This window comes from Triticum urartu, chromosome 6A, assembly GCF_056163025.1.
Source record: "Triticum urartu cultivar PI428250 chromosome 6A, HENAU_Tu73, whole genome shotgun sequence".
Classification (NCBI taxonomy): domain Eukaryota; kingdom Viridiplantae; phylum Streptophyta; class Magnoliopsida; order Poales; family Poaceae; genus Triticum; species Triticum urartu.
This window is the reverse complement of record NC_141878.1, coordinates 108300752-108372379: the sequence shown is the minus strand read 5'-3', so window position 1 is coordinate 108372379 and position 71628 is coordinate 108300752. Positions and strand designations below refer to the sequence as shown.

Sequence of the window (71628 nt, the reverse complement as noted above, 5' to 3'; positions counted from 1 at the left end):
GGGCGGAATCCCACGAACTGCTATGTGCCAACAGGGAGTGCATAAGCTCGTTAAATTGAGTAACATAAGCTAAAACTGAATCTGTTTGGCGTAAGTGAAAGAGCTAGCGCAACAGAGAGGAGAACTCATTGCGCTCGAATTGGTCACAGACCAATTTGCAGAAAGCTTCCCAAGTCAGGTTACGCAAGGTAAGCCCACCATTTTCGAGCCAAATCATCGCCGGCCCCGAAAAATGCATAGCAGCAGTGTCTACCCAAAGCTCCGGATCAAGGTGAAACACACGGAAATAGGACTCGCAATTCCTTTTCCAACTGCGGGGCCTCTCTCCCCAGAATGGTGGAAAATCAAGCTTGGGACGGGGAATGGAAGTGGAACGAAAATGCTGTGGGCTGCCTGAGCGGGAGGCATTCCGCTGCCGCGAGAACTCCCCAGACAATGGCAGCGGCTCGAGAGAACGGACTAACGATCGTGAACGGGAATCCTCGAGAGTGTATGTACCCATGGCCGGAGGCGGAACGAGGGTAGTAACTACCCCAGATCCAGACCCCCGAGTCGAATTGTCGCCGCAGCGGCCATCGGGCCTGTGCGTCTCCCTGCTCGCCTCCAAAGTCGTCCCACCACCAGATCGTGGGATCAGGGGTGGCAGATCCGTCGGCTTGAGGGCGAGGGCGGGGTTGCGGATGACGGTGTCCAAGTCGCGGCGAACGCCACCGATCTCGGTGCGCAGATCGTCGAGCGAGCGCTCGAGCGTCGGTCGCCACTCCGCGAGGCCCGTCACGGACGGCTTGATCTCCTCAAAGAGGGCCGTCGATGTCGCCACCGCCTCTTAGATGGAGGCGTTCTGCTCCTGGATGCGCTTGAGCGTCGCCGCAAGCTCATCGATGTGTTGCTCCATTTTGAGGGTGTGGCGTTGATTGCGCGTGGAGAAAGTGGGCTTCTGGAGATAATCAGGCAGCTCTGATACCATATGTTACGTCCCTCAACTCGATTTACTCTAGTTCATAGTGGCATAGGAGGAATTTGGGAGTTCAGAGGAGATAGGGTTCGAGGAGGAAGAAGGGGATCGGGAGGAGAGTACAATGTTCCAGATAATCCTCCCCTCTCCACCTAACGCACACCAACACTTAACCACCCAGTTCCCAGGTGGCTGGGTCGAACTTGTGGCTGGGCCGCTTCTTCCTCCTGGGCTGGCCTTCTCCAGGGTTGTGGGCCGTAGAGGTACTTGGGTCCGTGACATTTAGAGGCCCAAACTTCTACTACTAATCTAGTAATCCTAGATATGCAAGCTGGAACAATTTCAATTCCATTGGATTTGTAGGTCAATGCATCTCTGAGCTTCCAGCGAAAAAGACAACAGAAATATAAGAAAAATGTAAACAGACTTTCAAGACTAATCACAGCACACGTTTCACTATGAGTGAACAAATTTCCATACATTAATTTACACTTGCTTATGGGATTATTATTTTGTGAATAAGTTTTAACGAGGTCTTCATCTAATGCGAGGATATGTCATATGAGTCCAAGAGATTTACTAAAGCAGGGCAACTCGATTCTCTCTCTCAATTATTATCTATCTCCAAATGGAAGAACATGAGATATGTCATATCTGAACAATGATTTTCTCAACAACAACCAATTGGTTTACTCAACTATTTGCGCAATCATGATAACCCATGCATGCTTCATATTTTGTTCTAGGACATTTACGTACAGCCAATTGTAGCAGAAATAAGTTGGATAGTCTTTTTTCCCCTTGAACCACCGATCTGCATCCAAAGTACTTCTATCAATCAAAGTTGAGAAAAAAGATAGTGCATATCCATAGATAAATATAATTTTCTAATCACCACGGAGTCAATTTCCTAGGTAAGAAAACAATGTCTCTACACTGTCCACACAAATAGGAACAGTGGAGGGCGACATGGGTGCTTGCTTACCTGTTTTGTTGTTCCTGCACTAATCCTTATGTATGTGTATGGACTATGGAAGCGGTGAACACATGAACTTATTCCAATGCATCAAAAGTGTTCGGTTCTAACATTAAAAAAGTGCTACATTATGGAGGCTCACAAGCTTCAGTTAAAGGGAAAGCAAGAGTACAGACTCGGTAACTATAGAATTATTATGGAGTTGAGGAACTCCTTCCAACTAAAACATGATAGGATAGATGATAAGAATACGGTGCCGATGATTTTTCATTTAGGACGGAAAGTGAATCAGAGCCGGCAAAGCCAAACCCAACCCATCAACTGCCCTCTTTCTCTCCTCAGCAGTATATGGATATCTTGATGGACAAACCTTGTCCTTGATCTCGGGATCCAAGTCACCACAGCGTCCACACATCTTCCTGTCGTGCAGAGATATCTCTGCCATATTTACCGCAGCTTCCACAACACACCTGATGTATCGCATAAAGTTGCCGTCAGGTTGGAAGCCATGTATGATAAGCTTAGCCAGATTCTTGTGCTTGAAAGCAGGGGCATACGGCTTCCACTTCACGTCATCCTTTTCGCAGAAACCATTTTCCTTCCGAAACTCTTTGTCTGTCGCCATTATGCACCAATGATCCCATACTGTGATGCACAATGCTTTTAGGGAGGGTGCAGCTTCAAGAATAAATATTGTCCAAGCTAAATCACATCCTTCAGGAAGATTGTCCAGATTCACATGTTGTAGTTTGCTGAGCGTAGTCGTGAGCAGCTTCGGGCATTCTGGTAGAACCCAAATCTGGGATGGAAAAAGAATACAAACTCAGTGCAAGTTCCATATAAACTACATTCTCAACTGGCGGAGAAGACCCCCTCAAGTTACTATTGTTACATATATAAGTATACCATCATATGTAAAGTGAGAAGGGACAGATATGATTCAAAAACTAATGAGTACCTTTTCACTTCTAAAACCCAGATGCAGATCGGTTATGGAAGGAACATTAGCAAGGAACATAGTTAACTCAAGAGTCTTATCCGAACTGACGCCAGTTTTAGTGAGGCTCAGCTTTGAAAGCTGTGGTACAAAACCAAAATGAAGGGGATCTTCATGAGAGTACCAACCAGTATAGCTCACCCGTTGGAGTTTGGGTAGACATATCAGCTCGATTCTCTCAAATTTCCCATAGTCAACCTCGAGCTCAACAAGTAGAGCATGTTCTACTTGGAGTACAGAATGGATCCCTGAGTCGCAATAGGTTAAATGCAGAGACTCCAAGAGCTTGCAAGTGCTGAGGATGTTGGGAATGTCCAGTTCACCAAGCCTCATGTTGCGCAGCCACAGGCACCTAAGACCAGCAAATGCATCCGGACAAGCACCGATAAAATCATTGAACTGCTTCCCAAAGCGGACGAGATCATCAGGAGAGGATATCTTATAAGTCTTCTCCGTTGAAACTCGGCTGTGTCAACCTTCCGGGCTGCCATGGCATGGGCAACAGATTTCGCAATGGTGAGAGAGTCATCTTGCGTCAAGATAAATCTGATTCTGAGTTTGTTGATGGCGATGTCCGGGCTCCTTGTGCTCAAGATGCTATCTGTTACATGAGCCACGGCACTGTTGGTCCGGAGCAACTCGCTGGTGATGACAACACGATCATGGAGACCTGGAATGGAGCTAACACTTAGGAAGATCCGCGTGAGCATGGCAGGGAGCTTCAGCATTTGCTTGGACAGGATGCAGGTCCTTATAGCGTCGAGAGTGTCCACCCTGTCAAGAATGTTAAGCAGAAGGTCATTGGGCAGATTGCTAAGCATGTCTCCGTTGCCAGCGGCATCTTCGTTGCGAGTTGCTTTCCGCATTGCATTTTGCTGGAATAACAACAAAAAAGAGCCTCTTGAGGATTAACCTTGCGCGAAAGATAAACATCAGAGATCAGAGACGAAAAAAGAATACCCAAGCATCTATTCCAGCCAAAGTTTTTGCCGTGAGGTTTAGCCACTTGTGTTGTGTGAAAATGATGTATGATGAATTCCGCATGTGACACGTGCTATTAGTTTGGTACCTGGTGGTGTAGACCTACTTTGTGGATTTAAGGTTTCGTTTCAAATTTTTTGAACTGGTGTGACATTCGGTTTGGTTGGTTTAGCATTTTTTTCATTCAATGTGGGGCAGGGTGGTGTGCTTATTTTTCTTGCATGGGTCATCTCAATCCGTTTGTGTCTCTGTTTTTGTACGTGCAGTCGCTTTCGGTTGTTTGGACGTGAGTGTTAAAATTTTGCCTTTCGTTGTTTGCACCGTTGTAGCATGGAGGGGTTATACGTACGTGTTTGCCTTGCATGCATGCACACTAATTGTGTGCCGCCGGCGTGGTGGACCAGTTCCATCATGCAATGGGATCGGTGTTGTCCGTGGCCAATGAGCGGGTGGACCAATTAGAGCTGACCAGGGGTGTTGCATTTGCATCCAGAAGCAACACGACAATATGCATGGGCGGCATCATGCAGGCGGGCGACCAGTCGAAACTGATTAGTAGAACTGCACTTGCTTCCAGGAGTAAAACGACAAGAGAAAAAGGATGGAGCCATGCAGCGGGTTGGTGTTATGAGTGGACAGCGGTGATCGGGTGAAACGGTTCGCTTGCGCCGCCCGGATTTCTCGCACGCCGTTCAACCTGTCGTTTTCACCGTAAAACTTGCCGCTGCCGCTTTGGTCGTCCTTTCCAGAGTGTGTGCGTCGCTGCCCGTCGATGCTAATTTTCGCGTGTCTTCTGGAGTTCTGCTGCGTGATATGGGGCTATAAATATGCTGGTTTTCCTGAATGTTGCACGTGTCTGTGTAGGCTTCGATCGCCGCCTGCGATGTGCATGCTTCTTTGTCGATGTACGTGCCGTTGTGTGTGCTTCGATTGGTTGGTGTCGTTGCATTAGGCCAAGGGAACAGGCGGTGCTGCCTTGATCGGCCCATCCAGACGTTCTCGGTGTTTCTGGTCGGTGTCGTTGTTACCGTTTGTTCGAGAGAGGTCGCGTGGTTCGTTCTAGAAATTCTACCGCTTGCCGCTATCGCTTTTGTCCTGTAGACGTACGTAACGTAGTGTGGTGCGGGGTTATAAATGGGGTCTCCTTCGGTGTCCCGTCCCATATACATTGATTCTATGGTTGCTCCTTCTCCAGTCGTAATGGTCCTCGGCGCCCCCGCTGCTGTTCATGAGCACCGCCCTTGCCACCCCACCAAAGCTTCCTCTGGTCTGTGCCGGCCGGGCTGCTCGAGCGGGAGTGCAAAGGAGCGGCAGCCACCACGGAGGAGGCGGCTCTGCCGTTCTGGCTGCTCCATCGAGTAAGGCCGTTGCCAGGAGCTGCTTCGCGCCATCGTCGGTGGCATGGTGGCAACCGGGAGTGTGATGGAAGGCGGCGAAGCACGCCGATACCACCGGCATGGTGGTTCGGGCCGTTCTGCTGCGTCGGCTCGGCCCGTATGTATGGAGCATGCTCCGGCGTCTGATGATCGGCCGTTGTATCCTAGTGGCCTTCTGCATGCTAGCAAGGTCGTCCGATGAGCGGCGCTCAAATTCTGTCAAGGTGGACTTCATTCGTGAGGCCCTCCCCCCTTCTTTCTCTTGAGGATGTTTTCTCTTCTGTTGATCCGAGGTAGGACAGGAGGTACAACACCAACACAGCACGACGGCTACGGCTACGGGAGGCCTCTAGCCAGTGGTGATGCCGGTGTTCAGCGAGGTCCTGGCGGCGCGCGACGTGGCTGGCTGCTTACAGCTGAGCTCGCGCTCTTTGCCGTGAGCAGCGACCCGCGGATCCCCAGATCCATGGTAGCAAACCTACATCTGCTACTCCAGCATCCACCATGTCTCATCTACTCTTTTTTTCACGAAACCAATATCTAGCTAGCTAGCTAAAGATTCCAGGGTTGATCTTTCTTGCGGCAAGGAAGGGGCGCGTGCATTGGCGGGCGAATGGTGGTGGGCTGCATGACTTATGGGTGTGCGACGAAGGCGTCAGCGACGGCGAGCGGGACGTGTTGGTGGTCAGTTCACAGAAAGGGCACGACATGGTGTTCCCCAAGGGCCAGTTGCGCTTGACGAGTCCATGGACAACACGGTCCAGCGCAAGGCCGAGGCCGGCGACTGCGCTGACACAGGCAAGGTGCTCTGCTGCTGGCACTACGAGAGAGGCCTCGACCTCAAGTGCTGCTCTCCTCTCCTTTGCTCTCTGAAATCAATTGATCACTATTTCGTTTTGCGTATATTTCGTTTTCAGGCAGAGGAGCACCAGCAAATCAATCTGAAGTATTTATCATAATGACACCATCTCACCAAAAAGCTTCTTTTGAGAGTACCATGTCAGGTCTATGTGGTGTGGTCGTTCATATGTGACACCACAGGTACGCATGGGATACTGGGCTCACATAACTAATTAATAATTCATAACATTGAGTTGCAAATTAACTGCATGTCATGTTTCAGTTGATCATGCTGCAACCATACAATCCATGGGCTACAGCTTAGGGCACTGCATATGATTTCACATGATGTTCTGTATAGGGGGTTGCATGTGGATTAATTAGTTCCTCCGCGCCCATCATGGTCAATGTGCTAATTATTCCCTCATTCGATGTGATGGATAACATATTGAGACAACTAGGCGCCGCTCTCCTCTCCTCAGCTCTCTGAATTTACCCGATCAGTGTTTCATCCTGCCATGTTACGTACTACTACATCTTTATGATGAAATCTACTGACCAACATTTATGTACTACTCCATCTCTAAGTACGCAACTGAAAAAATAGCTGCGAGAGAATGCTTGGGACTGCTATAATTCTAGCACCTACGCATTCAAGCGTGAAAAAAATAAAGAAAGAAAACCGCCATGCTAAGCAGCTGGAGAAAAGATCTCTCCATAGCTACGTATGGAAATGAAATGAAAGAAACCAAAAGTGCGTGTACGCTTAAACCACATGATCTCTTGACCAGTATGCATGGAAAGGGAAAAAAAAATCGTTGATGTTATAACCATGTGGCCATCCCCCATGCAAAACTCACTCATTCACGTAGCCACCTCGCTTCCCAATCCCATGCACATTCACGTAGTCATATCACTCTGAAATTCACGCCCATTCAAAGCATGCACCCACCAGCGACAAAACGAAAGCAAATAGATCTCATGCTGTCACATGGAACATAGTTTGACAAAACAAACCGTAGAAGAAAACGCTACGGCCACACATCATATACCAGCACATGGGCATCCAGTTCATGGAAAAACTGTTTTTTTTAAGTTTGTTTAGGAGATTTCAAAAGGAAAATATACACCTTTACCTTTTTTTAGTGGACCTTTACCATTTATAATTTGTGAAAAGACATGAAGATCTGGTATGAACGGCGACAAATAGAAGTTCACACAAAATAGAAAAACTGACACACGAATGCACCAGCGAAGTGCGGCCACAACCCAAATAACTAAAATTAGAAAAAAAATATATATATACATAAAATTTATATACTACATAGATGATTCACCGAGATCCATCAAACTCAAACTTAGCATGCGATATAAAAAAGTACTTCCCTTGTGTAATATGTATCTGTATCGATTACTTAATGCAATAAAACTTTCCCTTTTTAAAGCACCTTAGCATCCACAATGCCTTTATGTTCATAAAAAATCATTCAAAATTATTGTTACTTAATAGACATGCAAAAAATTAAATGAATAAGTAGTAACCAACCAATTAGCAACATGGAGCATACATGATTTTAACATAGTATTGCGTGCACACCTCTATTAGACCACTTAAGACAGATTATTATGAACTAAATTAAATTTCACCCTAAGTGAAGACTAATAAATAAAAAGAGATTTTTTTTCAAATATATACTATAGTATACACTATTAACCATAACAAGGCGCGGCGTGCCGCCGCGCGGGTATATGCTGAATTTAGATGTTATCATTGTATCGATGAGATCTTGTGAAGCACCAATTTTAAATTGGCCGCATATACAAACAATTTTCTGACTACTAAACAAATATTGGTTCATCTTGCAGTGATATCTATCGGTCATGCTCTATAAAAAGTACATAATCACCAATTAAAACAACAATATATCTATATTACATAATACTTTTAACATATGACTAGGTCAACAAGCACAAAGAAGAAAACCCATGGAATCAGCAAGACGAGACCATGAAAATAAGAAATAAAAATAAAAGTAAATGAAGCAGAACAATATGATATCTCCTTGGTAGTGCAAGTAGAACACTACCAAACATACATGTCTCTACTGACGAAATGCTAAAAAATGGAAGACAACAATACAATATCTCCTGCATAGTTCAGTTAGAACACTACCACGCATATTTCCCTCCGGCGGCAGTACCACCAGTGCCTCGGATAATCATCGCTCGGGCAGCAGCGTCATGGCGATCATCTAGGATCATTGCACATAGAAGCATAGAGAAGCCAAGCAATGTTGCTAGCAGCCCAACTATGAGAACTAGGATCAACTCTGAGCTCATGTCCTCCATTGGAGCCCTCTTCTTGATCTTTTGTGGGCGGAGGATGAAAAAAGGTGAAAATCAATGAGAAGGAATGAGGCACGTTGTGGAGATGGAGAAAGAGGACAGGGTATGTGGTTATTTTTATAGCTTGAACTTGGTGTACGATGGGCGAGGTTCACCAACACCGTTCACCGGTGTTCAGAAAGCGAATCTGCGAGCAGTGCGGACAAGGTACTGGTCTCTGATGTGACTGCTCGTTGCATCGGTAGCGAGCACGCCCTACCCTACCATGGTGCTGCCATGCTCTATGCCCTAGATGGCACAAGTGGGAGTCGTGTAGGAAAGCACGCAGAGCTGGTATTCAGGAGACGAATCTGCGAGCAGTGCCGACAAGGTACAGATCTCTGAGATGACTGCTCGCTGTATCGGTAGCGAGCACGCCTCACACTACCATCGTACTGCCCTGGATGCTCTATACCCTAGATGGTACAAGTGGGAGACGTGCGGGAAAGCACGCGAGGATGGTATTCAATAGGCGAATCTGCGAGCAGTGCCGAGAAGGTACTAGTCCATGAGATGATTTGTGCTTGACCCAATTCTTGTCTGGATTTTGACATGTGCAATCGTTATATGTATGTATCTTTCTGATTTATGAGTTGATCATCGGAGGGGCCGGCGCGTATCTTTCTGATTTATGTGTTGACGACCCGATAAAGCCTTTTACTTTCGCGTCCCGTTCACAGCGGCTATCCCAACCGCTCGCGAGCGCGTGTGGATCCACACCAGCCGGACCCGCAGCCCATGTGGCAATTCTCTCCAACCCCACCTCGCATCTTTTCCTAAACCAATACGCCAGGAATACAGAGACCGTTCCTACCATATGTATTCAGATACGAGCGGCGGCCCATACCTGTGCTGTGGAAACGACCCCACCCTGTGGGAGGAGCAAACCATTCAAAATTTGAACCGCTCCCAGTTCCTGACTAGAGCTCCGAGATTTCGGAGAGAATTCCGCAAAAGATCTCCCGTCCGGCGATGGATACGCCGCCGCCACGGATGGTCCTCGCGCCAGGATCGTTCACCCAACTACTTCTAAGGTATGCTCAAACCCATTGGCAATCCATTCAAATCTTTGTTCCTCAACGATTCATCTCACATGCCCTCCGGCGGACAGCTTCTCCTTCATCCCTTCCCAAGATCCAAATCTCTGTTGGACCCAGCAAGAAGAACAAGAGTATGTGGGAGAGACAGATTGGACGGAGGGCGGAAACCATTGCGGGGGCGGCATCGACACCGAGGATCAATTTCAATCCTCTCCCACCATACCAGATCCAACTTCCCCCATCTATGAGGCCGACGGCGAGGTGAATTGTGAGAACGACGATGCCAAGCTCCGCTCGCCAATGCCAGAGCTCGATGGATACACTTGGTCAGGAGATGAATGCTTGGAGTCGCCGCTGTCAGAGCAAACCAACAAGCCAAACCTGGTTCAGTCAGACCAATCTCGTCCTGACCAATGTCCATGGAAGAGAAGGTAACCACATCTGCCACTTAGGTCTCCATGTTCTTTTCCTTTGCATCCTGTTGAATGCTTTGTGGTTACCGATTACAAGGAGTTGCATACTGCACTAACTTATCAGCGATTACAGTCAACATGGTGGTTTTTTCAGTGAAAGAAACTGTGTCTATATGCAACTCCAATCACTGCAATATTTACATTGCAGTAGAGGAAGCTGGGACTGAATCTGTTTTTTGGACTTTGGATTCTAATCTGGGTTACATACTGAACTTTTTGGTCTGAACCATTTGTAGCTTGTGTGCATATCTCGTTAATCATATAACATTGAGCAGCCATAAAGTTCAGAACTCCATGAACTGGTAACTGTTGTATGTGCAGTATGGTTAGTTTTACATGCGAGGAATTATGGGTTGTGACAGCTTTTTATGGTCATCTAGGACTCCAAATAGCTCTGCAAAAATCATATTGAAACTTAGTCTTTCATGAAAATGCAGATAAGATTCGCCACATAACTCAGTCTTTCCCTGAGAAGTTTACTTTCATTTCTGTCAGGATACGTCGTGGGAAAATACCAGATCAGCGGCAGCCTAAACAGGGAAGGGTCTGTGCGCTCGAAAAAGCAATGCGTGAATTTGTTCAAAGGAAGTCTGGAAAAGTTGTCGCCCTTGAGATTGGAAGAGAGTTCGACTCACTTGCGGAGGCATTTGAATTTTATAATCTTTATTCTTGGGAGATTGGGTTTGGCATCAGATATGGTCAATCTAGGACAAATGCAAAGAAGAGCAGAACCGTTCAGGACATCGTTTGCGGCTGTGCGGTGAGTATAGACAGCATCAAGTGATTCTTTGGATGACATGCTTCTTAGCCACTAAAAATACTAATGTTGCGCTACCGTTATAATTTCAGGGAAGGCCAAAGAAAGAAAACACAAAGTCAGTAGCCTGCAACTGCCAAGCCTTGATCAGGCTACACCGCACAGCCGACAATGGATGGTATATACATGATTTTAGATCTGAACACAACCACCATTTGTCCTCATCGTGTGGCGAGAAACTACATTGGCCATCACACAGGAACATTGACACACACACAAAAGATATTGTCAAGCACTTGAGGAGCAACAACATTGGGATAACCAAGGTTTTTTGTGTCATTGCAAGCTTCTTTGGATCAATGGAGAGTGTACCATTCAACAAGAGAGCTCTCAAGTACATGTGCAAGAGGATGAACCAAGAAACTGCAGATGATGACATAAGGAAAACAGTTCAGCTCTTCTCTGAACTTAAGAAGAATGACCCAATGTTTGCTGACAGTGTTCTTGTCGACGGCGACAGCAAGATTCAGGCTCTTATGTGGACAAATGGAAGGAATAGATACCAATACAAAATGTTTGGCGATGCAATCACATTCGACACAACATATCGTACAAACCAACACGATATGCCATTCGGACTATTTGTTGGGGTCAACCATCATTTCCAGAGCATAATATTAGGAGGCATTATGATGAGGAACGAGAAGCAAGAATCATTCGAGTGGGTATTCAAGGAATTTGTGTCATTAATGGGAGGTAAAGCACCGGTAACTATCCTAACAGGTAAATAATTGGAGACTCCTAATGCATTTCAAAACATGTAATTTATCTTGTACCTTCATTATCACGTACTGACCATAAAATTCCTATCAGACCAATGCCGTGCCATGGAGTTGGCTATTGCTGAAGTATTGCCTGGAACGAAGCACCGGTGGTGCAAATGGCATGTGCTGCGTCGTGCAAAGGAATCCCTTGGCTCTGTATACACACAGAACAAAGATTTCAGGGATGAACTACACAAGATATTGGAATATATGCTCACTGTAGAAGAGTTCGAAGCAGCTTGGGCAAAGTTGATTCAAAAGTATGGTCTTCAGGAACACCCAATGTTGACACAGATATACGAGCTCCGACAGAAATGGGCAAAGCCATATTTTGCAGGTGTATTCTGCGCGAGGATGACAAGCACCCAACGGTCAGAGAGCGCTAACCACATGTTGAAGAATTTTGTACCTGTTGGTGCCTCAATGCACATGTTTGTTAGGAACTACCAGAAACTTCAGTTTGACCGTGATTCAGAAGAAAATTTTGCTGAGAAGAAAAGCCACTTGGTGTGTTTAGTGGCCTTAACTATACTAAATACTAAGTACTTAGCTTACTTTTTCTAACTGTTGGGACAAACAATTCTGACTATAATTTTCGTTGTTCTTAATATAGGTGAGCACAGTGCTCAAGACCGGTTTGCCTATGGAGAGGCATGTTGCGAAGGTTTACACACCTGCGCTGTTCAAACAGTTCCAAGAAGCATGCTTCAAATCTGCATCCTACTACGTCGAGAACACTCTGGTCATAAACGATACATATTGTGTCACACACCTTTTTGCAGAGCGGAGAGAGAGCTAGTCAAAAACATCCTACAATGTCAAAGTGCATCAACCTGAGAATATCTTCAAATGCGAGTGTGGAATGTATGAGCATATGGGTTTGCTCTGCTGCCATGCGATCCGGCTAAAATGTTTTCCTTAAAAGGTTATGTTAGAATTTGAAGACCATTACTGAATCTATTTAAAACGTGCTAACTAATGTTTCAGATAATGGCACACTTGAAATTCACGAAGATACCAGAAGAGCACATCATGAGGAGGTGGACTAAAAATGCATGTGAAGATTTACCTGAGCACTTGAAAATATATAAGGGACACAGCCCTATCCTGGAATCAACTACCTTGAGGCATACAACACTTTACACAACAACTCTTGATATTGTAAGGATGGGTGACAGCAACCCTGAGGCCTTCGACCTTGCAATGGTAAGGCTGTCAGATGCAAGGGATGATCTCAAAGAAAAAGCAACTGAGAAAGATGGCAAAGGACTAGAGGATATACTAGGTAAAGAAAACATTGATATCAACGGGGTTGATGCAGGCGACATTAATCTCAAATCATCAATGAGGATAGAATCTCGCAAGAGAGATCGTGGGCGACCTACCAACGCAAGATCTAGGCCAGGCTATGAAGCAATCCAAGAACCAAGTTTTGTAAAACTTGCAGGGGAAAGGGACACAACTCTGGGAAGTGCCCAACAAATGAAGGATCAAACAAGAACCATAGGAAAGAACCGAAGTGCGGGAAGTGTGGCGTACTTGGACACATCAGGACACAATGCAACAGAACATTTGAATCGTGGTTTAGATGAGTAGTTTAACAAATCAAAGCACTTCGGACATAAACTCAATGTCCTGATGTGTATTGGAAATGTAATGATGATCCTTGAATTCCATATCTTTTTAAACAGACTGCTTGTCAGTGTGACAGCGTGTTATGTGACAGATGTTTCATTATTATGTTTGGAAATCTGATTAAGATCATGGAACAAACACAGCTGAAACTAAATGATTGTGCAAAATACAAGTTCTTCCGTTCTGTTATGATCGGAAACAACATGAATTGCTACTACTGCTGCTACAATCTATTAAACAATGTTCACACTAGGTGTAGATGAGATATAACACAATGACTCATGGTCATGCACACACTTTCTACAAGATATGTCTTCTGAATCCATCAAAAAACTATTTTAAGGTATAGGCGCTTATGACCTCCCTCTTTATGCCTTGTAATAATGACTCCTCTGGAATTACAACCTCGCCACACACACTAAGAAATCCGATGACCTCACCAAGCCGCCCGCCAACTAGCCGGGAGCACCAACCGGCCTAGCAGACCCTCGGGGGTGCACCGCATGCTCACGCTATAGAATCCATCGACATCTTCTTTCGCATTCCCATCTTTAGGAGCAATCGATACACTGATCTTCGATGGATTAAATTATTTCGTGGATTGGATTTCACTTGCCCGTCTATGTTTCCCTTGCGTGTGCTTGGTATAGGTGTTCTATAAATGTTTCACTGTATTATTATGTATTCTCTTTTAGTTTTTTTATATGTATAGAGGTGGAATAGAATAACCTGCTTGATGGGTAATGATCATACGCCTGTAATGCACTTTTTTCACTTAAATGAATTTTGTAATTCATAGATATTGCAATACTTTATATTAAAAATAAGACAACCAATTTACTTGCTAATTTCAATCCGACTATACAAGTCGTAAATTCTTATTGTTCAAGTCAAAATTTCAAGTCTCTTAGTTCACGCTTTCTCGCAAATGGGTTAAAATAGATTATTATTTTCTATCATATTAGAGCTTTCCTCTTTTTTACATGTCAATGAATATTCTAATGGGAATGGAATTTCATAGTATTTTTTATGGAAAAAATCATAGTATTGAAAGAGAATAGGTCGCAATTCAGATTGCAAATTACATAAAGCCCATCAAGTTCCAAAACCTTTAAAGCACCAATATCAAATAGAGCCATACGAACATCCTTGGCAAAATAAGGGGCTAGTAGAGAATTGTTCCTTTCGTCAGAAACCCTCCTACAAACAAGGGATACGACATCCTGATTTTGATTCTAAAACTCCTTAGTGTATCTCTCTATCCCAGTATCCTCGCGACTAACACCTTAGTCACTATACCTGCCACACGATGTTGGATACCGTAATATTGAGTGGGCCCAGAGTGTATCTCTCCATTGCCGAAGGGTCAAATCTCAGCCTTGACATATTGTGTACCGCATAATATTTCCATTCCACCTCCAGCGAGGTAGCTATCTAATCCGAGTGGGAGCCGGAGCTAAAAGGCCATCCACTCGCGTCGATCAAGTTTCTTCTCTTTCTCTACTGGCTACACGGCTGCAAGCCGTGTCATCCCCGTTTCGGACGTAGTCTTAGCGAGTAGCGAGGCCTTGCCGGGGCCGCCACTTCCAATTTACACCTAATCCCTCCCATTCATATTATGTCTTGCTCAAACAGATATATTAGATGTATTTTAGTGCTAGACATATTCATTTGAGCAACTAATAATACTAGTAAAACGCCCGTGCGTTGCCACGGGATTTTGGAAAAATTTAAGATGCTACTCACGGAGCTAAAATAACCAAGAATAAAGTCGTCTCAACTAACTCACATCTTTTTCTTGACAATCAACTAACACACATCATACTATCATACTATCGAAACCTTCCCCATCATCGGCTATCAGTTGGCCATTCACAAGATGGCGGCGGGCGCGGGCGCTAGACTTGGTCATCTACGACGTTGCGGCAGCCGAAGATCGAGTTGGACGTGGGGGTGTAAGGAGGGAAACAAGCAAGCAAGGAGCAGCGGCATTGCGACGGGCAGTCGTGCCACGGCCTTTACCTTTTCCCGGGCAACAGTCAGAGGCCACCATGCTCCTCGGCTCTCCCTCCTCTCTTCCATGCCTGGCAACAAGATGGACAAGATAGAGAGGAGGCAACCAAGATGTTTTTCTATATGGCGACCAAGATGCTTTTGTTTACTCGTGCCACGGATTCCTTACAGCCACACCCTCGAGCGAAAAATTATCTCTTCTTTCCAAATTTATCTTCTTTTGCTTCTTGGTTTTTTATTATTCTCGTCAAATAAGAATTGCCTTGCTATATAACCTCGTCAAACTAATAGCATACACTTTTATGGATCCACTAATATGAGTTCATCATTATTTCGTTACTAAAAAGGATGGAACTCTAAAATGTTAAACAGCATGCTACACCAAATAATGTGAACTGATTGTATAATCAAACAATTTAATTCAAAATTATAAGATCTTAGGCATTTAATTACAAAACCAATGTGTTTGTGTTGAATGTTACGTTTGATCACTTTTGCAACCAAGTTCTTCTTGATATATGTACACCAATTTTAAAGCAAATGTAGAGTAGCAGAAACAACCATTTCTCCCTTTTTCCTTCTTCTAGAAATCCAGTAATAGACTAATGATATAGACTGCTCTGTTTTCTTTAGATGTAGGGTCCTCCTTGATTATGATGTAGGGTCTCGTTGGGCCATCGAAGCCCCTCCGTCGTCACTCCCTCCCCCATAACTACATCCTCCTCCTTGAGTCACCGCGCCAACCCAATACCGCGTCAGTCTGAGCGCCCGGCAGTTCCCGAGCGTTACTCACCCGGCCTCATGATGCGCGACTCCGTCACCAGCATGCCCTTGCACCACCTCATGCATGCCTCCTTCACCGACCAACAGCGGCCACGGACGAGGTCAACAGGCACTAAGCCCTTGACCACCGCTGCGTGTGCTGCTCTCCCTGCAACAGTGTATCAATTTTCAAAATGGTGTATCAATTAGCTCCGCTGTTCTACTTATGGCTGAAAAAAATTGTCTTTGATTTTTTATTTTGACCCAATTGAAATTAAGTGGTTGCAATGAAAAAGGAAATTGAATTAGATTACTTCACTATCATACTATTAGTTCTTCTCCAAAAAAATCGTTGACAACAACAACTAACGGTAATGGATACATTTCCACTTCAAACATGTCTTTACTTGCCCGAGGTTGATGTAGAGGTCCTTGACGTCGCTCTTGAGCTCCTGGTTTCCATTCTCGAGGTCAAAGAACACCTACAGAGATATTAACCACCACAACCATTTCAAATCTTGACAAACCAAAACGAAAGAGCAATTCTATATATAGGGAAAAAACACATGAATGGCACAAAACCGGCGACGATTCCTTGTTATAGAAACTAATATGCGCACTCATTTTCTATTTGGATCATATTTTGTTGAACAAATCGTTGCTTCAGTTCAGTACCAGTGCCACATCGATGTGTTTCACCTGATCAGTAGTACTACAGGGTCTATCTTTGTGCAAAAAACTATAACGATGCTACGAACTTGTCGCTCTGCACCGGCTCAAAGGGCAACACGTTCCTGTCGAGGTCTGGTCCCCGGCCAGCCATTGCATGGGGAGCTGTCGCAGCTCCCAGCCGACGCCGTCCAGGTGGAGCATTGGGGACTCCCAGCCGTAGCCGGCCGCTTGATTTAGATGAGTTGATCCAGGTCCAAAGCCGCTCCGACCTCCTCTTTGATGGGCTCCATGCCCTTATTGATGTGCCCATGCCAGTCTAAGGAGGCTGGGAGCTCAGCTATTGCCTGAATTACATGCCTGCTCAAAAATTTAAAAACAGCTTGGCTAAAATCTCATATCACTTTCAGAATAAAACTTGATGAAACAGAGTTATGATAACAAAACCATGCGATGAACCAGGATTTTTGATAAATAAAATCAAAAGTACATGTTTTACTCCAACAAGTTATACTACTACTATGTTGGCGCACTTAATTTGGAGCACACATAGAGCTTAATGGACTCGTTATCCGTGAATTCTTCCGCACTTAGAGGTCGACCTGAAGTGAAAATATCATGTTCCATAATATTCAAAGGAACTTTTACAAATGCATGTGGTGCATTTAAGTCATGCGAAATCAATCTCCTGATAGAGGCACTTTATCCATCTACCTTCTGCGCTTTATATGTCAAATGTATAGAATTTTCTCGAGTACTTCGCTAATGCATGTGGTGCACTTAATTATATGACACGCAGTGCTTATTCACGTTTCGCATTTTATATACGGCTTAGCAAATGAAAATTTTCACTTAGGGTAGGAGAAGTTATTCATGGCCGCTACGCACTTCATATGTCATACATAGAGAACTTTTTTGTGCGTACACAGGATCTTGAGTACTACGCTAATGCATGTGGTGCACTTAATTAAATGACACGAAGTGCTTATTCACCTTTTTGTCATTTCGGATTGAAACATTGTCAATGAACATTGTGCACTTGAGATGCCAACCCGAAAGAACTTTACTGCCCTTCATACCATTTTTTGTAGTACTATTCACGAAGAGGGAGGCGCACCTAATGTATAATTCACTAAGAACTTCTCAACGTCGGTTGGGACGACAATAGAATTTTTAGGTTTCAAAAAGGACTTAGAAAAGAACCTCAACATTTATGTTTGAAACATCATTCACGGACGTTCCGCGCCCGAGTTGCCGAACATACAAAACTTTAACAACGTCCATATGAATCTTAGTACTTTACTAGGAGGAATGACGCACTTAAGTTAGACGACACGTAGTGCTTAATGTAAACTTATTAGTGCATGACTTCGCACTTAGAGGTCGACCAGGGAGGACTTACCAAAGAACCTCATCATTTATGTTGCACTCGAGTTGCAAAACAGAAATAACTTTAACAACATCCATACGAATCTCAGTACTTTACTATAAAGAATGGCGCACTTAATTTGGAGCACACGTAGGGCTTAATAAGTTGTTTGTGCATTCTTCGCACTTAGAGGTCGACCAGAACTGAAAATACCGTATTCCATAATATTCCAAGGAACTTTTACAATTGCGTGTTGTGCATTTGACGTCATGCAAAATCCATCGCCTGATAGAGAAACTTTATCCATCTAGCTTTCACACTTTATATGTCAAACCTATAGAACTATCCCGAGCGTACATAACTTCTTGCGTACTTTGCTAATGCATGTGGTGCACCATAATATTCCAAGGAACTTTTATAAATGCGTGTGGCGCATTTGAGGTCATGTGAACTCCATCGCCTGAGAGAGACACTTTATACATCTACCTTCCGCACTTTATATGTCAAAAATATAGAAATTTTCGCGAGCGTATGAAACTTCTTGAGTACTTCGAGGTCATGTGAACTCCATCGCCTGAAAGAGACACTTTATACATCTACATTCCGCACTTTATATGCCAAACATATAAAAAAATTCACGAACGTACGCGACTTCTTGAGTACTTCGCTAATGCATGTGGTGCACTTAATTATATGACACACATCGCTTATTCACTTTTCGCAATTTATAAAGGGCTTAGAAAATGAATTTTCCACTTAGGGTAGGAGAAGTTATTGATGCACGCTCTGCACTTCATTTGTTATACACAGAGAACTTTTTCGAGCGTACACAAGTTCTTGACTACTCCGCCAAGGTATGTGGTGCACTTAATTATATGACACGAAGTGCTTATTCACCTCTTTGTTAGTTCGGATTGAAACGTTGTCAATAAACGTTGTGCACTTTTGCTGCCAACCGAAAAGAACTTTACCACCATTCTTACCATGTTTTAGTACTTTCCATGAAGAGGGAGGCACACTTAATGTATAGACCGCTAATAACTTATCAATTTTGGTTAGGACGACACTTGAACTTTTAGGTTTCAAAAAAAGACTTAGCAAAGAACCTCATAATTTATGTTTGAAACATAATTCACGCATGTTCGCACCCGAAATGAAAATACCGTAATTCATAATATTACAAGGAACCTTCACTAATGCGTATGGCGCATTTGAGGTCATGTGAAATCCATGGCTTGAGAGATACACTTTATCCATCTGCCTTCCGCACTTTATATGTCAAACATAAAGAACTTTCTCGAGCGTACACAACTTATTGAGTACTTCGCTGATGCATGTGGTGCACTTATTTGTATGACATGCACTGCTTACTCACGTTCCCTACTTTATAAAGGGCTTAGTGAATGAATTTTCCACTTATGGTAGGAGAAGTTATTCATGCACGTTGCCCACTTCATATGTCATACATAGAGAAGTTTTTCGAGCGTACACATTTTCTTGAGTATTACGCTAAGGCATGTGGTGCACTTAATTATATGACATAAGGTGTTGAATCAATTTTTTGTCGTTTAGGATTGAAACATTGTCAATGAACGTTCTGCACTTGAGATGCCAATCAGAAAGAACTTTACTGCCCTTCCTACGATGGTTTTCATAACTTTCAAAGAGGAGAGGCGCTCTTAATTTTTAAGTCACTAAGAACTTCTCAACTACGGTTAGGACGACACTACAATCTTTAGGTTTCAAAAAAGACTTAGCAAAGAACATCATCATTTATGTTTGAAACATCATTCACACACGTTCCACACCTGAGTTGCCAAACAGAAAGGAATTTAACAATGTCCATATGAATCTTAGTACTTTAATAGAAGGAATGTCGCACTTAAATTAGACGACATGTAAGGCTTAATATAAAACCTATTCGTACATAATTTCGCACTTATACGTCGACCAGGAAGGACTATCCAAAGAACCTCACCATTTATGATTGAAACGTCATTCATATAAATCTCAGTACTTTACCAGAAAGAATGGCGCACTTAAGAGCACACGTTGAGCTTAGTTAATTGAAAAGTTATATGTGCATTCTTCCGCATTTAGAGGTCGACCAGAAATGAAAACACCGTACTGCATAATATTCCAAGGAACTTTTACAACTACGTGTGGCGCATTTGAGGTCATGTGAACTCCATCGCCTGAGAGAGACACTTTATACATCTATCTTCCGCACTTTATATGTCAAAAATTTAGAAATTTTCGCGACTGTACGAAACTTCTTGAGTACTTCGAGGTCATGTGAACTCCATCGCCTGAAAGAGACACTTTATACATCTACCTTCCGCACTTTATATGTCAAACATATAGAAATTTTCATGAACGTACGCGACTTCTTGAGTACTTCGCTAATACATGTGGTGCACTTAATTATATGGCACACATCGCTTATTCACACTCCGCACTTTATAAAGGGCTTAGCAAATGAATTTTCCACTTAGGGTAGGAGAAGTTATTCATGCACGCTCTGCACTTCATATGTTATGCACAGAGAACTTTTTCGAGCGTACACAAGTTCTTGACTACTCCACCAAGGCTTGTGGTGCACTTAATTATATGACACGAAGTGCTTATTCACCTCTTTGTTAGTTCGGATTGAAACATTGTCAATAAACGTTGTGCACTTTTGATGCCAACCGGAAAGAACTTTACCGCCATTCATACCATGTTTTAGTTTTTTCCACGAAGAGGGAGGCACACTTAATGTATAGACCGCTAATAACTTCTCAATTTTGGTTAGGACAACACTTGAACTTTTTGGTTTCAAAAAAAGACTTAGTAAAGAACATCATCATTTATATTTGAAACATAATTCACGCACGTTCGCACCCGAGTTGCCGAAGAGAAAGAACTTTAGCAACGTCCATACAAATCTTATGACTTTACTGGAAGGAATGGCGCACATAAGTTAGACGACAAGTAGGGCTTAATGTAAAACTTATTCGTGCATATGTCGCACTTAGAGGTCGACCAGAAAGGAGGTATCAAAGGACCTCATCATCTATGTTTGAAACTTCATTCACGCATGTTTCGCAATTGATTTGCTGAATAGAAAGAACTTTAACAACATCTATATGAATCTCGGTACTTTACTAGAAGGAATGGCGCACTTAATGTGGAACACACATAATGCTTAGTGGAAAAGTTATCCGTGCATTCTTCCGCACTTAGAGTTCCACCATAAATGAAAATGCCGTATTGCATAATATTACAAGGAACTTACACTCATGCGTGTGAAATCAATCGCCTGAGAGATACAATCGCCTGAGAGATACACTTTATCCATCTGCCTCCCGCACTTTATATGTCAAACATATAGAACTATCTCGAGCGTACACAACTTATTGAGTACTTTGCTGATGCATGTGGTGCACTTAATTATATGACACACACTGCTTATTCACGTTCAACACTTTATAAAGGGCTTAGCGAACGAATTTTCCACTTAGGGTAGGAGAAGTTATTCATGCATGCTGCGCACTTCATATGTCATAGATGGAGAACTTTTTCGAGCATACACATTTTCTTAAGTACTCCGCTAAGGCATGCGGTGCACTTAATTACATGACATGAAGTGCTGAATCATTTTTTTGTCATTTTGGATTGAAACGTTGTCAATGAACGTTCTGCACTTGAGATGCCAACCGGGAAGAACTTTACTGCTCGTCCTACCTTTCTTAGTACTTTTCATGAAGAGGGAGGCGCACTTAATGTATAAGTCACTAAAAATTTCTCAACTACGGTTAGGACGACACTAGAATCTTTAGGTTTCAAAAAGGTCTTAGCAAAGAACCTCATCATTTATGTTTGAAACATCATTCACGCACGTTCCACACCCGAGTTGCCAAACAGAAAGGGATTTAACAATGTCCATATGAATCTTAGTATTTTAATAGAAGGAATGTCGCACTTAAGTTAGACGATATGTGGGGCTTAATGAAAATCTTATTCATGCATAATTTCGCACTTATATGTCGACCAGGAAGGACTAACCAAAGAGCGTCGCCATTTATGTCTGAAACGTCATTTATATGAATCTCAATACTTTACCAGAAAGAATGGCGCACTTAACTTGGAGCACACGTAGGGCTTAATTAATAGAAATCTTTGAATTCTTCCGCACTTAGAGGTCGACCAGAAATGAAAACACCGTTTTCCATAATATTTCACGGAACTTTTACAAATGCGTGTGGCGCATTTGAGGTCATGTGAACTCCATCGCCTGATAGAGACACTTTATCCATCTACCTTCCGCACTTTATATGTCAAACATATAGAAATTTTCGTGAGCATACAAAGCTTCTTGAGTACTCCGAGGTCATGTGAACTCCGTCGCCTGAGTGAGATACTTTATACATCTACCTTCCGCACTTTATATGTCAAACATATAGACCTTTTCACGAACGTACGCGACTTCTTGAGTACTTCGCTAATGCATGTGGTGCACTTAATTATATGACGCACAGTGCTTATTCATATTCCGCACTTTATAAAGGGTTTAGCAAATGAAATTTCCACTTAGGGTAAGAGAGGTTATTTATGCATGCTTTGCACTTCATATATTATACATAGACAAATTTATCAAGCGTACACAAGTTCATTAGTACTCCGCCAAGGCATGTGGTGCACTTAATAATATGACACGAAGTGCTTATTTACCTCTTTGTCAGTTCGGATTGAAATGTTCTCAATGAACGTTGTGCACTTGTGATGACAACCGGAAAGAATTTTACCGCCATTCATACCATTATGTAGTACTTTCTATGAAGAGGGAGGCGCACTTAATGTGTAAGCCACTAAGAACTTCTCAACTTCGGTTAGGACGACACTTGAATATTTATGTTTCAGAAAGGACTTAACAAAAAACATCATCATTTATGTTTGAAACAAGATAACCTTGTAGAGGCTCGCTAGGGACACAGTATTTGTTTATGTATTCACACATATATTCAAATTTCTGGTCAATACAATCCTGGAATTAATAGTAATCCCTTATGATGATTAAGGAATTACAATAATATCAACTTTATTATTCCCTCTAGGGCATTTTTCCATCAAGAACAAGAGATGAAAACACAAGAGAAACACTCAATAACAAGTTCAATCAAACATCCACTAGACTAACAAACACACAAGATCCACAAGATACGTGAACAATCAAATGGAAAGATACAAGGTAGAGTTCTTCCCAAATCCCATAGGAGATGAGGTCTTGATGATTCAATTGGGCAATGCTTCTCCACAAGTGGAGGTCTTGTACTCCAATGGAGCCTTCTCTTTCTCAAGATGAATCCCACAAAGGGAGATACATGATCTAAGCTCAAATGTTTAGATCTATTATTGGCTATTGCTGAATGGGGAGGAGTATTTATACATCCACGGGACTAACGGTTAAGGAGTGGAGAATTGGGATTACATGGGAAAATCCAAACAGCTCCATAGAGGCAGCCCTTGTGAACCGGGTAACCTAAGCATGTGTGGTCGCGGTATCAAGCGCACTGACGAATTCGGCCATGTGCATGGGCTTGTACCGTGGCTTCTTGCGGACTACCATCGGTGCTGCTTGAACCTCGCCTTCTTCTTGACAGTTCATTCTTCTCTTCCAAGCATACCTCTTGGATTGTGGAGTTGTTCTCTTCATCTTGGACTCATACTCGATCAATCTGTAGCTCCGCTCACACATATGTAAGCGCATAAGTAGTATACCATCGTCGAAGGGTACAAGTGAACACGTGTAAAGTATATGATTCACCGTAATTCTGCAAGTTCAGCGATCCATTGTTGGTCTTGTGGAAGAATCACTGAGATATAATATACGCTTTGATGAGGTGATCAAAGCATATTGTTCTATACATAAAGCATATTGTTCTATTACATACTTATGGTGAAGTCTGTACCTATGTTAAAATTGGGTGGTATCACTACAGCAATTCCTGAAGTATATGTGGATGACATACTTGTTTATCAGGACTGAATTATAATTTTCTGCAAAGCATAAAGAGTTGTTCTAACGGACCTTTTTGAATGAAAGACCTCGGTAGATCTACTTATGTATTGGGATATATCAAGATGCCTGATAATTCTTTCACAGAGCACATATATTGACATGATTTTGAACGAGCTCAAAATGAACGCTGCTTGAGACCTCGGTAGTTCTTGCCTGAGTTCTAAGGTGTGAAATTGAGTAAGACTCAAAGACCAACCACAACATAAAAATAGAGAGATAGTGAAAGTGATTCCCTCTGCCACATCCATAGGTTCTACTCCCTCCGTCCGGAAACCCTGGTAGGAGGAATGGATGTATCTAGATGTATTTTAGTTCTAGATACATTCATTTTTATGCATTTCTCCGACAAGTATTACCGGACAGAGGGAGTATAAAACATGACATGCTGTGTACCAGACCAGAAGTGTGCCTTGCCACGTGTCTGGCAAGGGGATACAAGAGTGCTCCAGGGGTGGATAACTGGAGATCGCTCAACAAATTATGCTAAAAGAAAAAACGAGATGTTTCTCTGCTATGGAGGTGATAAATAGTTCGTCTTAAAGGGTTAAGTCGATGACAGCTTTGTCACCAATAAATATCGCTTTGGGTCTCAGTATGGAAACGTAATAAATGTAGGGGCAATTAGCTAAAGTAGCCTTATCCAGAGCATTGTAAACATAGATTCTTGCAAAGTACAAATGGGACTAGATGTCTCAGACCCGTTGACTAAAACCATCTTTCACAAGCAAAACATGATCACACCTTAGAAATATTTAGGTGGGCGATGTGAATTAGATTTTTTACTCTAGTAAACTCTTTTGGGTATTGGTCATATGTTGATGGGAACTACGGGCATTAATATTTCCTTATTATATTCCTTATTATTATATTAATTAGATTTGAAAGTGGGAGACAGCTGGAAATATTCCCTAGAGGCGGTAATAAAATTGTTATTATTATATTTCCTTAATCATGATGAAAGGTTTTTTATTCATGCTAGAATCGTATTGACCGAAATCTTGAACACATGTTTGGATACATAACCAAATCCCGTGTACATAGTGAGCTTCTAACTGACTAGCTAGTTGATAAAAGATGGTTGATGTTTTACTAACAATAGACATGAGTTGTCATTTGATAACGAGGTCAGGTCATTCATATGATAAGGAGGATGATCTGATGATGAAGACTCACCCGTTAGCATAGCGTTAGATCGTTTAGTTTATTGCTACTTCATTCTTAATGTCATATACATGTTTCTTTGACCATGAGATCATGCAACTCCTGGATACCGGAGGAATACCTTGTGTGCTAACAAACGTCACAGCCTAACTCGGTGACTATTAAGATGCTCTACATGTATCTCCGAATGTGTCTGTTGGGTTTGCATTTGTCGAGTCTGGATTTTGTCACTCCGTGTGAAGAAGAGGTATCGCTGTGCCATCTCCGTAATACACCAGAAGAAGGAGCTTGCAAGCAAAGTGACTAACGGGTTAATTACGAGATGATGTATTATAGAACGAGTAAAGAGACTTGCCGGTGACGAGTTTGAACTAGGTATGAAGATACCGATGATCGAATCTCGAGCAATTAAGATAGCAATTACGTATGTTGTCATCCATGTTCGGCTACTTGTTATTGAACTGATAGGCGTATCGGTAATGTCTACGTAGCGTTCAAACCCGTATGGGGCCGCACAATTAACATTTGTTCAAGATATAGTCTTATATGAGTTATCTATGTTGGTGAACAAATTTTGTTCGGAGTTCTGGATGACATCACGGTCATGATGAGGAACTACGGAATATTCAGGAGGTAAAGATTAATATAGCTGATAATAGTGTTTGATATCAAAGGTGTTTAAGATGTCTCCCTAAGTGTTTGGGAACGAGAACACTTTCTTTGGGTCAAGTGGTCAATCCCCTCGGTCCGTGGCGTCTGGGTCCAGACAACGGGAACCATGGCGTCTGGTCCCGCAGTAAGAGAATGAATCCTGCCTTTTGTGTAAAAGCCACTTTGATGAGGCTTTTACTCCAAGCCCCGGCACCACCAGGGCTGAACTTATAAATATAGGGGCAGGAATAGCACATAAGACACATTAATATTAACCAAGGAATCCCGTGCCATCTAGTATATCACTTGTCTAGTTTCTGTATTGCTGCGGGACGAATCTACTAATTTCCCAGTGAAGAAGGAGAGGACGTCATTGAGATGAATGTTTGCAGCACACAGAGGTGTCGTGTGTTCGGAATTTTATAGGGAAGGATCGTGATAATGTATGACTACATGAACCGCGTTGATAAACGCTTTTACTTAGAGGTCTTCAAGGGTGTGAAAATGCTCACCAACTCTCCATGGATAGATCTTGCCTGTGAGTAGGATTTTTTTTTGTTTTACATGCAACGTTTCCCAACACTTGATAGATCATCCGTAGCAAATTGTGCACTTTGTTAAAAGGCATGTGGTGCAATTAATTAATTCGACACGAAGGGCTTGTCGACTTTATTTCAACCTTTTCTGCTAGAAAAGTTGTTAATGCAGGTTTCTCACTTGAGAAGTCGACCTGAAAGAACTTTACAGGGCTCAATAACAATGTCAGTACTTTGCTAAACTGTGAGGCGCGATTAATTTATACAAAACGAGCCCTTCATGGCTATTGGGTGCGGATGCCCTTAAAAACATCATTAATTTTCTAAAACCATATAAAGCGGTGTGTGGACATAAGGTACACTGCGCAAAGGATCTATCGCATTTTTATTAATGAAAGGCCCAAAATTCAGACCTCGATTGGGAATCACCCTAACATCATTAAAATCGATTCAATAACTCTAGGAAAATTGCCCTGGAGTGTGAGGAATGATATGAAACTAATGGAGTGTCTCACACTTGAGGTATAGGTTTCAAAATGTCTTAGGAAATATTCTAAATGCTTAGAATACAAAAAGTTATTCATGCACGTTACGCACTTCATAGGACGAATGGAAAGGACTTTAAGATCATCCATAACTATCTGAGTACTTTGTTAAAAAAGTGTACCACACTTCATCGCTTAGGATAGAAAAACTTATTCATGCGTGTTCCGCCCCTGAGAGGTCGAAACTAATGAACTTCACAATCATTCACAAAGAATCCAAGTGCTTTGATAAAACGCGTGGCACACTTAATTTATATATCGCTGAATTGGCTTGAGCGGTTTATGTGGGATAATTGTACCGCATTGCTAGGCCCTTAAAATTTAGTGTTTAAATGTTTAGCGGATCAGAAATAAATTCAAAAGGTAGTTCGGGACTTCAGCAATTGATATATTATGTCAAGCTCCAAAAAAACATTGGACTGGCATACTCCACAAGTCTTTCTGTTCTATATCGTTATATCTTCACACCGAAAATATTTCAACAGAAATAAATATCATAAGTGGATCAACATAATAGTCAGTTTTTTCCTATTCAAAGTTCGGAACAAATGCTCAATACATTTAAATACGTGGTGCAACAAAATGAGCTTGAAAATGATTCTTCTCGCTAAATGGATTATGTATAGGAAAGCAAAGACTAAAAATACATAGGGATTACTAAGTCGAATAGTATTCGGAGATTACAAACCAGGAACATAATAAGATATTACATTGGACAGTACTGAAAGATAAATTTGAATAGGAAGATACACATGTGTCACGCCCATTGCCATGTGTATCTCTATGGTGCATCATGATTAGGCATATTAACCACTGGTGGCCAATGCTCTATAAGAGAAACAATAGACCTTAGAGCGCCATCTTCATCAAGGTACTGCACCTCATGTACGTTGCCGCTTGAGTTCTCCAAAATGAAAATTGCATGATGAAAGCTGAATTTCAGGAAGACAAAGGACGAATCTATGCTAGATGACCTGATTTGCATAGAATAAATGCCATCGTCTAAATCAACTCCAAGGAATAATTGATGCCACATGGGATGCTGACAGCGGCTTCCAAAGGATGATGCAAGGTTTATCTCTGACATAGGAAACCATGCTGTTTCTTCATGCTCTCGTGATGATAATCTCCATGTGCAAAGTGATAGATTGTCACTGTGAACAAATGATATGATACCTGAACTGCTCCTAGAGATGTGGTAATCAAAGCAGGAAGTGACACTTACAGGGAACTGGACAGTGGAGAAGACAAAAGTATCTATGTTGAAGCAAACCACAAATCCTACCACATACATCATGTATAGATTGGAACCAACTAGGAGACAGTATGGATCCCAATGGAACAATGGTCCATCATTACCAGGAGGAGTTCGAAGCGGTGGGGAAACAAAGCGTGACCATTCGTTGTTTTTTAGGATGCAAACGTGGACATATAGGTCAGCAACTGAACTGAAACTCAAACCAGAATAAGAATGGACGAAAGGGCCTGCTACTTTCTTAACAAAGAACGAAAAATTAGGCCTGCTGTCAATGAGAATGACACCAAATTGACCATATAAATTAGGGGTGTGCTGATGTTGGAACAGGGGGACTCTAGGCATTCTAGGGGCTAAGAATGACCGAGAAAATGGAGGATTTGGGCAGACAGAGAAGAACCCGCCGTCGAGACCTCTGACCAAGACAAGCAACTCACCTGCTTCAGATGCAAGGATGTTCTCCATGGCAAAGGTTGCCACGTCGACCCTAGCAAGCAGAGCAGCTTGTCCTGGATCAGGAGGGGAAGCAACGACATCCACAAGACGTACGTGCAGCTCGAAGAGGCACTCGAATGCAGCAATGAATCCGAGGACGGCTGGAGCATTGCGGCGAGCATACTCCATGATGAACTGCTGGGAGGTACAGATCTCAAACCATCTAGGACTCACTATAGAACTACGAACAAGGGATCAAGTGCATCCTAGCCTGATGAAAATCTCACTCAAAATATTGTTATCTAAGCGAGATGAAAAATCTATCTGGCCAATGTCCATGGTGGATAAAGAACGACAGATGTTAGTTTGGGGAAGAAGGGTGGTATGGGGTGTAAGGGTGGCACACTGGCACCTATCCAGCAGGTGCGCCAGGAAAAAGGTGTTGATATGGCACACCAGATAATAAAGTATTGATGTGGGACACCACATATAATAAAATAACCGAGAGAATTGGGAAATGGAAACCACATAATAAAATAACTGAGAGAATTGCTAAAGTGATGAAATAAATATTACAATCATGATAGGTCTAACTGAAAATCCACAGAATGGCTTAACCATAAATGTCTGACACTCAAGTACATTATTTAGCTCTAATAATTAACGCAGGGATAATCGACCAATTCAGATGGAGGACTTGAAGTGGTTGTCATCAACAGTTGTGTATATCATCCCAATGTAGATTTGCTCCGTAATGACTTGCCTGGTTAATTATGCCAAGTTGTAATCGGAAAATGTGTCAACTATAAGTTGAATAAGGAAATAGGCTAAATGAATTTAATGATGTGATGTCTTACATTATCTCGTCCTGGCTGATGTCCAGTGCACTACGGATTACCTTCAAGCTAACGCCATGCTGAATATCGCTGTGTTAGGGCAAATGTGAGAAAAAAATGGAGTTATCCTTTGGATGGATCATGGAACTTTATGTTTTAACTGTTGGTCGTGCATGGCACGGGGACCTATATGTTATTTGTGAGATTTGTGGATATACATGTTTAATGGTCAAAGTAACTTAGTTCAGGATATTGCATTTAGCTTTCGTAATAATCAAAGAACTTTATGTACCAGCCATACAATACTTACCGGTAAGCTGGGTCTCGCAGGATGGCAAATATCTTGTCCTTTGTTGACGAATGCAAGGGCACCTCCGACGGGGTAATTGACGGCCCCTTTGGGAAAACAGTTGATGATGTGGAGTCAGGTTCCATTCTTGCCTATGAGAGGTAATGTATGTGAGAAAGAATGTATGTATCATTTAGGTACGTTTTACAAAAAACACAAAGAATTACCTTGTGGGTGTTTCTCTTACGAATGTCTAATGTGGTGTGTATGGTATACAAGTAGTGGTGCGTGGTGTCATTGTAGTTTTCGATTAACCTGCAATATTTTTAAAATGTATGGCTATGTGTAAAAAAGAATGTTATATGTGAAAAATTTATGACACAGAACAAAAGATGCGGTTTAAAATAACCTGATCTTGAAAGCTTTAATCTGAAGGAATCTGTCATTCATGGCAGGTTTGCCAAATAGTTGAAAATAGTCGCCATTGCTACAAATAAGATGTAACGATTGAAACAGTGGGCTTGTTGACCAACTAGTTGAAAAACTAGGACTGCAAATTATTGTTTTTATCTTAATACATAAATCAGACCTTGATGACCAAGCAAGTTTAAAGTCGGAAGTTGTTTCCGGCCTGACAGAAGAACAAAAAAATGGAGCAAAAGGTTAAATGCATTGTTTCTGAAGTTCTTTGGATACAAGGAGTTTACTAACGATGAAATTAGTACCAGAAAGATATGTTGATTAACCCTGTGGCATCCTGTAGATCGAAGGACCAGTGATTCATTCGAACAGTAGAGTGTGAAACAGTTCCTATCAGGATCACCTATCAAATGAAGACATATATTAAGAACAGCTAGTGGATGGTTTTGAAAATCTAAATGATTTTATATATAGACTCACTGATGACACGGTGTCTCCGTCAACTACGATAGGGTAACGCTCTATGTCCTCCAGGAATCCATCATACAACTTCTTAATTGTCATAGGCCCGAGAGTGGATGGATGAGCCTGTACATTTAATATGGTTTAACAAAATATCAATGATTTTTGCAATGCCAGTTTGAAAGCAAAGGCCGGTGGCAATACTCACGGGGATGACAGTAGTGGCAGTTGAGCGTGTGGGGGAAACCATCATGGCTTCGCCGGTGAACAGAGCATCCGTCTCGTCGGCATTGTGATCCATGACATTGGTGTGTAGGAGAACGAGGTAGGGATGGTTGAGTTATATACAGCTTTGAGGTACTAGTGTATAGAGAGTTCAAGCAGGGCAGCAGTTTAAGTTGATTTGACATGTAGGTGGGAGCTGGGCAGGAGGGATCCAAGGGAGGCGTTATCTGAATGATAATGCAGTTTTTTTGACTTGTTTCTCAGTGGGATACACGGTTAAGGAAAATAGTTTTTTTTCAGTGTTGATATGAAAATGGGGCAAACTGACTCTGAGATACCAATGACGAGTTTAAGGCTCTCCCAATGGAGAATTGTTGATTAACCAATTCATGTGAAGAGGGAGTGTATGCCGTGGAGTAGATGAGGAGGGAAAGTGGGCGTATTAAAATAATAGAAAACATGCATCAATTAGAGAGGAGTGGTACAACGCCATGTCGCCCATGCCCTACTATCCAGAGTGTTGCACAGCTCATGGGTGAGTCAAAATGACCAGTCGACCATGCACTCCTCTCAAACAACGATGCAGTAGAGATAAGGTCGATTTGACCTCACAACTTTACTGTTCGACTGGCGCGTCGTATGGGCACGACCCGAACACTGCCCCCTTCAGTAGCGCCGAAAGCATGCGTACTATGGTTGGTTGTAGACAGCTGCATACAATAAATTCAAGGTCTATACATACGAGTGGAATGGAACATGAATCGGCACAACACTTCTTCTGCAAGAACAAAGCACTTCTTCTGCAAGAACATGTCGACTGGAAATCCGATACTTTGATGTGCATGCGGCATACCATGCGCCAGGAAAGTTGGATCTGCGGTGGCAAGGCAGGACAAGTTCTACTTCAGCTGCGTGAACTATGGGGTAAGAATATATAGATAAGACAAAATGTAGCAGATTCCGTTCAGTACCTGCACTGGCTAAAGATTCTTTTGCTCTTGTTTCTTGATTTTTATGTACAGGTTCAGAGGAGAGCGTGTGAGGTCTACGTGTGGGAGGATGTACTGGAGGAATACATGCAGAAGAGAATCCAAGATGAACGAGTGAAGCTGCGGGAGGTGGCAGAAGACCGAGACGAGTTCATCGAGGAAATGGCTGATAGGAACAGGGAGATCAGGAACCTCAGGACGATGAACAAGGTGCTACAACTTGCACTCGCGTCCACCGCACCAGTGGCAGCCATGATCGCAATCGGGGCTGCTTGGGTTGGGAAATGAATAGTTGGTTCGGATTAAGTGGGAACAAATGGGTTAGCAAACCAGGAAAGTACCTTCCTTTAGTTATATTTGCAACCTTATCATTAGTGTGAGTCTTAGGACCGGCATCATCCGTCTTCTTAAGAAGTGCTTCAATGCTAGTAGTGTCAAGTAAGCAGTAGATTTAAATGTCGAGCTTTTAGTTAAGTGGATGGTGTTGAACTATCAAGAATTTGTATTCCCTGCATTCTACATTTCCTGGTCACCCACCAAGTTATTTTTGTACCCGTCATGCATGTTTTCATTTTGCACAAGTGTAGCCATGCCCTAGGGATCTATGGATGACGAAAAAGGAACACATTTCATGAAGGTGCAATTTTTTTGTACCAATGAACTTAATATTCATGTGCCGAAGAACCTAATAAGATCAAAGAAGTTCGGGGAAGCTGGCAGTGAACCAAGGAGTATGCCTTTTACATATGCACTTAATATTCAACAATTAATGTACCTGAATGCCATCAACACAGAACCTTTCGTTTGTGTGTGCCAACCGTTGTAGTATACAGTCTTGTTTGGATGTTCTATCTGAACACCAGACAACTGTACATTTCATTCTGGCTGTATTTGACCGTTAGAAACAAGGTGGTTTAATACTGTACAACTATACCAAAATATGAACGTTAATGGATCCACGTTTCATATGGCATTTAGTGGATTAGATAATTAATACAATTGGAAAAAAAGATAATAACCCAATGTTTTGAGCTCAGCAGATTGAGTACAGTTGCTTCATAAACTAATAATAAAATGTAGCGTGCTTTCTGCAGGAGGGTGAAATAGTCATTTGTAACTGAATCTACTGTGGCTCAGATTTCAAGGGCTTTTTGGAAGCCAAGGGCGGGTAGCTGTGTGTCATGTACAAAAAGATTCCAAACACTTGTCTAGACACCTAGAACCTAACACTTGTTGAAGGGAAGAGCTGTGAGAGGGTAGAGTCCATTGTCATACATTCATTCGCATTTGGTGCTCCTCTCTCATTCTCCCAAGGCTGAAGAACTAGGATCTCCTTCCCACCCTGGATGAAGAACTAGGAGCTCCTTCAAAACAAGGATGAAGGACTAGGAGCTCCTTCCCCAAAAAGATGAAGAACTAGGAGCTCCTTCTCCCCAAGGATGAAGAACTAGGAGCTCCTCACTGGTTCTACTGGAAAAAGGTACCACATGTTTGTTGTTCGAGTTGGGCAGTGTTTGTTGATTTCCTCCCTGATGATTGGATCTTTAACAACATATTTATCATTTTAGTAGTTTGGTTTCTGTGGCATTTCCAAACGCAAGTAGTTTTTCTTGTTCTTGATTGTTTGCAATTGTTTGGGATGGGATATTTAGGGTAAGATTAGAGATACCTGATACATCTTTATGGAAGTTGTGAATACCTGATGCACGGCATGGAGTTTTTTTTAACTCTAACCTGAGATACCTGATGCATGTCATGGATGTTATATACCTGATGTTGAAGAGAACTCCCATTAGATTCTGTGATAATAATAGTGGTAGCAAAGTGTTACAATTCATAAGTGTTAATGGTTTGCATCAGCAAACAGTAAAACGATGCATTTATAAAGAAAATATGCACGGTGGGGGTCAACATATCAGTAGTAAGCTTTTGGAAAATGATCTAAAAATAGGGAGCTTTAGTGTCCATTTTTTATATCTGCACACAAATGAATTCTTAGCTGGAACTTAACATAAAAAAAGCTATTTTGTCTGGAAGAAATGTGAAAAACATGAGAATGACTGCTTAACAAGAGAGGACATGTTAACAGAATACAATATCCGTGGACTTAATTTTGTGTCGATCTGCATTCTATAGTATGGCTTGTATATTCAGTATTTATACACAGTGGGATTAAAGATTTTTTAGAGGTCCGTCGGCTGTAAGGATAACTTAGAAGGATTGGTAATGGTTTAGATTAGAAAATCATTCTTACTATGTTGACTGTATTGTTGTGAGTGTACAATTGGGGGAAATATTATGATGTTTGTAGAGATTGACAAACTGATAATTATTTCTAGGTTCATACAACAATGATGACCATCTTTTTTTAATCGTGATATATATTATATATGTCGCCTGACTTTGTTTCCAAATACATCGCAGAAAATGGTGTCTGGTTCGTCCTCATCTGATTACAAGCAATCCGATGAGGAATCATCAGAAGGGTTCGATGTGTATCCTACACAACACATCGGTACACCAGAAGAGTTAGAGTCAGATGGCGCTAGAAAGGGCAAGAAGAAGGCATCACAAAACCCAATAAATTCAAGGAGTAGCATAAAAAAGATGAAGGCCTTGATTGATGGGCTGTCTGAAGAAAAAAAGGCTCTGGTACGTGAGATGGGGTTCGAAGGACTATTGGAATTACCAGCAATAATAAAGGCAAACAGGCAACAATCCATGTGGCTTATGAGCAAAGTTGACGAGAAGGCATCTGCTATCATAATTGATGCTAGGAGAGACTTACCTTTCGATGACGGAGACGTCGGCAAGGTACTGGGGGTGCCATCAGTAGGATCTCCTGTTAACAAGAATGCACCGCCGCACGTGGCAGGTACTGTACGTGAGATCTTAGGAATCGGCAATGGAGAAAAAAAGATCACACCCATAGTTAACATAGTGAAGATTCGGTATGGCAGAGCTATGACAAAGGCTGAAGCAGACAAGTTCAAGGTTGCCTTCGCAATTTGCGCGATGACTTTCCTCCTGGCACCTCCGCTGAAGCACAACTATTTCATGACAGATTATTGGAATGCCTTGCACATACCTGATATGATTCAAATGTTCAATTGGGGATGGTACATTAGAGAAGAGCTCCTTTCTTCTGCTGGTAGGGTGAAGTCTGAACTGCTAGGTGGGAAACTGAAGTCAAATCTCACTGGATGCACGTTCGTCTTGCAGGTTTGAGCGAATGTCATTGCTTCGGATTCAACTTGTGACGAAACAATTAATCACAAATTTTTTTCATGTCACAGGTTTTCTATCTTGACAACCTCGAACGAGAAGATAAGAACCTGCCCCACGATGTGTTCCCTAGGTGCAAGGAATACTCATAGAAGACTATCTCTGATGTTATTGATGAAGACACGACAACTGGGAAAGATGCAGAGATTGTAGTGTATGGACATCTACTAGTAAGTTAAGATACAAAACAAGTATAGTAAAATAATCTTGTGATGGAAAGGATATTGTTTTTCAGTTAGTAGGACATGTGTGGTATACCTATTGATTGAGCTGTTACAAATGGCCGCGTTGCTAGCATATCTAACTATGAGATGACTTGATGCTTATGTCATATTCGTACTAGCATGGTTCCCATTTGCTTTTACTCTGTCTGGTATGTTTATATAGATAAGTCACCTTTGCTTATTGCTTTGCAATGATGAAACCTTTCTGGATAAATATTTACAGCCAAGGCATCTGGGGACAGTATGCTACAGCCGTAATACCATGGCAACAGCAGCTCAGAAAACAACTGATGGATACGGGATTGGGTGCAGCACAGAGGGAATTGGGGGTGATAAAGTGTTCACAGATGTAAGTTTTGATATAGGTCAAATATATTGATGAGTAAGTAATATATGGAACATAAACTGACATCATTTATTGGGAAAACTTCGATAAAATTCAGTTTGCAAGTATTATTATCAACAAGGTCGAGCAGTACTCCAACAAGTGCAAGACAGCTGTAAATGAGGCATCAAGGAAGGGAGCAAGATTAAACAAGAGACATGCAGAAGGATGGGATGAGATTGTCAATGATACTAACGGGTTAATACTCTTAGAAACTGAGAAGATAATTGCAGACATCAACCAGATAACTGATGCAATGAGGGCACGAAAGCAGAGGCCCAATTATTCAACCCAAGCAGGTATTGTAATTCGCAAGAAATAGAATTATGTTTGTTCTTAGAATAAAAACTGTCAACTGTCTAACCCGTTTGTTGTGTAATTTCTCAGATGTTCAAGGGGTTCAAGGGGATGCAGAGAATGCACTAAGCATAGAGTCGGCAGAGGGAGCTTCCGCTAACGTGGAACCATTGGCAAAGAGCAAATTAGGTGTGAAAAGAAAGAAGGTTTTTACATCAAGGAGGCACACACCGAAGAGGGCAAGGATAGAGAGCTCTGAAGAATCTGAAGGTGCTCAAGAAGAAGCAAACAAAGCAATAGATGATCTGATTGAAGCAGCAGATGAATACAGTAGGTTGCACAGTGGGATTGTTGGCAATGCGACAGGGCTGTTGGACAATACTACAGGGAACAACTTGGAGATGTCAGTGGTGTGTGGGGCGGCAAGAAATGAAGTTATATACTCTCCAAAAATAGCAACAGGAACTGATGAAGCTGCAGAGAACCAAAAGGATGGTGTTGAAAATAATCAATTGTCAATAGTTCCTTCAGGACAGGATGAGGACTTAGGTGGATGTTTATCAATAGATCCTCCAGAGATGCATGGGAAGTTCAAAGTTGTAATGTCAGGTCTTAGGAAGACGGACTTGATGAATGCTTTTACAGCCGTTTCAACGGCCAACGGTATGGTTTAAAATCAGTATGATGGATCATCCTTTGTGACTGAAAAAATAATGAATCGGGGAAGCTAATTCATTATTTACTAACTTGTTTCAGACGTGTCGGTTGCTTCCGCAAACAGCACGCCTGGTTCTGTAGCAACCAAGATGCAAACTCCTGAAGGTAACCGTGATTCTTTTACCAGCTGGGGTTAAATGTTAATAGATACAGCTAATACAGTTAGGTCATGACCTGCGTGCTAACCTTGCCGTGTTCGCCATGCAGATTCAGGAATGCAGATTGTTGCCACTCCAGCACCAAACCAAGTGTTTGCAGGTACATCTTCAAGGACTTCTCCAGTTAGCCTCAACCGCCAGATGTTTGCTGTCGAGCTTGACATTAGGGAGGAGATAGAGGAGGCGGCTATCAACCTCAACGTCACTATGTCACAGGGATCATTTAGCACACAGCCTCAGCCAAAGAGGGTGGTGAGGCCTGGGAAATATGCAAGGTCTCCCTTTGTAATGGGTTATGACCCTCCTACTAGAGCTCCAGCGAATGTAGTGCAGATATACAAGCTATTCTATAGGGAGAACGCGAACAAGCTAAAAGAGTAAGCTCTCAGCAGGAAAAAACCATAGTTCGAGTTCGTTTTTCATCCTTGCCATTGGTAAAGCCTAGTTTGTTGACCGCAATATGTTCTATTTCAACTGTGCAGCATGTGGATTATCAGCACCAACCCAAAATACATGGACATCAGTGGGGAGCGGCTCCGTAAGATGCTACGCGATGGTGGTGAGGTGGATAGTGTGCTGATGACATTGGTGATGAGAAGGTACCAACAGATGGATGCGGTCTTTGCTGCTGCAAAAGGGGAAGGATGTTGGCGACATTGGCTGGAGCTAGATTTTGTGGTGAGGAACTTCAGTTGAAATCATTGATCAATACAAAAAATTCCATGCTTCAGCTAAGTGTTACTCATAAATTCGAAACATGCAGAACCATGTTAGCAGAGGAGACAACATTTCAAAGCTGAGGTACATCAAGGACATGTTCATGGGGCCGCATATCACTTTCGAGGTTCACAAGTGCACCGAGGTGACCTTTTAAAAAGACAAAAGTGATTTAAAAGATTTGATAAATAATGTTTCTTTAATAAACTCCAGTGCCTTTTTTCCAATTAACAGGTTGTGTTGCCAGTTAAGTTCGACTTCAAATGGTCTACATACATATGGGACTTTCCAAGGGCGAAGATTTTTGTCCTCGACCCAACAATGAACAATGGTGACGAGTCTGATAAGGTAATTCAGCTCAGGCACAGGAAGGTTGCAGACGAGCTTCACAAGGCTATAGAGATATGCATAAAGTCATTCTTCTCTGGATGGGAGCCAGACATGAGGTCATGGAATACATGCTTCCCAAGGGGACTGGCAACAGGGATATGCAGAAAGTAATGATTTGTTGTGTGAATAATGCTTACTTTATGTAATCGTGTCTATTTATAAGCATAGTTACTGACTTTTTGAATTTGACATGATTTTCAGGGAAGACACGGGCATATATGCTACTCACTTTGGAAGGAATTGGATGGGAACTAAACTGAAAAGGGACATGAACCCGGTAAGGAATTTCCAACAATGAAGATGCTTGCAGAACAAGTGGGTTAGCATGTTGATTTGCGACCTATAACTAATTTTTTAACAAACGCAGGGTGACGGTGTCATGCATGCTAGGATGAACATGCTTGTGGACTTGCTTGGTTCTGAAGGTAACATTGGTCATCTGCCTGCGAGGTACAAGGATTGCCTTATTAGCAAGAACGACAAGATCAAGGATTGACTTGTTCGCAAAAAGGACAATATGAACAAGTTATTTTGCCGGGAGTGGATGGACTACTTGAATGGAATGTTTATTTAGCCTCAGAAGAGAATTCATAGAACTTCCCAAACTATTCGGTCTTTAAAACTATGATGTGATCAGAATTAATTTGCTTTCACTTGGTGAACATGTTAATTTATTAAATTTGCAAGCTGTTCTCAGTTAATTGTTTCGCATACGGACCAATGTGGCATCATTCAAAATACCACATAACAGCAGGGGTGATTAGCAGTTCAGAAGGCAGAAATAAATTGTAGATATGGCGGAGTCTATAAAGGTGGAACCCATATATAATTATTAGTGTGACACACTAGCCTAGTTGTCCTTGGACCCTAGAGTCCTCACTGTCTGGCCCAGACTGATCACCAACGGTAGCCGCTATCAGTTCAATGTCTTCTACTGCGTGCCTTGCCGCCTCCATGAATGATCAAAACTTCATGAGGGTTTCGGCTTTCTAGTATTTTGGCAATAGTGACATAGCGGTCCGGATAGTATATTTATGTTTTTGCTCGTCTGTGGAGTAAAGCAACAACTTGCAAGTCTCTGACCAGTTTATCAAGCTGACTAGTCGGTGTAGAGCCCTACAGTCATGAGATCACTGACCCTACATAAAAATTCATCAAATCCACCAACAAAGCCAAACAGGAACTGAACCTAAGCGATTTTAAATTTGTAAATTTGGAAGCAGTGTACTAGGTATTTTTACAGAAAATTATAGGTGTTGCAGCAGCCAAACCATGCCAGATAGCTGGCACCGCCCCTGGTCATTAGGACGAATGGAATAAGTTCACGATCTGATTAATCACTTTTTCTGGGAAATAGGCAACTAACTTGAATATGTTGATACAACATTGTTAAAGTACTGGGAATGCGTTTGATTGATGGTTTTATAAAGGGAAGAGAGGAGTACCTTCTTAATCATGAGGTTTATAGTGAATATGGCCCTGAGGTCAAATCCTTTGTTTTGCCACGGATATTTGCATGATACAAATGAAGCATAGGTATAATGCGACCAAACTTCATAATTGGAAACAGTACACTATATGTTGGCAGTGGTCTTCAGCTAACCTGGTTGGGCAAGAGAATGAACCGTTTCCCCCTTAGTACATATGCGACTTCGGAAAACATCCTCGATTAAACAGAAAAATATGCATTGCATAAGCACCATCGTAGTCGAAATATTAAAAAAAGGATAACTCTAGTGATTTGTTTGAAAATGGGTACTGATGACAGGAAGCAACAAACTGTATACTTATCACAGCGTAAAAATTGAAGAAATGCCTATGGAACTTTATATGTATCATCTGAAGAACTTAACAAACTTCTTGCTTTTTCGCAAGAGTACTTTTGCAGCTCTAATATGCAACACTTTCAATGGAAAACAATTCTTGCACGCGGTCAATAGAAACAAAACCGAACATGAGTGATCTTGCCAAGGGAGGTAATAATAAAATATTTAGGGATAAATAACAACTTAATTCGGGCTCTGCAAACTAGAACTCAGTTGGCACATACAGAATATAACATACTGGTGTAACTTAATGGTCATACAATGTGGCGAAACATCCTAATTCAGCACATACATGATCACCAACAAACTACACTAGTGTGCAGACAGCACATAAGCGAGCACTGAAGCAAGGGTAACGGCTGAAGAAATAAATGCCACACACATCTTAGTGTGAAATTCCAACCTCCTTGACATCTTAATCTCAGTGTCGAGTATTGTGGTCTTCAACTTGTTGACCACCTGCTGGTTTTCAATCTCCATATTGCTCCTCTCAGTCCACAACTCTAAGTATGCTTGCTCCATTTCCTTTTTCTTTGTCTGCAACCTTGCTGCTCTTCCAGAGTCTAGGAGAGCCTGATCCCAGAGTTGTATTAATGAACGGCTAAGTACAGGACCCCATGCTTCATCTATCCACATGAACCAGGAGCACCTATCAGGTCCCTGCATACAGATAAAATTGGGATGATATAGAAGAAATTTGAATGTCTACAAACTGAAATGCAAAAAATTAGATAATTGAATCAGATACTAAATGCTCACCGAGAGAGGGCATCCAAGGAACCTCCTGCCTGTGGCCGCGTAGACGAAAGCCACTTTTCTTGCTGGACGCATTTCGTGATGGCACCTATGTGGAGAGGAAGTATCTATGCCGAAGAACTCTGGATCCGGAATCTCTTCTGGAGGTACATCGGCCGTAGGTTGGACGGGCTGCAGATCAGAAGATGAAAAGAGGTTAAGAAGAAGCGGATCTGACCAAAAGAAAAAGGGGGGAGTGGGAAAAGAGAGGGGAGCAAACATACAGAATAAAACATACTGGTGTAACTTAATGGTCATACAATGTGGCGAAACATCCTAATTCAGCACATACATGATCACCAACAAACTACACTAGTGTGCAGACAGCACATAAGCGAGCACTGAAGCAAGGGTAACGGCTGAAGAAATAAATGCCACACACATCTTAGTGTGAAATTCCAACCTCCTTGACATCTTAATCTCAGTGTCGAGTATTGTGGTCTTCAACTTGTTGACCACCTGCTGGTTTTCAATCTCCATATTGCTCCTCTCAGTCCACAACTCTAAGTATGCTTGCTCCATTTCCTTTTTCTTTGTCTGCAACCTTGCTGCTCTTCCAGAGTCTAGGAGAGCCTGATCCCAGAGTTGTATTAATGAACGGCTAAGTACAGGACCCCATGCTTCATCTATCCACATGAACCAGGAGCACCTATCAGGTCCCTGCATACAGATAAAATTGGGATGATATAGAAGAAATTTGAATGTCTACAAACTGAAATGCAAAAAATTAGATAATTGAATCAGATACTAAATGCTCACCGAGAGAGGGCATCCAAGGAACCTCCTGCCTGTGGCCGCGTAGACGAAAGCCACTTTTCTTGCTGGACGCATTTCGTGATGGCACCTATGTGGAGAGGAAGTATCTATGCCGAAGAACTCTGGATCCGGAATCTCTTCTGGAGGTACATCGGCCGTAGGTTGGACGGGCTGCAGATCAGAAGATGAAAAGAGGTTAAGAAGAAGCGGATCTGACCAAAAGAAAAAGGGGGGAGTGGGAAAAGAGAGGGGAGCAAACATAACCTGAAGAGATTCGCCTGATTCAACACTGCCATGGCTTAGATTTGTGGATATGACTGAGCTCCCTCCTTCTCCTGTGTAGCCATTCCTAGGCACCATTGACGCTAAGAAAGAACAGCTCGTGGTCAATGCTCTGTTTTGCTAGAGACAAATGAGGAAGAAGGGGGCAGTGTGGTGGTGGGGGCAGGGAAGGGGGGCCCGTTACTGTGGAATACGGTGGGAGTGGAGGGGTGATAAATTGATATACAGATGAATACGAGAGCGGTCATCGGTCCCACTCTTTCCTGGCCGACATGCAATGCGAATCCACATGCTAGCGCTAGCAGACTGGATTGCCCCTGTGAATGGAACGCGAAGGACAAAAACCGCGTCCTTGACGACCCCTCCTTCTCGGCTGGGCTTCCAGGCAAGCCCCCCCTTTGATCACCAGATATCGCCTACTCTTCTCTCTACTGCTTGCATTAGAGTAGTGTAGCATGTTACTACTTTTTATTAATCCTATCCTGATGCATAGTCTGTCCTTGCTACTACTGTTGTTACCTTTACCTGCAATCCTGATGCTAGTTTGCCATTAGTGGCCCTACATTCTTGTCCGTTTGCCATGCTATACTATCGGGTCGTGATCACTCAGGAGGTGGTCACGGGTATATACTTATATACATAATATATGATAAATGTGGTGACTAAAGACGGGTCGGCTCGTGGAGCACCCGCGAGTGATTCACGGATTGGGGGCTGAAAGGACCTTTGTCCCAACGGCCCTCTGTGTGGATCTTTGTGGCGAAGTGACAGGGCAGGTTGAGACCACCTAGAAGAGAGATGGGCCTGGCCCTGGTCGGCGTTCGCGGTTATTTCAAGATAACACGTTTAACAACATCTTGGTATTTGATCTGAGTCTGGCCACTGGCCTATACGCACTAACCATCTACGCGGGATAGTTATGTGCACTCGACGTCGTGGTATCAGCCGAAGCCTTCGTGACGTCAGCGACTGAGTGGCGCGCGCCGGGTTGAACCGCGTAACACAACTTCCTTTGTAATGGAGGTTGCTAGGTCTGCTCTAACACGAACGTACACAAACGTACGCACGACAGATCTCCCCACCCAACCGCATGAACGGCTCCATGACTTCCCGCGGCTGCATCGATCCGGCGGAGGAGGTGCGCCACCGGCAGGTGATGGGCAGCCACGGCGTGCACAATGCCGACTGGGTGTTGTGCAAGGCGCTGGAGCAGTCCGACGTCCAGGCGGGGCAGAACAGGCTGCTCCTGACCAAGGAGCAGGTGCGGGGCGGCCCCATCCCCAAGCTCTTCCCGGAGCTGGAGGAGCTCCGCGGCGACGGCTTGAACGCCCAGAACGCGGTCCCGGTCAAGCTCCTCGACGCCGACAGTCGCGAGAGGGACGCCCACCTCCGCTATCTCAACCCCTGCAAGGCGTACCTGGTCGTGGGGCACCAGTGGAGGCGGCTCGTGGAGGAGAGCGGCTTGTGCAAGGGAGACCGCCTTGATCTGTACGCCTGCAGGCGCGGCGATGGCAATGGCGACCGCTGCCTCTTTGTGTTCAGGAGCTAGGGCAGTGGCGCCGGCGATGCCTCCCGGAGCACCGGTGAAGACAGCCAGGTTTTGCGGCGGGTCACGCCGTCAATGGCGGCCATGCTGATAGAGTATAGTTAGACACTTAGACAATAAAATCCATCCTTTGTCAAATAAATTAGAGGGATAAATGGAAGCGGATTTGTAGCACCTGGATGCTACACCCTCTATATGAACATTAAGCTTAAAAAAACACTGAGAAATTTCACAGGGAAGTAGATTGGGAATCCAGGTTTGGTATCCCCAAATTTCAGTTTTTTTGATTTTTTTTGGTACTTTTTACATTTAATATTCGTATAGGGGCATGGAGCACCCAGAAGCTCCTATGTATTTTCCAGAGATAGGCGCACTTTACTGCGCCCGTGTTGGAGAACGCAGTAATTTCAAAAAAATTCCTACGCACACGCAAGATCATGGTGATGCATAGCAACGAGAGGGGAGAGTATGATCTACGTACCCTTGTAGATTGCAACGGAAGCGTTGACACAACATAGAGGAAGTAGTCGTACGTCTTCTTCCCGATCCGACCGATCCAAGCACCGTTACTCCGGCACCTCCGAGTTCTTAGCACACGTACAGCTCGATGACGCTCCCCGGGCTCCGATCCAGCAAAGCTTCGGGGATGAGTTCCGTCAGCACAACGGCGTGGTGACGATGATGATGTTCCACCGACGCAGGGCTTCATCTAAGCACTACAACGATATGACCGAGGTGGAATATGGTGGCAAGGGGCACCGCACACGACTAAGGAACGATCACGAGGATCAACTTGTGTATTCTAGGGTGCCCCCCTGCCTCCGTATATAAAGGATCCAAGGGGGGTGGTGCGCCGGCCTAGAGGAGGGCGCAGGAGGAGTCCTACTCCTACCGGGAGTAGGACTCCCCTCCCCGTTCCTTGTCCAACTAGGAGAGGTGGAGGGAGAATAGGAAAGGGGGGGCGCCGCCCCTCCATCCTTGTCCAATTCGGACTAGGGGGAGAGGGGGCGCGCGGCCTGCCATGGCAGCCCCTTCCTCTTCTCCACATTAGGCCCATAAGGCCCATTAACCCCCCCGGGGGGTTCCGGTAACCCCTCCGATACTCCGGTTTTATCCGAAACTTCTCCGGAACCCTTCCGGTGTCCGAATATAGTCATCCAATATATCAATATTTATGTCTCGACCATTCCGAGACTCCTTGTCATGTCCGTGATCACATCCGGGACTCCGAACTAACTTCGGTACATCAAAATGCATGAACTCATAATAACTATCATCGTAACTTTAAGCGTGCGGACCCTACGGTTCGAGAACAATGTAGACATGACCGAGACACGTCTCTGGTCAATAACCAATAGCGGGACCTGGATGCCCATATTGGCTCCTACATATTCTATGAAGATCTTTATCGGTCAGACCGCATAACAACATACGTTGTTCCTTTTGTCATCGGTATGTTACTTGCCCGAGATTCGATCGTCGGTATCCAATACCTAGTTCAATCTCGTTACCGGCAAGTCTCTTTACTCGTTCCGTAATACATCATCTCACAACTAACATATTAGTTGTAATGCTTGCAAGGCTTATGTGATGTGCATTACCGAGAGGGCCCAGAGATACCTCTCCGACAATCGGAGTGACAAATCCTAATCTCGAAATACGCCAACCCAACATGTACCTTTGGAGACACCTGTAATGCTCCTTTATAATCACCCAGTTACGTTGTGACATTTGGTAGCACCCAAAGTGTTCCTCCGGCAAACGGGAGTTGCATAATCTCATAGTCATAGGAACATGTATAAGTCATGAAGAAAGCAATAGCAACATACTAAACGATCGGGTGCTAAGCTAATGGAATGGGTCATGTCAATCAGATCATTCAACTAATGATGTGACCTCGTTAATCAAATAACAACTCTTTGTTCATGGTTAGGAAACATAACCATCTTTGATTAACGAGCTAGTCAAGTAGAGGCATACTAGTGACACTCTGTTTGTCTATGTATTCACACATGTATTATGTTTCCGGTTAATGCAATCCTAGCATGAATAATAAACATTTATCATGATATAAGGAAATAAATAATAACTTTATTATTGCCTCTAGGGCATATTTCCTTCAGTCTCCCACTTGCACTAGAGTCAATAATCTAGATTACACAGTAATGATTCTCACACCCATGGAGTCTTAGTGCTGATCATGTTTTGCTCGTGGAAGAGGCTTAGTCAACGGGTCTGCCACATTCAGATCCGTATGTATCTTGCAAATCTCTATGTCTCCCACCTGGACTAGATCCCGGATGGAATTGAAGCGTCTCTTGATGTGCTTGGTTCTCTTGTGAAATCTGGATTCCTTTGCCAAGGCAATTGCACCAGTATTGTCGCAAAAGATTTTCATTGGACCTGATGCACTAGGTATGACACCTAGATCGGATATGAACTCCTTCATTTGCTACTTCCGAAGCAGCTATGTACTCCGCTTCACATGTAGATCCCGCTACGACGCTTTGTTTAGAACTGCACCAACTGACAGCTCCACCGTTTAATGTAAACACGTATCCGGTTTGCGATTTAGAATCGTCCGGATCAGTGTCAAAGCTTGCATCAACGTAACCTTTTACGATGAGCTCCTTGTCACCTCCATATATGAGAAACATATCCTTAGTCCTTTTCAGGTATTTCAGGATGTTCTTGACCGCTGTCCAGTGATCCACTCCTGGATTACTTTGGTACCTCCCTGCTAAACTTATGGCAAGGCACACATCAGGTCTGGTACACAGCATTGCATACATGATAGAGCCTATGGCTGAAGCATAGGGAACATCTTTCATTTTCTCTCTATCTTCTGCAGTGGTCGGGCATTGAGTCTGACTCAACTTCACACCTTGTAATACAAGCAAGAACCCTTTCTTTGCTTGATCCATTTTGAACTTTTTCAAAATCTTGTCAAGGTATGTGCTTTGTGAAAGTCCAATTAAGCGTCTTGATCTATCTCTATAGATCTTTATGCCTAATATGTAAGCAGCTTCACCGAGGTCTTTCATTGAAAAACTTTTATTCAAGTATCCCTTTATGCTATCCAGAAACTCTATATCATTTCCAATTAGTAATATGTCATCCACATATAATATCAGAAATGCTACAGAGCTCCCACTCACTTTCTTGTAAATACAGGCTTCTCTGAAAGTCTGTATAAACCCAAATGCTTTGATCACACTATCAAAGCGTTTATTCCAACTCCGAGAGGCTTGCACCAGTCCATAAATGGATCGCTGGAGCTTGCACACTTTGTTAGCTCCCTTTGGATCGACAAAACCTTCTGGTTGCATCATATACAACTCTTCTTCCAGAAATCCATTCAGGAATGCAGTTTTGACATCCATCTGCCAAATTTCATAATCATAAAATGCGGCAATTGCTAACATGATTCGGACAGACTTAAGCATCGCTACAGGTGAGAAGGTCTCATCGTAGTCAATCCCTTGAACTTGTCGAAAACCTTCCGCGACAAGTCGAGCTTTGTAGACAGTAATATTACCGTCAGTGTCAGTCTTCTTCTTGAAGATCCATCTATTCTCAATTGCTTGCCGATCAACGGGCAAGTCAACCAAAGTCCATACTTTGTTCTCATACATGGATCCCATCTCAGATTTCATGGCTTCAAGCCATTTTGCGGAATCTGGGCTTACCATCGCTTCTTCATAGTTCGTAGGTTCATCATGATCTAGTAGCATGACTTCCAGAACAGGATTACCGTACCACTCTGGTGCGGATCTCACTCTGGTTGATCTACGAGGTTCAGTAGTATCTTGATCTAAAGTTTCATGATCATCATCATTAGCTTCCTCTCTAATTGGTGTAGGTGTCACTGAAACAGTTTTCTATGATGCACTACTTTCCAATAAGGGAGTAGGTACAGTTACCTCATCAAGTTCTACTTTCCTCCCACTCACTTCTTTCGAGAGAAACTCCTTCTCCAGAAAGTTTCCGAATTTAGCAACAAAAGTCCTGCCTTCGGATCTGTGATAGAAGGTGTATCCAATAGTTTCCTTTGGATATCCTATGAAGACACATTTCTCCGATTTGGGTTCGAGCTTATCAGGTTGAAGCTTTTTCACATAAGCATCGCAGCCCCAAACTTTCAGAAACGACAACTTTGGTTTCTTGCCAAACCACAGTTCATAAGGCGTCGTCTCAACGGATTTTGATGGTGCCCTATTTAACGTGAATGCGGCCGTCTCTAGAGCGTATCCCCAAAACGATAGCGGTAAATCAGTAAGAGACATCATAGATCGCACCATATCTAGTAAAGTACGATTACGACGTTCGGACACACCATTACGCTGTGGTGTTCCAGGTGGCGTGAGCTGCAAAACTATTCCGCATTGTTTCAAATGTACACCAAACTCGTAACTCAAACATTCTCCTCCACGATCAGATCGTAGAAACTTTATTTTCTTGTTATGATGATTTTCCACTTCACTCTGAAATTCTTTGAACTTTTCAAATGTTTCAGACTTATGTTTCATTAAGTAGATATACCCGTATCTGCTTAAATCATCTGTGAAGGTGAGAAAATAACGATATTCGCCACGAGCTTCAATATTCATCGGACCACATACATCTGTATGTATGATTTCCAACAAATCTGTTGCTCTCTCCATAGTACCGGAGAACAGTGTTTTAGTCATCTTGCCCATGAGGCACGGTTCGCAAGTACCAAGCGATTCATAATCAAGTGGTTCCAAAAGCCCATCAGTATGGAGTTTCTTCATGCGCTTTACACCGATATGACCTAAACGGCAGTGCCACAAATAAGTTGCACTATCATTATCAACTCTGCATCTTTTGGCTTCAACATTATGAATATGTGTATCACTACTCTCGAGATTCAATAAGAATAGACCACTCTTCAAGGGTGCATGACCATAAAAGATATTACTCATATAAATAGAACAACCATTATTCTCTGATTTAAATGAATAACCGTCTCGCATTAAACAAGATCCAGATATAATGTTCATGCTCAACGCTGGCACCAAATAACAATTATTTAGGTCTAATACTAATCCCGAAGGTAGATGTAGAGGTAGCGTGCCGACTGCGATCACATCGACTTTGGAACCGTTTCCCACGCGCATCGTCACCTCGTCCTTAGCCAATCTTCGCTTAATCCGTAGTCCCTGTTTCGAGTTGCAAATATTAGCAACAGAACCAGTATCAAATACCCAGGTGCTACTGCGAGCATTGGTAAGGTACACATCAATAACATGTATATCACATATACCTTTGTTCACCTTGCCATCCTTCTTATCCGCCAAATACTTGGGGCAGTTCCGCTTCCAGTGACCAGTCTGCTTGCAGTAGAAGCACTCAGTTTCAGGCTTAGGTCCAGACTTGGGTTTCTTCTCTTGAGCAGCAACTTGCTTGCCGTTCTTCTTGAAGTTCCCCTTCTTCTTCCCTTTGCCCTTTTTCTTGAAACTAGTGGTCTTATTGACCATTAACACTTGATGCTCCTTCTTGATTTGTACCTCCGCAGCTTTCAGCATTGCGAAGAGCTCGGGAATAGTCTTGTTCATCCCTTGCATATTATAGTTCATCACGAAGCTCTTGTAGCTTGGTGGCAGTGATTGGAGAATTCTGTCAATGACGTAATCATCTGGAAGATTAACTCCCAATTGAATCAAGTGATTATTATACCCAGACATTTTGAGTATATGCTCACTGACAGAACTGTTCTCCTCCATCTTGCAGCTATAGAACTTATTGGAGACTTCATATCTCTCAATCCGGGCATTTGCTTGAAATATTAACTTCAACTCCTGGAACATCTCATATGCTCCATGACGTTCAAAACGTCGTTGAAGTCCCGATTCTAATCCGTAAAGCATGGCACACTGAACTATCGAGTAGTCATCAGCTTTGCTCTGCCAGACGTTCATAACATCTGGTGTTGCTCCAACAGCAGGCCTGGCACCCAGCGGTGCTTCCAGGACGTAATTCTTCTGTGCAGCAATGAGGATAATCCTCAAGTTACGGACCCAGTCCATGTAATTGCTACCATCATCTTTCAACTTTGCTTTCTCAAGGAACGCATTAAAATTCAACGGAACAACAGCACGAGCCATCTATCTACAATCAACATAAACAAGCAAGATACTATCAGGGACTAAGTTCATGATAAATTTAAGTTCAATTAATCATATTACTTAAGAACTCCCACTTAGATAGACATCCCTCTAATCCTCTAAGTGATCACGTGATCCAAATCAACTAAACCATGTACGATCATCACGTGAGATGGAGTAGTTTCATTGGTGAACATCACTATGTTGATCATATCTACTATATGATTCACGCTCGACCTTTCGGTCTCCGTGTTCCGAGGCCATATCTGTATATGCTTGGCTCGTCAAGTATAACCTGAGTAGTCCGCGTGTGCAACTGTTTTGCACCCGTTGTATTTGAACGTAGAGCCTATCACACCCGATCATCACGTGGTGTCTCAGCACAAAGAACTTTCGCAACGGTGCATACTCAGGGAGAACACTTCTTGATAATTTAGTGAGAGATCATCTTATAATGCTACCGTCAATCAAAGCAAGATAAGATGCATAAAAGATAAACATCACATGCAATCAATATAAGTGATATGATATGGCCATCATCATCTTGTGCCTGTGATCTCCATCTCTGAAGCACCGTCATGATCACCATCATCACCGGCGCGACACCTTGATCTCCATCGTAGCATCGTTGTCGTCTCGCCAATCTTATGCTTCCACGACTATCACTACCGCTTAGTAATAAAGTAAAGCATTACATCGCGATTGCATTGCATACAATAAAACAACAACCATATGGCTCCTGCCAGTTGCCGATAACTCGGTTACAAAACATGATCATCTCATACAATAAAATTTAGCATCATGTCTTGGCCATATCACATCACAACATGCCCTGCAAAAACAAGTTAGACGTCCTCTACTTTGTTGTTGCAAGTTTTACGTGGCTGCTACGGGCTTAAGTAAGAACCAATCTCACCTACGCATCAAAACCACAACGATAGTTTGTCAATTTGACTCTGTTTTAACCTTCGCAAGGACTGGGCGTAGCCACACTTGGTTCAATTAAAGTTGGAGAGACTGTCGCCCGCAAGCTACCTATGTGCAAAGCACGTCGGGAGAACCGGTCTCGCGTAAGCGTACAAGTAATGTCGGTCCGGGTCGTCTCGTCCAACAATACCGCCGAACCAAAGTATGACATGCTGGTAGGCAGTATGACTTATATCGCCCACAACTCACTTGTGTTCTACTCGTGCATATAACATCAAACCATAAAACCTAGGCTCGGATGCCACTGTCGGGGAACGCAGTAATTTCAAAAAATTTCCTACGCACACGCAAGATCATGGTGATGCATAGCAACGAGAGGGGATAGTATGATCTACGTACCCTTGTAGATCGCAACGGAAGCGTTGACACAACGTAGAGGAAGTAGTCGTACGTCTTCTTCCCGATCCAACCGATCCAAGCACCGTTACTCCGGCACCTCCGAGTTCTTAGCACACGTACAGCTCGATGACGCTCCCCGGGCTCCGATCCAGCAAAGCTTCGGGGATGAGTTCCGTCAGCACAACGGCGTGGTGACGATGATGATGTTCCACCGACGCAGGGCTTCGCCTAAGCACTACAACGATATGACCGAGGTGGAATATGGTGGCAAGGGGCACCGCACACGACTAAGGAACGATCACGAGGATCAACTTGTGTATTCTAGGGTGCCCCCCTGCCTCCGTATATAAAGGATCCAAGGGGGGGTGGTGCGCCGGCCTAGAGGAGGGCGCAGGAGGAGTCCTACTCCTACCGGGAGTAGGACTCCCCTCCCCGTTCCTTGTCCAGCTAGGAGAGGTGGAGGGAGAATAGGAAAGGGGGGGCGCCGCCCCTCCATCCTTGTCCAATTCGGACTAGGGGGAGAGGGGGCGCGCGGCCTGCCCTGGCAGCCCCTTCCTCTTCTCCACATTAGGCCCATAAGGCCCATTAACCCCCCCCCCCCCCCCCGGGGGGTTCCGGTAACCCCTCCGATACTCCGGTTTTATCCGAAACTTCTCCGGAACCCTTCCGGTGTCCGAATATAGTCATCCAATATATCAATCTTTATGTCTCGACCATTCCGAGACTCCTCGTCATGTCCGTGATCACATCCGGGACTCCGAACTAACTTCGGTACATCAAAATGCATGAACACATAATAACTATCATCGTAACTTTAAGCGTGCGGACCCTACGGTTCGAGAACAATGTAGACATGACCGAGACACGTCTCTGGTCAATAACCAATAGCGGGACCTGGATGCCCATATTGGCTCCTACATATTCTACGAAGATCTTTATCGGTCAGACCGCATAACAACATACGTTGTTCCTTTTGTCATCGGTATGTTACTTGCCCGAGATTCGATCGTCGGTATCCAATACCTAGTTCAATCTCGTTACCGGCAAGTCTCTTTACTCGTTCCGTAATACATCATCTCACAACTAACATATTAGTTGTAATGCTTGCAAGGCTTATGTGATGTGCATTACCGAGAGGGCCCAGAGATACCTCTCCGACAATCGGAGTGACAAATCCTAATCTCGAAATACGCCAACCCAACATGTACCTTTGGAGACACCTGTAATGCTCCTTTATAATCACCCAGTTACGTTGTGACATTTGGTAGCACCCAAAGTGTTCCTCCGGCAAACGGGAGTTGCATAATCTCATAGTCATAGGAACATGTATAAGTCATGAAGAAAGCAATAGCAACATACTAAATGATCGGGTGCTAAGCTAATGGAATGGGCCATGTCAATCAGATCATTCAACTAATGATGTGACCTCGTTAATCAAATAACAACTCTTTGTTCATGGTTAGGAAACATAACCATCTTTGATTAACGAGCTAGTCAAGTAGAGGCATACTAGTGACACTCTGTTTGTCTATGTATTCACACATGTATTATGTTTCCGGTTAATGCAACCCTAGCATGAATAATAAACATTTATCATGATATAAGGAAATAAATAATAACTTTATTATTGCCTCTAGGGCATATTTCCTTCAGCCCGATGATTACTGTGATGATTTATCAATTTTGATGGTTTATGTATGGCACGCTTCAGTTATACAACCAATACAAATCACCCATTATATACTTTTTCAGTTAATAAAATGGTTCCAATGTATTTGCACTTTGCAGATGTTCAATGTCAGTATATATACACGTATAAATAATACAGTCTAAATGGCAGATAATTTCATCAAACAATATAACTTTATTGTCAACTCAGAGTTTGGTTTCTATGAAAGAACAATGGCTACACAAAAACAATACACACCTGCTTTGCACATTAATATTGTCATCACATTAAAGAACTACAACAATACCTTCTTGACATGAAGTATGTAGATTCCTTGTATATGTAGTTCCAGCCTTCCAAGAGTCTTAAACATTTGTAGAGAATACGTTTAACTCAGCCTAGGACGCAGCTTCAGTGCCTTAAAGGCACCTGCCTTTGGGTCACTAACATGTGGGCCAGTTGTTGGCCCACATGTCAGTGACCCAAAGGCAGGTGCCTTTAAGGCACCGAAGCATCGTCCAAAGCCCTAATAGTACCTTTCCTCTTCGAAACCACGATATTGACATCAATCTCTTACCATTCATCCTGCAACCAGGCACATTTAGAGGCTCAAAGTTCTACTACTGATAATCTAGTAATCCTAGATATGCAAGCTGGAACAATTTCAATTCCATTGGATTTGTAGGTCAATGCATCTCTGAGTTTCCAGCGAAAAAGACAACAGAAAAATCTAAACAGTTCGACTTTCAAGACCAATCACAGCACACCTTTTACTATGAGTGAACAAATTTGCATACATCAATTTACACTTGCTTATGGGATTATTATTTTGTGAATAAGTTTTAATGAGGTCTTCATCTAATGCGAGGATATGTCATATGAATCCAAGAGATTTACTAAAGCAGGGCAACTTGATTCTCTCTCTCTCAATTATTATCTATCTCCAAATGGAAGAACATGAGATATAATATCTGAACACTGATTTTCTCAACAACAACCAATTGGTTTACTCAACTACTCCCTCCGTTCCTAAATATAAGTCTTTTTAGAGATTCCACTATGGACTACATACAGAACAAAATTAGTGAATCTACACTCTAAAATATGTCTATATACATCCGTATGTAGTTCATATTGAAATCTCTAGAAAGACTTATATTTAAGAACGGAGGGAGTATTTGTGCAATATGATAACCCATGCATGCTTCATATTTTGTTCTAGGACATTTACATACAGCCAATTGTAGCAGAAATAAGTTGGATAGTATTTTTTTTCCTTGAACCACCGATCTGCATCCAAAGTACTTCTATCAATCAAATTTGAGAAAAAGAGAGAGTGCATATCCATAGATACATATAATTTTCTAATCACCACGGAGTCAGTTTCCTAGGCAAGAAAACACTGTCTCTACACTTTTCGCAGAAATAGAAACCGTCGAGGGCGACATGAGTGCTTGCTTACCTGTTTGTTGTTCCTAAACTAATCCTTATGTATGTATGGACTATGGAAGCAGTGAACACATCAACTTATTCCAATGCATCAGAAGTGTTTGGTTCTAACATAAAGAAAAGTTATGGAGGCTCAGTTAGGCAATAGTACAAGCTTCAATTGAAGGGAAAGCAGAGTACAGGTCGGTAACTATAGAATTATTATGCAATTGAGGAACTCCTTCCAACTAATACATGATAGGATAGATGATAAGAATACAGTGCCGATCAATTTTCATTTAGGACCGAAAGTGAATCAGAGCCGGCGAAGCCAAACCCAACCCCTCAACTGCCCTCTTCCTCTCCTCAGGGGTCCGTGGATATCTTGATGGACAAACCTTGTCTTTGATCTCGGGATCCAAGTCACCACAGCGTCCACACATCTTTCTATCATGCAGAGATATCTCTATCATATTCACTGCAGCTTCCACAACACACCTGATGTATCGCATAAAGTTGTCGTCAAGTTGTAAGCCATATATGGTAAGCTTAGCCAGATTCTTGTGCTTGAAAGCAGCGGCATATGGCTTCCACTTCACGTCTGCCTTTTCGCAGAAACCATTTTCCTTCCGAAACTCTTTGTCTGTCGCCATTATGCACCAATGATCCCATACTGTGATGCACAGCGCTTTTAGGGAGGGTGCAGCTTCAAGAATAAATGGTGTCCAACCTAAATCACATCCTTCAGGAAGATTGTCTAGATTCACATGCTGTAGTTTGCTGAGCATAGTCGTGAGCAGCTTCGGGCATTCTGGTAGAACCCAGATCTAGGATGGAAAAAAGAATACAAAGTCAGTGCAAGTTCCATATAAACTACATTCTCAACTGGCGGAGAAGACCCCCTCAAGTTACTATTGTTACATATAACCATCATATGTAAAGTGAGAAGGGACAGATATGATTCAAAAACTAATGAGTACCTTTTGACTTCTAAAATCCAGATGCAGATCGGTTATGGCAGGAACATTAGCAAGGAACATAGTTAACTCAAGAGTCTTATCCGAACTGACACCAGTTTTAGTGAGGCTCAGCTTTGAAAGTTGTGGTACAAAAGCAAAATAAAGGGGATCTTCATGAGAGTACCAACCAGTATAGCTCACCCGTTGGAGTTTGGGTAGACATATCAGCTCGATTCTCTCAAATTGCCCATAGTCAACCTCGAGCTCAACAAGTAGAGCATGTTCTACTTGGCGTACAGAATGGATCCCTGAGTCGCAATAGGTTAAATGCAGAGACTCCAAGAGCTTGCAAGTGCTGAGGATGTTGGGAATGTCCAGTTCACCAAACCTCATGTTGCGCAGCCACAGGCACCTAAGACCAGCAAATGCATCCGGACAAGCACCGATAAAATCATTGAACTGCTTCCCAAAGCGGACGAGATCATCAGGAGAGGATATCTTATAAGCCTTCTTCGTTGTGATCTCAAACTCGGCTGCGTCAACCTTCCGGGCTGCCATGGCATGGGCAACAGATTTGGCAATGGTGAGAGAGTCATCTTGCGTCAAGATAAATCTGATTCTGAGTTTGCTGATGGCGATGTCCGGGCTCCTTGTGGTCAAGATGCTATCTGTTACATGAGCCACGGCACTGTTGGTCCGGAGCAACTCGCTGGTGATGACAACACGATCATGGAGACCTGGAACGGACCTAACACTTAGGAAGATCCGCGTGAGCATGGCAGGGAGCTTCAGCATTCGCTTGGACAGGATGCGGGTCCTTATAGCGTCGAGCGTGTCTGTTGGGGAACGTAGCAGAAATTCAAAATTTTCCTACGTGTCACCAAGATCTATCTATGGAGAAACCAGCAACGAGGGGAAGGAGAGTGCATCTACATACCCTTGTAGATCGCTAAGCGGAAGCGTTCAAGAGAACGGGTTGAAGGAGTCGTACTCGTCGTGATCCAAATCACCAAAGATCCTACTGCCGAACGGACGGCACCTCCGCGTTCAACACACGTACAGCCCGGTGACGTCTCCCATGCCTTGATCCAGCAAGGAGAGAGGGAGAGGTTGAGGAAGACTCCATCCAGCAGCAGCACAACGGCGTGGTGGTGGTGGAGGAGTGTGGTACTCCAGCAGGGCTTCGCCAAGCACCGCAAGCGACGAGGAGGAGAGAGGTAGGGCTGCGCCAGGGAGAGATCAAATCGTGTCACTTGGGCAGCCCAAAACCCCCACTATTTATAGGAGAAGGGGAGGAGGGTGCGCCCCCTCTAGGGTTCCCACCCCTAGGGGGCGGCAGCCCTAGATGGGATGGAGGGGGGCGGCCAAGAGGGGGAGAAGGGGGCGCGCCCTAGGGTAGGCCTTAGGCCCATCTGCGCCTAGGGTTTCCCCCTTCTCCTCCTAGCTGTGCCTTGGGCCTTGTGGGAGGCGCAAGAGCCCACTCAGGGGCTGGTCCCTTCCCACTCTTGGCCCATGCAAGCCTCCGGGGCTGGTGGCCCCACTTGGTGGACCCCCGGGACCCTCCCGGTGGTCCCGGTACGTTACCGATAAACCCCGAAACTTTTCCGGTGACCAAAACAGGACTTCCCATATATAAATCTTTACCTTCGGACCATTCCGAAACTCCTCGTGACGTCCGTGATCTCATCCGGGACTCCGAACAACATTCAGTAACCACATACAAACTTCCTTTATAACCCTAGCGTCATCGAACCTTAAGTGTGTAGACCCTACGGGTTCGGGAACCATGCAGACATGACCGAGACGTTCTCTGGTCAATAACCAACAGCGGGATCTGGATACCCATGTTGGTTCCCACATGTTCCACGATGATCTCATCGGATGAACCACGATGTCGAGGATTCGATCAATCCCGTATACAATGCCCTTTGTCTAGCGGTATTGTACTTGCCCGAGATTCGATCGTTGGTATCCCGATACCTTGTTCAATCTCGTTACCGGCAAGTCTCTTTACTCGTTCCGTAACACATCATCCCGTGATCAACTCCTTGATCACATTGTGCACATTATGATGATGTCCTACCAAGTGGGCCCAGAGATACCTCTCCGTCACACGGAGTGACAAATCCCAGCCTCGATTCGTGCCAACCCAACAGACACTTTCGGAGATACCTGTAGTGTACCTTTATAGCCACCCAGTTATGTTGTGACATTTGGCACACCCAAAGTATTCCTATGGTATCCGGGAGTTGCACAATCTCATGGTCTAAGGAAATGATACTTGACATTAGAAAAGCTTTAGCATACGAATTGCACGATCTTTGTGCTAGGCTTAGGATTGGGTCTTGTCCATCACATCATTCTCCTAATGATGTGATCCCGTTATCAACAACATCCAATGTCCATGGTCAGGAAACCGTAACCATCCATTGATCAACGAGCTAGTCAACTAGAGGCTTACTAGGGACATGGTGTTGTCTATGTATCCACACATGTATCTGAGTTTCCTATCAATACAATTATAGCATGGATAATAAACGATTATCATGAACAAGGAAATATAATAATAACCAATTTATTATTGCCTCTAGGGCATATTTCCAACAGTCTCCCACTTGCACTAGAGTCAATAATCCAGTTCACATCGATATGTGATTAACACTCAAGGTCACATCCCCATGTGACTAATACCCAAAGAGTTCTGGGTTTGATCATGTTATGCTTGTGAGAGAGGTTGTAGTCTACGGGTGTGCAACATTCAGATTCGTATGTATGTCATCTTGCGGATGCAGCTACTATGCTATATTTGGAGCCATTTCAAATAACTGTTCTACTATACGAATCCGGTATCTCTACTTAGAGCTATCCGGATAGGTGTTAAGCTTGCATCGATGTAACTCTTTACGTCGAACTCTTTATCACCTCCATAACCGAGAAACATATCCTTATTTCTCTAAGGATAATTTTGACTGCTATCTGGTGATCTACTCCTAGATCATCTTTGTACCCTCTTGCCAGACATGTGGCAAGGCACACATCAGGTGCGGTACTTAGCATGGCATACCGTATAGAGCCTATGACAAAAGCATAGGGGACGACCTTCGTCCTTCCTCTTTCTTCTGTCGTGGTCGAGCTTTAAGTCTTAACTTCATACCTTACAACTCAGGCAAGAACTCCTTCTTTGGCTGATCCATCTTGAACACCTTCAAGATCATGTCAAGGTATGTTCTCATTTGAAAGTACCATTAAGCGTTTTTGATCTATCCTTATAGATCTTGATGCTTAATGTTCAAGTAGCTTAATCCAGGTTTTCCATTGAAAAACACCTTTCAAATGACCCTATATGCTTTCCAGAAATTCTACGTCATTTCTGATCAACAATATGTCAACAACATATATTCATCAAAAATTCTATAGTGCTCCCACTCACTTCTTTGGAAATACAAGTTTCTCATAAACTTTGTATACACCCAAAATCTTTGATCATCTCATCAAAGCATACATTCCAACTCCTAGATGCTTACTCTAGTCCTTAGAAGGATTGCTGGAGCTTTGCATACTTATTAGCATCTTTCAGGATTGACAAAACCTTCCGGTTGTATCACATACAACCTTTCCTCAAGAAAATCGTCGAGGAAACAATGTTTTGACATCCTATCTGCAAGATTTCATAAATAATGCAGTAATCGCTAATATAATTCCAACAGACTCTTAGCATCACTACGAGTGAGAAAGTCTCATCATAGTCAACTCCTTGAACTTGTCGGAAAAAATCTTAACGACAAGTCGAGCTTTCTTAATGGTGATACTTACCATCATTGTCCGTCTTCATTTTAAAATCCATCTGTACTCAACAGCCTTACGACCATCGAGCCGTTCTGCCAAAGTCTACACTTTGTTTTCATACATGGATCCTCTCTCAGATTTTATGGCCTCGAGCCATTTATCGGAATCCGGGCCCACCATCGCTTCTCCATAGCTCGTAGGTTCATTGTTGTCTAGCAACATGACTTCCAAGACAGGATTACGTACCACTCTGAAGTAGTACACATCCTTGTCATCCCACGAGGTTTGTTAGTGACTTGATCTGAAGTTTCATGATCACTATCATAAGCTTCCACTTCAATTGGTGTAGGTGCCACAGGAACAACTTCCTGTGCCCTGCCACACACTAGTTGAAGAGACGGTTCAATAACCTCATCAAGTCTCCACCATCCTCCCACTCAATTCTTTCGAGAGAAACTTTTCCTCGAGAAAGGACCCGATTCTAGAAACAATCCCTTATTGCTTTCGGATCTGAGACAGGAGGTATACCCAACTGTTTTGGGTGTCCTATGAAGATGCATTTATCCGCTTTGGGTTCAAGCTTATCAGCCTGAAACTTTTTCACATAAGCGTCGCAGCCCCAAACTTTTAAGAAATGACAGCTTAGGTTTCTCTAAACCATAGTTCATACGGTGTCATCTCATCGGAATTACGTGGTGCCCTATTTAAAGTGAATGTGGTTGTCTCTAATGCCTAACCCATAAACTATCGTGGTAATTCGATAAGAGACATCATGGTATGCATCATATCCAATAGGGTGCAGTTATGATGTTCGGACACACCATCACACTATGGTGTTCCAGGCTGTATTAGTTGTGAAACAATTTCCACAATGTCTTAATTCTGTGCCAAACTCGTAATTCAGATATTCATCTCTATGATCATATCATAGATCTTTTATCCTCTTGTCACGACGATCTTTCAACTTCACCCTGAAATTACTTGAACCTTTCAATAATTCAGACTCATGATTCATCAAGTAAATATACTCAACATCTACTCAAATCATCTGTGAAGTAAGAACATAACGATATCCACTACACGCCTCAGCACTCATTGGACTGCACACATCAAAATGTATTACTTCCAACAAGTTGCTTTCTAGTTCCACTTTACTGAAAACGAGGCTTTCAGTCATCTTGCCCATGTGGTATGATTTGCATGTCTCAAGTGATTCAAAACCAAGTGAGTCCAAACGGTCCATTTGCATGGAGTTTCTTCATGCATATACACCAATAGACATGGTTCGCATGTCTCAAACTCTTCAAAACGAGTGAGCCCAAAGATCCATCAACATGGAGCTTCTTCATGCGTTTTATACCGATATGACTTACGTGGCAGTGCCACAAGTAGGTGGTACTATCATTACTATCTTATATCTTTTGGCATGAACATGTGTATCACTGCGATCGAGATTCAACAAACCATTCATTTTAGGTGCAAGACCATTGAAGGTATTATTCAAATAAACAGAGTAACCATTATTCTCCTTCAATGAATAACCGTATTGTGACAGACATAATCCAATCATGTCTATGCTCAACGCAAGCACCAATCTCGATGGTAGAGGGAGCGTGCGATGCTTGATCACATCAAGCTTGGGAAAAACTTCCAACACATATCGCCAGCTCACCTTTAACTAGTCTCCGTTTACTCCGCAGCTTTTTATTTCGAGTTTACTAACATTTAGCAACCGAACCGGTATCTAATACCATGGTGCTACTAGGAGTACTAGTAAAGTACACATTAACACAATGTATATCCAATATACTTCTATCGACTTTGCCAGCCTTCTCATCTACCAAGTATCTAGGGTAATTCTGCTCCAGTGGTTGTTCCCCTTATTACAGAAGCACTTAGTCTCGGGTTTGGGTTCAACCTTGGGTTTCTTCACTAGAGCAGCAGCTGATTTGCCGTTTCATGAAGCATCCCTTTTTGCCCTTGCCCTTCTTGAAACTAGTGGTTTCACCAACCATCAACAATTGATGCTCCTTCTTGATTTCTACTTTTGTGGTGTCAAACATCGCGAATATCTCAAGGATCATCATATATGTCCCTGATATATTATAGTTCATCACGAAGCTCTAGCAGCTTGGTGGTAATCACTTCGGAGAAAGATCACTATCTCATCTGGAAGATCAACTCCCACTCGATTCAAATGATTGTTGTATTCAGACAATCTGAGCACAAGCTCAACAATTGAGCTTTTCTCCCTTAGTTTGCAGGCTAAGAAATCGTCGGAGGTCTTATACCTCTTGACGTGGGCACGAGCCTGAAATCCCAATTTCAGCCCTCGAAACATCTCATATGTTTCGCGACGTTTCAAAACGTCTTCGGTGCCTCAACTCTAAACCGTTTAACTGAACTATCACGTAGTTATCAAAATGTGTATGTCAGATGTTCGCAACATCCACAGACGACGTTCGAGGTTCAGCACACTGAGCGGTGCATTAAGGACATAAGCCTTCTATGAAGCAATGAGGACAATCCTCAGTTTACGGACCTAGTCCGCATAATTGCTACTATCAACTTTCAACTAAATTTTCTCTAGGAACATATCTAAACAGTAGAACTAAAGCGCGAGCCACGACATAATTTGCGAAGACCTTTTGACTATGTTCAGGATAATTAAGTTCATCTTATGAACTCCCACTCAGATAGACATCCCTCTAGTGATTACATGATCCGAGTCAACTAGGCCGTGTCCGATCATCACGTGAGACGGACTAGTCATCATCGGTGAACATCTTCATGTTGATCGTATCTACCATACGACTCATGCTCGACCTTTCGGTCTCTTGTGTTCCGAGGCCATGTCTGTACATGCTAGGCTCGTCAAGTCAACCTAAGTGTTTCGCGTGTGTAAATCTGTCTTACACCCGTTGTATGTGAACGTTAGATCTATCACACCCGATCATCACGTGGTGCTTCGAAACAACGAGCTGTCGCAACGGTGCACAGTTAGGGGGAACACTTTCTTGAAATTTTAATGAGGGATCATCTTATTTACTACCGTTGTTCTAAGCAAATAAGATGCATAAACATGATAAACATCACATGCAATCAAATAATAGTGACATGATATGGACAATATCATATAGCTCCTTTGATCTCCATCTTGGGACTCCATGATCATCTTGTCACCGGCATGACACCATGATCTCCATCATCATGATCTCCATCATCGTGTCTCCATGAAGTTGTCTCGCCAACTTATTACTTCTACTACTATGGCTACCGGTTAGCAATAAAGTAAAGTAATTACATGGCGTTGTTCAATGACACGTAGGTCATACAATAAATAAAGACAACTCCTATGGCTCCTGCCGGTTGTCATACTCATCGACATGCAAGTCGTGATTCCTATTACAAGAACATGATCAATCTCATACATCACATATCATTCATCACATTCTTCTTGGCCATATCACATCACATAGCATACCCTGCAAAAACAAGTTAGACGTCCTCTAATTGTTGTTTGCATGTTTTACGTGGCTGCTATGGGTTTCTAGCAAGAACGTTTCTTACCTGCGCAAAAACCACAACGTGATATGCCAATTGCTATTTACCTTTCATAAGGACCCTTTTCATCGAATCCGATTCGACTAAAGTGGGAGAGACAGACACCCGCTAGCCACCTTATGCAACTAGTGCATGTCATTCGGTGGAACCAGTCTCACGTAAGAGTACATGTAAGGTCGGTCCGGGCCGCTTCATCCCACAATGCCGCTGAATCAAGATTGGACTAGTAACGGTAAGCATATTGAACAAAATTAACGCCCACAACTACTTTGTGTTCTACTCGTGCATAGAAACTATGCATAGACCTAGCTCATGATGCCACTGTTGGGGAACGTAGCAGAAATTCAAAATTTTCCTACGTGTCACCAAGATCTATCTATGGAGAAACCAGCAACGAGGGGAAGGAGAGTGCATCTACATACCCTTGTAGATCGCTAAGTGGAAGCATTCAAGAGAACGGGTTGAAGGAGTCGTACTCGTCGTGATCCAAATCACCAGAGATCCTAGTGCCGAACGGACGGCACCTCCGCGTTCAACACACGTACAGCCCGGTGACGTCTCCCATGCCTTGATCCAGCAAGGAGAGAGGGAGAGGTTGAGGAAGACTCCATCCAGCAGCAGCACAACGGCGTGGTGGTGGTGGAGGGGCGTGGTACTCCAGCAGGGCTTTGCCAAGCACCGCAAGAGACGAGGAGGAGAGAGGTAGGGCTGCGCCAGGGAGAGATCAAATCGTGTCACTTGGGCAGCCCCAAACCCCCACTATTTATAGGAGAAGGGGAGGACGGTGCGCCCCCTCTAGGGTTCCCACCCCTAGGGGGCGGCAGCCCTAGATGGGATGGAGGGGGGCGGCCAAGAGGGGGAGAAGGGGGCGCGCCCTAGGGTGGGCCTTAGGCCCATCTGCGCCTAAGGTTTCCCCCTTCTCCTCCTAGCTGCGCCTTGGGCCTTGTGGGAGGCGCACCAGCCCACTCAGGGGCTGGTCCCTTCCCACTCTTGGCCCATGCAAGCCTCCGGGGCTGGTGGCCCCACTTGGTGGACCCCCGGGACCCTCCCGGTGGTCCCGGTACATTACCGATAAACCCCGAAACTTTTCCGGTGACCAAAACAGGACTTCCCATATATAAATCTTTACCTCCGGACCATTCCGAAACTCCTCGTGACGTCCGGGATCTCATCCGGGACTCCAAACAACATTCGGTAACCACATACAAACTTCCTTTATAACCCTAGCGTCATCGAACCTTAAGTGTGTAGACCCTACGGGTTCGGGAACCATGCAGACATGACCAAGACGTTCTCTGGTCAATAACCAACAGCGGGATCTGGATACCCATGTTGGTTCCCACATGTTCCACGATGATCTCATCGGATGAACCATGATGTCGAGGATTCGATCAATCCCGTATACAATTCCCTTTGTCTAGCGGTATTGTACTTGCCCGAGATTCGATCGTCGGTATCCCGATACCTTGTTCAATCTCGTTACCGGCAAGTCTCTTTACTCGTTCCGTAACACATCATCCCTTGATCAACTCCTTGATCACATTGTGCACATTATGATGATGTCCTACCGAGTGGGCCCAGAGATACCTCTCCGTCACATGGAGTGACAAATCCCAGTCTCGATTCGTGCCAACCCAATAGACACTTTTGGAGATACCTGTAATGTACCTTTATAGCCACCCAGTTACGTTGTGACGTTTGGCACACCCAAAGTATTCCTATGGTATCCGGGAGTTGCACAATCTCATGGTCTAAGGAAATGATACTTGACATTAGAAAAGCTTTAGCATACGAACTACACGATCTTTGTGCTAGGCTTAGGATTGGGTCTTGTCCATCACATCATTCTCCTAATGATGTGATCCCGTTATCAACGACATCCAATGTCCATGGTCAGGAAACCGTAACCATCTATTGATCAACAAGCTAGTCAACTAGAGGCTTACTAGGGACATGGTGTTGTCTATGTATCCACACATGTATCTGAGTTTCCTATCAATACAATTATAGCATGGATAATAAACGATTATCATGAACAAGGAAATATAATAATAACCAATTTATTATTGCCTCTAGGGCATATTTCCAACAGTGTCCACCCTGTCAAGAATGTTAAGCAGAAGGTCATTGGGCAGATTGCTATGCATGTCTCCGTTGCCAGCGGCGTCTTTGTTGCGAGTTGCTTTCCTCATTGCATTTTTGCGGGAATAACAACAAAAAAGAGCCTCTTGAAGATTAACTGTTAGAAGGGAGAGAGGGATTGGTGGAATAGTCATTGTATTGCTTGAGCCTCATGGGCATATATATAAGAGTACATGATCTACTTGGAGTACAAGGCAAGCCAGAATATTTCCTAGTCTAACCTGTATTTCCTAATACAATCATGTTACTCAACATCCCCCCGCAGTCACAATGGTAGCGACGCAGACGGTGAGACTGGAGAAGAATCCGAAGGCAAGCCGACGGACACCCCCCCCCCCCCCCACAGTTGTAACGGTCAACACATCGCGGAGTCATGGCTGGAGTGGAAACCAACGAGGTTGCTCAAGCAAGCGGTAGCCCTTTGTGCCATTTGTCGATGTAGCCGAGAGCGTGGGTGGTGGAGCCGTGGTCGAGGTAGCAGTGCGACGAATGTCGTGGTCGATGTCGAGTCAGGGTGGCCGGTGTCGAGGAAGTCGCCGTGGAGCCGCGGGCGCAAGAGGGCGCCGAGTTAGCATGGGCGCAGTGGTGTCGAAGTAGGGGTGCGCCGGGAAGAAAATGTTGTTGACGACGCGTCGTGGCGGGTTTGCCAAGCCCGGGGACACATCGTGGACGAAGGAACGCACCGTGTTGCCAGCACCAGGCATGCGTAGACGGACGAAGACGAAGTTGACGAAGCGCCGACCAGGCATGCTAGGCCCGGGGACACGTCGTGGATGAAGGCACGCATCGGTGTTGCCAGCACTGGGCATGCGTAGACGAGGGACCTGCATGAGCTGTACGCCATGTCGGAGAAGTCAGAGGGACCAGCAGAGAAGAACTCGACGACGATTGCGGCGCCCATCGACGCGGTGCCGATGTCACCAATGGTGGTCGGAGTAGACGAAGTGGTCGAGGTAGATGACGACGACGCTGGCGACGGGCTAGTGCTGGACGAAGACGAACGGGCAGGACGGGTGGCGGCGGCAGCTACGGAGGTAGCCGCGGCGGCGGCCAAAGAAGAGCGGCGGCGGCGGCCTGACGGCGGCGGCGGCTAGGTTAGAAGTGCGACGGCGGTGCTCGAAGTAGGCGAAGAACCCTGACAGCGTGACGAAGACCGACGCGGACGGTGGCGTTCCCGCGCCAAGGAAGACGGTGTGGTGCATACCACGGGAGGTCGACGCGCGGTGACGGCGGAGCTGACCGCGGGCCGCGGCGCTACGGCTCGAAGGGGCGACGCAACGGCGGTGCGCGAGTCGGTGCAGCCGCGGGGATGGCCTCGGGGCGGCGGCGTGGACCGCGTATCGCAGCACTACGGGCCGAAGGGGCGACGCAGCGGCGACGCACGAGTCGATGCAGCCACGAGGAGAACCATGGGGCGGCGGCGCTGCAGCCCGACGGGGCGACGCAGCGGCAGCCCGATGCTCGATCGGTGGAGAGGCGCGCTGAACTCGGGGACGATCTTCACGGGACCTGCGGAGGCGCGCATAGCCGACGAGCCAGGTCGGTCGCGCGGCGTAGATGAGACGGATCGCGGCGGCGAGCGGGTGATCAAGCCGATCGCGCACGAGGTCGGGGACGCCTATAATATCCTTCTAAAATTTTATTTATATTTTATACGGATATATTACAAAAACTTAAATTTATTTAAGAAAGTAAAAACAGAAAATTTAAAAATGTGTCAGCACAGTTTTTAAAAATGCTGATAACTTACAAAAACGATATTTGTAGCAATGAAAAAATGTTGCCACATTTCAAAAAAAATGTATGCAAATTTTTTGAAACATATATGTGCGTACAATGTAATAAAAATCATAATGGAAAAAAATGTGTCATACCATTAAAATATGTACATGACATTTTATGATAATATTACCACGTTTTAAAAAGTTAGTGAGATTTAAAAAATATTATATACAATGTCAAAAATGTTCGCGTGGGTTAATTTTTTTATTTGCATTAAAAATATACATGAAATTTTAAATAAATAATAGCGAGTATCAAAAATAATGTCCATGGAATTTTCAAAAATATATATACAATGTATAAAAAATGTTTGCATAGTTTAAGAAGATGTTTATTTTCATTAAAAATGTACAGCTAGTATTTGAAAAATGATACCGTGTATTGGAAAAAGTGTTCATAAACATGTATTTAAAAAATATCATACTTGAAAAATGTCTAACATTTATCATAAATATGTTTCTTGTGTGCTGTAAAAATTTACATTGTATAGCTATAAAAAAATAGATATGACTATATGAGTTAAGAAATGATGATAAAAACAACAAAGAAACAAAGAAGAAAAGCAAAAAGTTAAAGAAAACAAAGAAAACCCAAAGTATAACAAAGGAAAAATAAAAGCCAACGAGAAACAAAGAAAACCAAGTAAAATGAAGAGAAAAAAGAAACCAAATAAAGCGATGAAAAAACAAACTCAATGAGATGAAGAAAAAAACTGAGTAAAGCTACAGCGATGGACAGCTACAAGCAAGCGTGCCGACTACCGCGGTAAATGGGCCTGCCCGCTAGCAGTCGCCCGTAGCTTTAGAGCGCTCGTAGCTTACCCCAAAACAGAACACTGAATTTGTCCGTAGACCAGTAGTTACCAGTTCGCAAATACGAATAAGAGAGACACCAATTCAATCATATACATCAATGTGCTTTATGTAACTAAAAAATAATTTTCACGCTGGCTTCCGCCATCAGACACACATTTCGCCATGCACGACACACACACATTTCCCCAACCATGTAAGCACACACATACATGCATACAACACCTTCCGCCATCAGCCATCAAGCATGGTTGCACGCACACACCTTTCGCCATCAATCATGCATGCAAACACGGATGGCCGGACTCACGCTAAGCACCCCTGGTTTGCTTTCAGCTAAGCACCCCTGGTTTGCTTTCAGTTTGCAAACAAACAGACATCCATATCAGTTTGCAGACTGATAGGATACCACGCTGGATGACAAACTATGTCTGAAAAATTACATTCGAACATATGTGGGTCCAAGTTGAAGATGCTCTAATAACCTTCACTGTAGGACCGCGATAGTCATCCCCGCTAATCTTTTTCTGTCACGTTACTAAAGACGCCCCATAATCGCCCATTGTTTTTTACACAGCAACAAATCCCGTCAACGTGAACATTTTGAACTAAATTGTCATCACACTGTTAATCAAATTTTATCTATTCCCAGTTCCAAATTTCAGTGAGATAAACCTCTTGCACAATTATCTGAAAAACATACTCCCTCCGTATAATGATCTAAATGCTCTAATATTTCTTTACAGAGGAGTAGAAGTTATCAAAAATCCAAAAAGAATAGGACACCACAACTCACAACCAGAAACATACTGCAGATTTCACCAAACAATGTACTTACAAGCCTTGAATGCGGACATACTTACACCACATATCACAGCGCCTGATTTATATAGTGCACCGTTCAGTATTATTATTTATATACAAACGGTTGCAAGAGTTTAACAATGCGAAGTACGCACAACAGTCTCCGGCATCCACCGACATCATTAGAAGTTCATCGTCATTTACATGTAAATTTGCAAGCGATAGCACCCCCGCTATCTGAATCTGTACAGTAGATGACGAGCACCGGCAGCTCTACAACTCAACTGTACAAAGAGCTGCTGTTCTGAAATCGATGGGCACACTGACGGGGGGATATGTGGTGAACACTCTCCATTTCCTTACCAGCGGGTTATAAACCTGAAACTCCAAAGCCAGCCTCTTCTTTAACTGCCTCCGAGGATGGAGGGTTTCGGCAGGAAGTTTGGCAGATTTAAGCACATGCAGTTCACCGTTCAATGATACGAAGCCACACAGCTCAGTCTCTGGGATCTTTCTCCTCAAAGTAGCCTCCTTCGACCACCCGTTTGAAGCAAAGTCATACCTGCACCAAACAACATTCAGAACTCAGAAGTAGATACATGGCATACATGCACTTGACTAGATAGAATGGCTTGCAGGTTACAGATAAGACATATTACAAACATTGTATGAAATCAAACTGAATGGTAAAAGAACTTACGCATGCTCTACAAAAAAAAAAGGAAAACTATACGAACGTTTGCAGTTTGCTACTAAGATGGATAAGCCCTTCAGTAAGAACTGAAAGATTGATATATTAGAAGGTGACAGAACCCTACATGATTCTGATAATAATATTTTTAAGGTAAATTTTGGCTCTCATGTCAGCATTTCAATTCAGGGAATAAAATTTTGTTAAAGTCTACAGCCTTTTGATACAAAAGTTACATTTGCATAGATCAAAGCAACAAAAAGCCCACCCTTAAGACAAAATTGGCCCCTGGACTCTCCACTTGAATTGCATTTGCTGAATACAGTACTACTACCTCCATTCCAAAATATAAGACCTTTTGGTAGGCTAGTTTAGCCTACCAAAACCTCTTATGTTTCGGAATGGAGGCAGTACTAAACACTGGTCATTTGCCATAACACATTGACCAATCCAAACTGTATGTAACCTCACGCATTCCAGATAGTTGGAGGGATTTATGCATCAGCTTTATGTATATAGCATGCCTGAGGCCACTGCTTGGTAGACTCAGTGCAGTTCCAAATGGCAAACAACCTTTTATACCCTTCTCTCCCAAGAAATCTGTTGCAACATCTCTCTCAAGAAAACATTGCCACATTTGACAATTGGAAAGTCAGCAATATTCTACAATATTTTAATCCATGAAATTTATATGCGTACAAGCTTTTGGCACAATGTGATACTTTTACTTCCTAATAACAAAGTAAGGAAGCACATTAAATTATTCAAGAATGTATTTGCCCATGCACAAGTTAATCTCCAGTTACAGAAAATATTGTTCATTCCATTTAGACCTTTCTGTCACATATGGCAGCTATAATTATCAGAACTAGTGTCGGGTATCATTTGCATGCAAAAGTTAACTGTTTAATATTAACTAATCAATTACTCCCTCCGTCTCAAAATAAGTGACTCGACTTTAAACTAACTTTGTACTAAAGCTAGTTCAAAGTTGAGTCACTTATTTTGGGACGGAGGGAGTATTTGTCTATGGTATACTAATTGCCCCGCCTCAACATATGTTAGCAAGACCAACAAACTCTTTCTTTGTCAACAAAATCGTACATTTAACGTGCACCCACTTAACTGAGAATTACTTGCAATTGCCATCAGTAACATGTCTACAAAATGTAAACAGGATTGTCCAAAATAAGATCAGGACAGCAGCTATGAAAACCCCATGACTCTATTGAAGAAACACTGTCCAACAAAAATGCAACACAGATATATAGATAAGCACCATAACGCCATATATTTGACTATAACGGATCACACATTTGTATTTAGAACCTCTAAAGAGATGCTTGCCAGTCAGCCTCCATTATTAGCATTCACCGTCCTTTCATTTGCTCTTAACGATCCAAGATATGCTTAATTTTGTGTGTTGCAAACGCGCAAGGAGAACACAATGCCAGATACAAGTAAGGTACTTCCAATGGGAATGCCAATCGAGCTCTTGCTATCATCTGTGGGTTTGCGGTTGTTAGGGAAATAGCAACTTGTATTCCCATGGGGCCATAGGCCAGCATATATAAACATACATGTGAGGAAAATATGCAGACAGCCCCTTGTACAACAGGGAAAATACGAAGGCTATACACGGCTATAAATATAACTCAACAGCGGCGTTCATGGGGCGGTCTCTGGTCAGGCCTTGGTGAAGCTCTCTACACTCCAGTAGGGTGTGACTGCATGCGGATGCTCTCCTAATCTCCATTACTCCATGTGTTTGGTGTACTAAGGCATTCTTCTTCAGGAGAAGCATCTTTCTATGTCACAAGCTTCTCGGTGTCTCAGGTGGTATATAAACAGTTGGTACATAATAAATACTTACACTGGAAAACAATGTCTCAGGTGACAGTAAAGGCTATGAAGTATGAACTCGCCTTTTTGGAAAGGTTTGGTCAGGGTCAAGGATGACTTTTTAGCAGGGGATTGTTTTCTGTTGGCATGACCCACGTACGAGGTTTTGGGAAGACACTTGGTTAGGAGACACACAGCCCAGTCATCAATACCTGTCCCTGTACAAACATCATCATCATTATCAACAACAACAAAGCCTTTAGTCCCAAACAAGTTGGGGTAGGCTAGAGGTGAAACCCATAAGATCTCGCAACCAACTCATGGTTCTGGCACATGGATAGCTAGCTTCCACCCACCCCTATCCATGCCTAGTTCTCCGGTGATATTGCTGTCTTTCAGATCTCTCTTTACGGACTCCTCCAATGTTCTACCTCGACCTCTCTTGCATTATCAGCACGCTTTTGCAGTCCGCTATGCATTGGAGCTTCTGGAGGCATGCACTGAATATGCCCAAACCATCTAAGACGATATTGGACAAGCTTCTCTTCAATCGGTGCTACCCCAACTCATCCCGTATATCATCATTCTGGACCCGATCCTTTCTTGTGTGGCCACACATCCATCTCAACATGCGCATCTCTGCTACACCGAACTGTTGAACATGTCACCTTTTAGTCAGCCAACACACAGCGTCATACAACATTGCGTGTCAAATCGTCGTCCTATAGAACTTACCTTTTAGCTTTTGTGGCACTCTCTTATCACAGAGAACACCAGAAGCTTGGCGCCACTTCATCCATCCGGCTTTGATTTGATGGCTCACATCTTCATCGGTATCACCATCCTTCTGCAGCAATGACCTCAAATATCGAAAGGTGTCCTTCTAAGGTGCCAACTGCCCATCAAGGCTAACCTTCTCCTCCTCATGCCTGGTAGTACCGAACCGCACCTCATGTACTCTATTTTAGCTCTACTAAGCCTAAAACCTTTCAATTCCAAGGTTTGCCTCCATAGCTCTAACTTTCTATTAACCCCCATCGGACTATCATTGACTAGCACCACATCATCCACAAAGAGCATACACCATGAGATATCTCCTTGTATGTCCCTTGTGGCCTCATCCATCACCAAAGCAAAAAGATAAGGGCTCAAAGCTGACCCAGGGTGTAGTCCTATTTTAATCGGGAAGTCATCGGTGTCGCCATCACTTGTTCTAACACTTGTCACCACATTATCATACATGTCCTTGATGAGGGTAATGTACTTTGTTGAGACTATGTGTTTCTCCAAGGCCCACCACAGGACATTCCGCAGTATCTTAACATAGGCCTTCTCCAAGTCAATGAACACCATATGTAGGTCCTTCTTTTGCTCCCTGTATCTCTTCATAAGCTGTCGTA

The 71628-nt window shown here is 43.4% G+C and overlaps 7 protein-coding genes and 3 pseudogenes across 7 annotated transcripts in view; 3 read left to right on the top strand and 7 right to left on the bottom strand.

Moving 5' to 3' along the window:
* The window catches only part of LOC147964312 (uncharacterized), a 2521-nt pseudogene extending 1554 nt beyond the window's left edge, over positions 1-967 (bottom strand).
* A 1235-nt stretch (positions 968-2202) lies between these two features.
* LOC125513401 (F-box/FBD/LRR-repeat protein At1g13570-like) lies at positions 2203-3794 on the bottom strand (annotated as a pseudogene).
* A 5688-nt stretch (positions 3795-9482) lies between these two features.
* LOC147964311 (protein FAR1-RELATED SEQUENCE 5-like) lies at positions 9483-13196 on the top strand (annotated as a pseudogene).
* A 16184-nt stretch (positions 13197-29380) lies between these two features.
* LOC147964310 (replication protein A 32 kDa subunit B-like) lies at positions 29381-31004 on the bottom strand. The gene is made up of 9 exons (XM_087526852.1): positions 30912-31004; positions 30722-30829; positions 30547-30644; positions 30411-30452; positions 30231-30308; positions 30049-30136; positions 29843-29973; positions 29554-29622; positions 29381-29459 (listed from the first exon to the last, which is right to left on the bottom strand). Exons 1-9 carry the CDS (start codon positions 31002-31004, stop codon positions 29381-29383), a joined length of 786 nt encoding a protein of 261 aa, XP_087382978.1.
* Positions 31005-35688: 4684 nt separating this feature from the next.
* LOC147964309 (uncharacterized) lies at positions 35689-38586 on the top strand. Its single transcript, XM_087529916.1, has 10 exons — positions 35689-35775; positions 35870-36110; positions 36199-36771; positions 36865-36930; positions 37033-37360; positions 37466-37661; positions 37747-37845; positions 37935-38197; positions 38292-38367; positions 38458-38586. The coding sequence occupies exons 1-10, from the start codon at positions 35689-35691 to the stop codon at positions 38584-38586; spliced, it is 2058 nt and encodes a 685-aa protein (XP_087386042.1).
* A 1642-nt stretch (positions 38587-40228) lies between these two features.
* LOC147964308 (uncharacterized) lies at positions 40229-40947 on the bottom strand. Its single transcript, XM_087529914.1, has 3 exons — positions 40936-40947; positions 40676-40843; positions 40229-40576 (listed from the first exon to the last, which is right to left on the bottom strand). The coding sequence occupies exons 1-3, from the start codon at positions 40945-40947 to the stop codon at positions 40229-40231; spliced, it is 528 nt and encodes a 175-aa protein (XP_087386040.1).
* A 76-nt stretch (positions 40948-41023) lies between these two features.
* LOC147964307 (uncharacterized) lies at positions 41024-41827 on the bottom strand. Its single transcript, XM_087529913.1, has 3 exons — positions 41732-41827; positions 41471-41638; positions 41024-41371 (listed from the first exon to the last, which is right to left on the bottom strand). Exons 1-3 carry the CDS (start codon positions 41825-41827, stop codon positions 41024-41026), a joined length of 612 nt encoding a protein of 203 aa, XP_087386039.1.
* A 1012-nt stretch (positions 41828-42839) lies between these two features.
* LOC125517334 (uncharacterized) lies at positions 42840-43298 on the top strand. The gene has a single exon (XM_048682532.2). The coding sequence runs from the start codon at positions 42840-42842 to the stop codon at positions 43296-43298; it is 459 nt and encodes a 152-aa protein (XP_048538489.2).
* A 10847-nt stretch (positions 43299-54145) lies between these two features.
* LOC125513352 (F-box/FBD/LRR-repeat protein At1g13570-like) lies at positions 54146-64347 on the bottom strand. The gene is made up of 4 exons (XM_048678449.2): positions 64255-64347; positions 62461-62464; positions 54827-55641; positions 54146-54673 (listed from the first exon to the last, which is right to left on the bottom strand). Exons 1-4 carry the CDS (start codon positions 64345-64347, stop codon positions 54146-54148), a joined length of 1440 nt encoding a protein of 479 aa, XP_048534406.2.
* A 3336-nt stretch (positions 64348-67683) lies between these two features.
* LOC125515791 (Galactose oxidase/kelch repeat superfamily protein) overlaps positions 67684-71628 on the bottom strand; it is a 9382-nt gene continuing 5437 nt past the window's right edge. The window contains exon 2 of the mRNA XM_048681292.2: positions 67684-68257. Coding sequence (XP_048537249.1) covers positions 67969-68257 — 289 coding nt within the window. The 3' untranslated portion in view covers positions 67684-67968. The remainder of the gene's footprint in view (positions 68258-71628) is intronic.

Coding starts and splice junctions, on each gene's coding strand:
- LOC147964310 (XM_087526852.1), bottom strand. CDS start 31,004: ATGGATCACAATGCCGACGAGACGGATGCTCTGTTCACCGGCGAAGCC. Junction 30,453..30,546: donor TTAATCAACATATCTTTCTG/GTACTAATTTCA, acceptor TTCTTCTGTCAG/GCCGGAAACAACTTCCGACT. Junction 30,137..30,230: donor ATTAAAGCTTTCAAGATCAG/GTTATTTTAAAC, acceptor AAAATATTGCAG/GTTAATCGAAAACTACAATG.
- LOC147964309 (XM_087529916.1), top strand. CDS start 35,689: ATGGCAACAGCAGCTCAGAAAACAACTGATGGATACGGGATTGGGTGC. Junction 37,361..37,465: donor AACGCGAACAAGCTAAAAGA/GTAAGCTCTCAG, acceptor TCAACTGTGCAG/CATGTGGATTATCAGCACCA. Junction 38,368..38,457: donor TGAAAAGGGACATGAACCCG/GTAAGGAATTTC, acceptor TAACAAACGCAG/GGTGACGGTGTCATGCATGC.
- LOC147964308 (XM_087529914.1), bottom strand. Junction 40,577..40,675: donor TCCTTGGATGCCCTCTCTCG/GTGAGCATTTAG, acceptor ATCTGTATGCAG/GGACCTGATAGGTGCTCCTG.
- LOC147964307 (XM_087529913.1), bottom strand. CDS start 41,827: ATGGTGCCTAGGAATGGCTACACAGGAGAAGGAGGGAGCTCAGTCATA. Junction 41,639..41,731: donor AATCAGGCGAATCTCTTCAG/GTTATGTTTGCT, acceptor TCTGATCTGCAG/CCCGTCCAACCTACGGCCGA. Junction 41,372..41,470: donor TCCTTGGATGCCCTCTCTCG/GTGAGCATTTAG, acceptor ATCTGTATGCAG/GGACCTGATAGGTGCTCCTG.
- LOC125517334 (XM_048682532.2), top strand. CDS start 42,840: ATGAACGGCTCCATGACTTCCCGCGGCTGCATCGATCCGGCGGAGGAG.
- LOC125513352 (XM_048678449.2), bottom strand. CDS start 64,347: ATGAGGAAAGCAACTCGCAACAAAGACGCCGCTGGCAACGGAGACATG. Junction 54,674..54,826: donor TGGATTTTAGAAGTCAAAAG/GTACTCATTAGT, acceptor TTTCCATCCTAG/ATCTGGGTTCTACCAGAATG.